This window comes from Petromyzon marinus, chromosome 20 (genome assembly GCF_048934315.1).
Source record: "Petromyzon marinus isolate PM22_M1 ecotype Great Lakes invasive population chromosome 20, UKy_Petmar_22M1.pri1.0, whole genome shotgun sequence".
NCBI classification, from domain to species: domain Eukaryota; kingdom Metazoa; phylum Chordata; class Hyperoartia; order Petromyzontiformes; family Petromyzontidae; genus Petromyzon; species Petromyzon marinus.
This window is the reverse complement of record NC_133686.1, coordinates 1,122,831-1,183,778: the sequence shown is the minus strand read 5'-3', so window position 1 is coordinate 1,183,778 and position 60,948 is coordinate 1,122,831. Positions and strand designations below refer to the sequence as shown.

Sequence of the window (60,948 nt, the reverse complement as noted above, 5' to 3'; positions counted from 1 at the left end):
TCATGATCAGCAACATCAGCAGCAGGAATCACCATTAGCAGTGATATCACCAAGTTCACATTAGTTTGTTATTGTTGTGTTTAGTTTGTTGTCCTTTCCCCGCACCATCGATGAGCGCGGTTGGCCACGTAGGGTGCGAAAGAAGTTCAACATGCATACAATCGTAGCAACCACCAATGATCAAGTTTTTTTTTGTAATCAAGAGACAAGGATATGTCTCGCTTGCAGATCATTCTTGAGCAACGTTCATCATGCACCGTCAAGTTAGCCAACTTTACAATAATCATCAGTCATGACAAATGACCATCATCAATCACAATCATCAATCATCACCAAACATTATCACCAATCATCACCAATCATCATCATCAATCATGATCACCAATCAGCGCAGTGCACTGCGCTCCTCCAGGCTCGGTTTAACAGAATCCACATCCGGGTTTTCTTTGCTCCACAGTTTTATTTTTAATTAAAAAAAACCCCATCACTCACAGTGGGGTGGGTGGAGTAGGTGCGGGAAGAGAGGGGGGGTCACATTGAGGGGGGCTGGGGAGTGGGGGGGGGCTCAGACGCTGAGCCACGGCCCGGCCGGCTCTCACTCCGAGCAGGGACACCCCACGGGGAACCGAGACACCCAGAGGTGCGCGTCAATCAGCAGTCAATTAATCAATTAGCGACGCCACGACGAGACATACGAGCACAGCGACGTCGGGGTGGGGGTGTAAGGGGGTCACGCGCACGTGGGGGGGGGGGGGGCAATTGGAGGTTGGGGGGAGAGAAGTCATGGGCGGTGGTGGCGTCTCGACGAGGAGCCGCGACCCCCACCTCATGTTCTCTGTCTCTGTGAACACGTGGTGTGTGTGTGTCTCTGTGTGTCTCTGTGAACACGTGGTGTGTGTGTGTCTCCGTGTGTCTCTGTGAACACGTGGTGTGTGTGTGTGTCTCCGTGTGTCTCTGTGAACACGTGGTGTGTCTATGTGTGTCTCCGTGTGTCTCTGTGAACACGTGGTGTGTGTGTGTGTCTCCGTGTGTCTCTGTGAACACGTGGTGTGTCTCCGTGTGTCTCTGTGAACACGTGGTGTGTATGTGTCTCCGTGTGTCTCTGTGAACACGTGGTGTGTCTGTGTGTGTCTCCGTGTGTCTCTGTGAACACGTGGTGTGTGTGTCTGTCTCCGTGTGTCTCTGGTGAACACGTGGTGTGTATGTGTCTGTCTCCATGTGTCTCTGTGAACACGTGGTGTGTCTGTGTGTGTCTCCGTGTGTCTCTGTGAACACGTGGTGTGTGTGTGTGTCTGTCTCCGTGTGTCTCTGTGAACACGTGGTGTGTCTGTGTGTGTCTCCGTGTGTCTCTGTGAACACGTGGTGTGTGTGTCTGTCTCCGTGTGTCTCTGGTGAACACGTGGTGTGTATGTGTCTGTCTCCATGTGTCTCTGTGAACACGTGGTGTGTCTGTCTCCGTGTGTCTCTGTGAACACGTGGTGTGTGTGTGTCTCCGTGTGTCTCTGTGAACACGTGGTGTGTCTGTCTCCGTGTGTCTCTGTGAACACGTAGTGTGTGTGTGTCTCCGTGTGTCTCTGTGAACACGTGGTGTGTCTGTGTGTGTCTCCGTGTGTCTCTGTGAACACGTGGTGTGTGTGTGTCTGTCTCCGTGTGTCTCTGTGAACACGTGGTGTGTGTGTGTCTCCGTGTGTCTCTGTGAACACGTGGTGTGTCTGTGTCTGTCTCCGTGTGTCTCTGTGAACACGTGGTGTGTGTGTGTGTCTCCGTGTGTCTCTGTGAACACGTGGTGTGTGTGTGTCTCCGTGTGTCTCTGTGAACACGTGGTGTGTCTATGTGTGTCTCCGTGTGTCTCTGTGAACACATGGTGTGTGTGTCTGTCTCCGTGTGTCTCTGTGAACACGTGGTGTGTGTCTGTCTCCGTGTGTCTCTGTGAACACGTGGTGTGTGTGTGTCTGTCTCCGTGTGTCTCTGTGAACACGTGGTGTGTGTGTCTGTCTCCGTGTGTCTCTGTGAACACGTGGTGTGTGTGTCTGTCTCCGTGTGTCTCTGTGAACACATGGTGTGTGTGTCTGTCTCCATGTGTCTCTGTGAACACGTGGTGTGTGTGTGTGTCTCCGTGTGTCTCTGTGAACACGTGGTGTGTGTGTCTGTCTCCGTGTGTCTCTGTGAACACGTGGTGTGTGTCTGTCTCCATGTGTCTCTGTGAACACGTGGTGTGTGTGTGTCTCCGTGTGTCTCTGTGAACACGTGGTGTGTGTGTGTCTGTCTCCGTGTGTCTCTGTGAACACGTGGTATGTGTCTGTCTCCGTGTGTCTCTGTGAACACGTGGTGTGTCTATGTGTGTCTCCGTGTGTCTCTGTGAACACGTGGTGTGTGTGTCTCCGTGTGTCTCTGTGAACACGTGGTGTGTGTGTGTGTCTCCGTGTGTCTCTGTGAACACGTGGTGTGTGTGTGTGTCTCCGTGTGTCTCTGTGAACACGTGGTGTGTGTGTCTGTCTCCGTGTGTCTCTGTGAACACGTGGTATGTGTCTGTCTCCGTGTGTCTCTGTGAACACGTGGTGTGTCTATGTGTGTCTCCGTGTGTCTCTGTGAACACGTGGTGTGTGTGTCTGTCTCCGTGTGTCTCTGTGAACACGTGGTGTGTGTGTGTATCTCCGTGTGTCTCTGTGAACACGTGGTATGTGTCTGTCTCCGTGTGTCTCTGTGAACACGTGGTGTGTGTGTGTGTCTCCGTGTGTCTCTGTGAACACGTGGTGTGTGTGTGTCCGTGTCCTTCTCTCTGTGTCGCGTGATCTCTGGCAGTGTCTCTGCGAGTTTGTCTCTCGTGGTCTGTGGCCTCTGCAGAGATGCAGTTGTTTCACTGCTTTTTTACCTCATTCGTGTGTCCGTGTCTCCTGTCCGTAACCCCCTCGTCACAGCTCTGCACAAGGCCCCCCACTTAATGCTAAGACAGCTCTACCCATGGGAAGAGTGGGAGGGGGGGGAGTGCCCGTGGTAAATACATCAGTGGCATTGTTAAGTTAACGGACACAGCCTATGACTTATCCTCCCTACAACATCCAAAAAGTCTACGGGGGGTGGGGGTTAACTGCTCCCCATCCCATATCCCAAATAATCCCCACGCTCGCACACACACACTACAGACACACATACTACACACACGACGCACACATACTACACACACACACAAACACGTGTACACGCGCAGCAAAACATGAACAGCGAGTACATAGACCGGCTCTAATGCATAACAATCACACTTCACAATAATCATCAGTATAGTCCCCATTATCAGCGTCCGAGAGTATTATTCATCATCAGGCTGCGATTGGGTGCGTGCAGCATCGATTAATCGATTCCGGTGTTCGTCGATATCCCCCCCAGTAAACGATGCTCACGAGTTCAATTACAGCGGTACATTTCATCACACACACACAACGATATATTTCTTGTAAGTATATTTATATATACACTTGGGGCTTCATTTCACACCGAGTGTTCTCCGGGTCGCTGTTACATTGATTTTGCAGTAGCCGCAGAGCCGTAGCGAGAGGGAGGTATTCTGGGTGTGGTGTGTCGGGCGCGGAGATATTCTCAATTGTAGGCGACGCTGAGAGACTCGGCGAGAATGAATCCCCTCTGAAGTAGCAAAACAGCGGGTGGGGGACCACGCGCCGGTAATGCCCAGAGAGGGACTCTGTTTTATGTCCTGACATGTTGTATTGTTTTTCCTCTAAGTCGTTCTTTTGTTGTTGTTAACTTATTGTTTAAAGCTAAAGGTCAAAAGGTCACCTGGTGGGATGTTGGAAATTCTGGAGAAAAAAAATAAAGAATACAGCACGGCTGAGAGAGCAAAGCGCGACCACTCGACCAACACGGCCCCACCGGTGAACGTGCAACGTTGGATCAACGTTCGACAGAGAACATTGGCGCAAAATTCTACATTTACTGGGAAGCAGCTCTTCTCCTGCAGCTACAAATACGTATGCTGCCCTATACGTCAATGAGACTGCTCCCTCTCTCTATATACACGCGTTTCTGTACGAGCTTCCTCCATTAGCCGTGCCATTATTGCACTTCGCCTTCTTGGGTCGCCTATTTCTCTTGGAACGGGAGCTCGCGTTGATCACGTGACACTCCGGAGGAACTCACGTGAACCACGTGGAGATTTGCAAAACCTCACGCGCCAGTCACGTGATGCGCGGACTCGGGATCTCACGTTGACGGCGTGGCCACCACAGCGGGCCGCCCGCGTTAACCACGTGATAAAACGAAGATGAGAATCCGAGTCGGGCCATTGTGGTGAGGCCCGCTCGAACCCGTGAAGTCACAGCTGGAAATAATACCACTTATAGAGAGAACATTCCTCCGCACGCGACTATGTACATTCGTGGTCCGCCTTTACCATCATCGTCAGCATCATCGCCATCAGCAGCAACACCAAAGTCAAGTAATCATCATAAACCATCGTCTCAGCAATGTCAACATTATTCTCATCCTCTGACATCATCAGCCTACTCAACAACAACAATGAACGCACTGCCCGCGGCAGTCGCTCGTCGTGGTGCTCTTTGTTGCTGGCCGCTTGACCGTTATGGGCCTTTGGACCATGTGCTCAGCAACCACCGCGTGTAAAACAAACATCTCACACACTACTCACACACTGACACACACTTACACAGTAACCCACAGACACGAAGATCCCCCGTATAGCTTTAACAGACTGTAGGGGCAAGTGCTGTTAGCGAGCACCTATGAAGGCCAGAACGGCACACGAGGGGGTGGGTGGCCAGCACCACGCCCGGCCGCCTTTGGCTGTCCAGTGGCGATGTTTTTACGCACCGCACCAGGTACTCATTTGAGGTTGAGTCGAACTAGGGGAGGCCCAGAACCGGTTCAGATAATCGTCACTGGTGTTGGTCGAACTCGGATCGCCAGGTTCGTAGCGCAGCGCGCTAACCGCTACACTACCGCTCCCCACAGTCACCCACATCTCACACACCTGCACGGTGACCCACATATACTAACACACCTACACAGTGACCCACATATACTCACACACCTACACAGTGACCCACATATACTCACACACCTACACAGTGACCCACATATACTCACACACCTACACAGTGACCCACATATACTCACACACCTACACAGTGACCCACATATACTCACACACCTACACAGTGACCCACATATACTCACACACCTGCACGGTGACCCACATATACTCACACACCTACACGGTGACCCACATATACTCACACACCTACACAGTGACACACATATACCCACAAACCTACACAGTGACCCACATATACTCACACACCTACACAGTGACCCACATATACTCACACATCTACACAGTGACCCACATATACTCACACAACTACACAGTGACCCACATATACTCACACAACTACACAGTGACCCACATATACTCACACAACTACACAGTGACCCACATATACTACTCGGACAACACACGCACGCACGCCCGCACGCTAATACACATGCAAATACAAATATCCCCCGTGAAGGCTTAACAGACTGTAGGGGCAAGTGCTGTTAGCGAGAAGCACCTATGAACGCCGGCATTGTGGCACACGAGGGGGTGGGTGGCCAGCACCACGCCCGGGGGCTTCTGCAGCCCTACCCAGTCGCGTCGCTATCCGAGTGTGCAGGCGGTGCAACTGCGCCGGGCCACCTTAGAGGCTGCAGCAGCACAGGCGCAGGGCGATGAGACCCAAAGACTCACATATCAACTTACAGAGTAAGCCATGAACTCACACATAGACCCATAGACTTACAGAGTAACCCATGGGACTCACACATAGACCCATAGACTTACAGAGTAACCCATGAACTCACACATAGACCCATAGACTTACAGAGTAACCCATGAACTCACACAAACCCATAGACTTACAGAGTAACCCATGAACTCACACATAGACCCATAGACTTACAGAGTAACCCATGAACTCACACATATACCCATAGACTTACAGAGTAACCCATGAACTCACACATAGACCCATAGACTTACAGAGTAACCCATGAACTCACACATAGACCCATAGACTTACAGAGTAACCCATGAACTCACGCATAGACCCATAGACTTACAGAGTAACCCATGGACTCACACATAGACCTAGCGATTAACATAGTGACCCAAACTCACATAAAGACTCCATAGACTGACATAGTGACCCGTGACCTTACATTACCTTTGCTTAGCTTGTCAAGGAGCTGTATACATCAGCAGCAGCATCACGCGAACTGCGATCATCCTCGCAGCGGCTTCGAACAACGGCGGTGGCCAACGCATCGCGCTGCGCTTTCAGGCGCACTTCTGCGGCCGTCTGGAACGCCTCTTCCTTCCCATATGCGGAAGCCACTGGAGCTGTGATGCACTTTTAAACCATTCATATTTAAAAGGTATTTCTTGAGGACTGCTTTTTGTGCTTAGTTGGTTGTCCTTCCCACGCACCTCCGATTAGCACGGTTGGCCACGTACGGTGCGAACGAAGTTCAACACACACACACACATATACAGCTGTATGTGGTAGCCTGTAGCATGTAGCTGTCACGTACAACTGTTGTCCCATACAGCACAGCTGTAATCCTATAGCTAAAGCCTGCAGCTATAGCTATTGCTTTAATCCATAGCCGTCACTTGTAGTAACTCGTACCCGTAGCCTATACGGTAGCTGTAGCCTATAGCTGTGATTGTAGGATCGCAGATGTGCGGTATGGGATGACACCCGTGTCATATGGGGTTACGTCTCTGCCCTATAGGATTACATCTCTGCCAGATGGATTTGCCGTATTTTCCGCACCATGAGACGCTCGGGAGAGTAAGATCCACCTCAGACGTGTGCGTTGCCCGGTGTTAATACGTCTCTACAGATTTAGTCTCACATACGCACACGTACACATACACGCACACACACGTACACACACACACGCACACACGCGCACACACGCACACACACGCGCACACACACGCACACACACGGCAGCTACTGGATTATAAGACGCACCTCCAACTTTTGCTGTAAGGCACAGGGAGTAAATCCGCGCCTTATGATCGAGAGAATAACCGCATGCGCCTGCTCTATGGTATTGGATATTGGCCATGTGGGATTACAGCTGTGCCCTATAGGATTGCATCTCTGCCCTGTAGGATTTGCAGGTGCGTTCCCTTATGAGGTGGTTGCATATATGTACGCAGATATCAGTTTTACTGATCTAGCGAGGAACGTGACGCTGAGTTGTAAGCCTCTTTTGACAAGAGGGCCGTGTAACACAGAGAACATACAAACTACACACAACATACAAACTACACACAACATACAAACTACACACAACATACAAACTACACACACAAGGAGAACATACAAACTATACACACAGAGAACATACAAACTACACACAACATACAAACTCCACACAACATACAAACTACACACACAAGGAGAACATACAAACTACACACACAGAGAACATACAAACTACACACAACATACAAACTACACACAACACACAAACTCCACACAGAGAACATACAAACGTCACACACAGAGAACATACAAACTACACACAGAGAACATACAAACTACACACACAACACACAAACTCCACACAGAGAACATACAAACTACACACACAGAGAACATACAAACTACACACAACATACAAACTACACACCACATACAAGCTACACACAACATACAAACTACACACAGAGAACATACAAACACCACACAACATACAAATTCCACACACAGAACATACAAACTCCACACAAAATACAAACTCCACACACAGAACATACAAACTCCAAACACACACAACATACAAACTCCACACACACACAACATACAAACTACACACACACAGCATACAAACTGCACACACACACAACATACAAACTCCACACACACAGAGAACATACAAACTCCACACACACACAACATACAAACTACACACACACACAACATACAAACTCCACACACACAGAGAACATACAAACTACACACACACAACATACAAACTCCACACACACAACATACAAACTCCACACACACACACAACATACAAACTACACACACACCGCATACAAACTACACACACACACAACATACAAACTACACACACACAACATACAAACTACACACACACAACATACAAACTACACACACAACATACAAACTACACATACAACATACAAACTACACACACACACAACATACAAACTGCACACACCATACAAACTCCACATACACACAAAATACAAACGCCACACACACAACATATTAACTCCACACATACAACATACAAACTCCACACACACAACATACAAACTCCACACACACACCATACAAACTCCACACACACACACAACATACAAACTCCACACACACAGAGAACATACAAACTCCACACACACACGCAACTATACAAACTCCACACACACAACATACAAACTCCACACACAACATACAAACTCCACACACACTCACAACATACAAACTCCACACACACACAACATACAAACTCCACACACACCATACAAACTCCACACACAACATACAAACTACACACACACAACATATAAACTCCACACACACACGCAACTATACAAACTCCACACACACACACAACATACAAACTACACACACACAGAGAACATACAAACTCCACACACACACGCAACTATACAAACTCCACACACACACAACATACAAACTACACACACACACAGAGAACATACAAACTCCACACACACACGCAACTATACAAACTCCACACACACACACACAACATACAAACTACACACACACAGAGAACATACAAACTCCACACACACACAACATACAAACTACACACACACACAACATACAAACTCCACACACACACACAACATACAAACTCCACACACACAACATACAAACTACACACACAACATACAAACTACACAACATACAAACTACACACACACACAACATACAAACTCCACACACAACATACAAACTACACACACACAACATACAAACTACACACACACAGCATACAAACTACACACACACAACATACAAACTACACACACAACATACAAACTACACACACACACAACATACAAACTACACACACACACAACATACAAACTACACACACACACAACATACAAACTACACACACAACATACAAACTACACACACAACATACAAACTACACACACACACAACATACAAACTACACACACACAACATACAAACTACACACACACAACATACAAACTACACACACACACAACATACAAACTCGACAGAGAAAGGCGCCTGAATCGTGAGTCGAACCCAGGCGAGGATTTTGTTGAGTCCGCGCTGTGACGTCACACGCCTCGGCTGGTGACGCTTCATCGACGTCAATGGATGATCGCATTCGCCAATCGTGCGCTCTTTGAATCCTACCGATTAGATTGATGCACATCAGACATTAGCGGTATTATTGTTTCGACATTAAAAAACAAAATAACGGCTGCTGGGCCCACGCCGAGACACCCATGAACGTCAGACGGCCAGCAACAAACGACAGGGTTCAAGTTGTCGCAGATGAAGAGTGTAACGCGTGTCCTGAAGTGAGCGAGTGAGCGAGCGAAGAGGCACAAGCTTGAGAGGCAATGGGACCGGTAGACGAGAGGACACGAGGTCAGGGTTAGGTGGGGGGGGGGAATTACTCGAGATGCGACCTCGATTCATCGGCCCACAGGGATCGAATCACCCCCCCCGAGCTGAACCGTTACCAGCCTCGGGCTCCTCATCCATCAGAGGTGCCTCGTCTCATCGGCGCTCATCACGGAAGCCCCAACAGCAGCAACATCCCCTCGGACCCCCTAAGAGACCCCGAGAGTGCCTTCAGCCAGGGGGGTGGGGTGCGGGGGAATTCCCGATAACACCAGAGGGACAATGAGGACATCCCACAACAATGGGGGCCTCTATGAAGAAGAGGAGGGAGGGGAGGGAGGAGGCATCACGTGCTCCATTCCCACGACCACGGGGAACCGAGCCGTGCCAGAGCGCTCCGGGCACCACGAGGCACGCGTTGCCGCACGGGACACGGAACGCAAATCCCGACCGGCGGAACGCGAATTCTGCGGTGTCTCTCATTCACCACCCCCGGGCCACATTGCCAGACTTTTCCACGCAAATCAGCGACGGTGGGTGGGTGGGGGGGGGAACAAAATAATAAAATCTTCCACCACTGTGACAATTCGTGGCTTTTGTGTCGAGTTGAGAAACTGGCCTCTTCCCTCGCCCTGCCCTGCTGCCTCAACCACTTCACGGACTCCACGCCTCGCGGTCCACCCAGCCACGCTCACCAACATCCCCGTTTAAACACGAACTGAGTCGTAACACACCGCACGCGCCTGATGATGATGATTGCTCAACAGTTCCCACGTGACAGATCGCAGTCGGAGTCGATGTGGGCCTGTTGAAGCTGGTCCGCACCGATCGGTGAGACGGGACGTGGTGACCACAGTCGCAGCGCAACCGGCCGGAGAAATGTTGAATGTTCCATCTGTGCGTCAGGTCACCGCTTCAGCTGCTGCTGCTGCTGTCGTGGTTCGGGCAGTGGATGCGGCTCAGGGGCTGTGGCTCCAGGAGCTTCGTGGGAGATCAAAGCCAGGGATTTGTGGGATCTTCCACGTCGATGGCTCCTTCACGAGGAGGCGTTGGTGACTCCTCATCAACCCCATTCGGCTTTCCACGCCTCATCACCATCGTTCGTTGATAACACCGCCCCCCCCCCCCGCCCAAAAGAACAAATATACCACAGGCGACGTTTCAAGCAATGGCCCTTCTCCATAGCACGCGGAATCAATCAAAACACGAACACAATGGACCTACGCCGCCATTTGAATCGACCGCTCTCCGTCGTCACGTAGGGCGAGTTGAGCAATCATCAGGCAAGTGCAGCGCGTCGCGGCTTACCTTGGCGGTCGAGATTTGGCGCGCATGCGGATCGCGGTGCAGCGCGAGGGGGAGGAGGAGATTCTGGAAACCCCGCCGCTCAATTTCAAACCTAGGCAAGCGGACCCACGTGGGAAGTAAGTTGAATGCAACTCGACAATTGTTGTTATAATAATAATAGGGGTTTTCCCCTTTTTTTCTGGCAAAAAAGCTGAAACCTTTTTACAAGGATTCATGTCTGCATTAACCACAATACCTGCAGTCAAAATGCAAACAAAAACATACTATGATAATATATGCATTGTCCTTGAAACTGATTGGTCCACACCAAGGGACGGCTTTCTTTTGAGCCTCGACCCAATTGGTGCTCGGCCAGATGACGCCAAAAGGCGTCACACAGCTCAAAGACAATGCACTATCAAAGTAATGAGGGCTCGGGGTGAGCATCTACATCATTAGACCTCCTTTGCCAGTACAAAAATATAATAATAATAATAGGGTTTTTCCCCTTTTTTCTGGCAATAAAACTGAAAGGGGAAAAACCCTATTATTATATTTTGGTACTGGCAAAGGAGGTCTAATGATGTCGACAATTGTTGCTCGAAGACTTAAAATGACTTCGCGTTCGTGATCTTATTGAAGACCTTCCCCCCACCCCCCACCTCCCGCCACACACGTGGCGTGTGCCCGACATCACCGGTTACGACAGCGGCGTTCCCACGTGACGCTGTTGCGCTCCAGTGACGTCACTCTCGAGTCGGGCATCCCCCAGGCCACGGCCTTTGCCGAGGCGTCACGAGGTACCCCAAACCACGACGCGCGGTTTCATTTCTCGCTGAATTTTCTGCCAGTCTCTGGAGAGACTCGAGTGGGTGGTGTTGTGCCCCAGTATGGCCACAGCCAGAGTGAGAGAGGGAGAGAGAACGTCGACTGGATGCGGATATCATCTCCTGTTCAACCACCCGAATGAAAATTGATCCCTGGCTACAGGAGAAGAGCCCTGCTAGGGGGTTTTCTGTGAGTCGCATTCACGCCAAAGCACGTGGCGAGCACGAAACGTCGAACCCCTCGGCCCATGCAGGAAGACACGCGGAAGGCAACAGCCCCGACTCGAACCCTAACACAGCAACCAGCAGCCGTGTCTCGTACCGTCTCGTTTGTATTGTTATGTCTCGTTTGTATTGTTTGTCTCGTTTGTATTGTCCGTCTCGTTTGTATTGTTATGTCTCGTTTGTATTGTCTGTCTCGTTTGTATTGTCCGTCTTGTTTGTATTGATCTGTCTCATTTGAATTGTCTGTCTCGTTTGTACTGTCTGTCTAGTTTGTATTGTCTGTCTCGTTTGTATTGTCTGTCTCGTTTGTATTGTCTATCTCATTTGTATTGTCTATCTCGTTTGTATTGTCTGTCTCGTTTGTATTGTCTGTCTCGTTTGTATTGTCTATCTCGTTTGTATTGTCCGTCTCGTTTGTATTGTCCGTCTCGTTTGTATTGTCCGTCTCGTTTGTATTGTCCGTCTCGTTTGTATTGTCTGTCTCGTTTGTATAGTCTGTCTCGTTTGTATTGTCTATCTCGTTTGTATTGTTTGTCTCGTTTGTATTGTCCGTCTCGTTTGTATTGTCCGTCTCGTTTGTATTGCCCGTCTCGTTTGTATTGCCCGTCTCGTTTGTATAGTCTGTCTCGTTTGTATTGTCTGTCTCGTTTGTATTGTTTGTCTCGTTTGTATTGTCTGACTCGTTTGCATTGTTCCGATGCAATGCCCGCAGTGTGAACATCACGATCGATAATAATCGAGACGATCGATGCTCCATTCACAACGGGCCTACCAGCAGCCGCGTGTCGAATTACCCCAACCCACCACCACCCCCTCCCTCCCTACCCGGACACAGCAGCGTCTGGGTTGGACTCCCGGTCCACGCAGGGCGACGCGGGGGCTTTAGACGCCCCGCCGGTGATGATGGAACGCGAGGGGTGGGGACTGGAGTCAGAAACTGCCACCTCACCCACGCCACCATCGATTGACTCTTTCAAGATTAACATTGGGTACCTCCCCTCCCTCCCCTCGTGGTGATGTTCGAGGTGGCGCTGCCGGTGCGCCTTCGACTCGTTCCCCGCGCGTTGTTCGGCACGAAGGCCGACGTTTCGATCCGCATGCTGGGAGCTACTTCGCGAAATTCATTTTTTAGGCTTCGGTCACCAAGAAGCCACCGCGTCCCATCACCACCACCATCAGCACCACCAGCACCATCACCACCATCACCACCACCATCACCACCACCATCACCACCACCATCAGCACCACCATCAGCACCACCATCAGCACCACCATCAGCACCACCAGCACCATCACCACCACCATCAGCACCATCAGCACCATCAGCACCATCACCACCACCATCAGCACTACCATCAGCACCATCAGCACCATCACCACCATCACCACCATCACCACCACCATCAGCACCATCACCACCACCATCAGCACCATCAGCACTATCAGCACCACCATCAGCACTAGCATCAGCACCACCAGCACCATCACCACCACCACCATCACCACCACCATCAGCACCACCAGCACCACCATCAGCACCATCATCATCAGTAGCAGCAGCTTCTCTGAGACTCCCATTGGACCTCCCACGCCTGCTGTGCTTGGGCTGTGACGCCTGGGCACGGACGACTCTCGCGTGGCTCGGCTTACAGAAGCCACGCGCAGGAAGAAGCAGCAGCAGCAGCAGCGGCAGCAGACGACGACAAAGACTGCGAGAAGACGTGGCGCGAGGTCGCCCAGAGAGGCCCTCGCTTCTCTCGAGAGCCGGGGGAGTCCAATGCGTGCGTCCATTCTGACCGGGGCGGACCCACTCGGGGGAGGACCCTGGATGGGGGGGGGGGGGGAGTCGGTGGTGGCGGCTACACGAAGCGGACCCAGCCGTTATCCGTCTCGCGAGTCGGGGACACCTTGGCTCGCTGGCAGCGCACGCGGTAGTTCCTTCCGCCGTTGTTGTCCCAGAACTCGGCGCCGTTCACTCGGTAGCAGACCGCCAGCTCCAGGGCGGCGCCGGGCTCCAGGCGGGAGCCGCGCGGCGGCTCCAGGCGGAAGGTGAAGCGGTCCGTGTAGCCCCCGTCCGGCGGCGGAGCCCTCCCGGGACCCCGACCCGCGCTCTGCTGAACCTGACCCTGACTCGGGTTGGCCGCGGACGGAGCGTAGCGCGCGTCGGCGTCCGCGCACGTGGCCCAGTCGTCGAAGGAGTGGCGCACGAGCACGCGCTTCTCGAAGGACAAGTTGAGCACCCGCACGCAGCCGCGGGCGCCGCCGCCGCACGTGGCCCGCACGCGCTCCAGGCACACGCTCTGGGCACGCACGCGCTCAAGGAAATCCGGACGCGCGCCCGGAGTTAAGAGTGGCGGCGGCGGTGGTGGTGGTGGAGGCGGTGGGGGTGGTGGAGGTGGTGGGGGCGCGACCCGGGCCGACCCAGCGCCACCGCCACCACCGCCGCCGGTCACCAGCAGCGAGTTGCCGCTTCCCCGCTCGTCGTCATCCGTGCCGCCACCGTCGCATCTCCTCCTCTTCCTCCTCCTCGTCTCTTCGTCGTCTTCCGCTAGCTGAGCAGCAACAGTAGCGGCGGCGGCGGCATCTTCACCGTCGTCGTCATCATCTTCATCGTAATACTCGTAATCGTCATCATCGTTAAGATCGTCGTCATCGTCGTCCGCGTCGAATCTGGGGAAGGCGGCGAGGCAGAGTTGGGCGAAGAGGCGCGCGCGGACGCTGCGATCGCCCGGCCCGCACGAGCCGCCGCCGCAGCCTCCACCGCCGCCGCCTCCTCCGTAATCGAAGTCGTCGTCGTCGACGTCGTCTTCGTGGTCGTGGAAGAGGCGCACGCTCACCAACTCCAGGCCCCGCACGTCCGCGAAGTGGACTCGACGGCTGCCGCGCGCGACTCCTGCCGCAGTGGGGGGCGCGCCGGTGGGGGGGCAGCTTCGGAGGCGCTCCCCAAGGCACCCCTGCTGCTCCTGCTGCTGCTGCTGATGGTGCTGATGGTCCTGCTGCTGATGGTGCTGATGGTGCCGCTGCTCCTCCTCCTTCTGCTGCTGCTCATGCTGCTGCTGATGGTGCTGCTGATGCTGCTCCTGCTGTTCCTGCTGCTGATGGTGCTCCCCCTCCTGCTGTTCCTGCTGCTGCTGCTGCTCGTCTTCCTGCTGCTGATGGTGCTCCCCCTCCTGCTGTTCCTGCTGCTGCTGCTGCTGCTGCTCGTCTTCCTGCTGCTGATGGTGCTCCCCCTCCTGCTGTTCCTGCTGTTCCTGCTGCTGCTGCTCGTCTTCCTGCTGCTGATGGTGCTGCTCCTCCTCCTCCTGCTGCTGATGCTGCTGCTGCTCCTCCTCCTGCTGTTCCTGCTGCTGGTGCTGATGGTGCTGCTGCTGTTGATTTTCGTGCTGTTGTTGAAGTGGATCTTGATGCCGCTCCGCCTCCTGCTGTTGCTGCTGCTGCTGTTGCTGCTGCTCACGCTGCTGCTGTAGCCACTGGTTATTGGGATGCTGATAATTATTCAACTGTTGCTGCTGCTGCTGATCCTGGTTATGATGTCCCTGCTGGTACTGTTGGTTAGTCTGCTGCAGCTGCCAATAGTTATTCTGCAGCGGCTGATGAAGCTGTGGATGTGACTCCTGCTTAGGATGTTGCTGCTGGTACTGCTGAGAATTTTGTTGCTGATGATTATCATGAAAGCGTTCCTCCTCGTGACACTGCAGTTTGAAATTATTCTGAAGCTCCTGCTGCTGCTGATGATGATGCACCCGATGTTCTTGCTCATGCTGTTGATACAGTTGGTGATTATTCTGATCCCGCTGTTCCTGCTCCTGATGATGATCCTGCTGCTGAAGTTGAAGGTCGTTGTGAAGCACCTGGAGCTGTCGCTGCTGCTGCTGATGATAATCATAATTATAATCGTGATCCTGCTGCAGTTGAATATCATTGTGAAGCACCTGCTGCTGCTGCTGCTGATAATCCTGCTGCTGCAGTTGAAGGTCACTGACAAGCACCGGCTGCTGTTGCTCACAATGTCGATACCACTGCTGTTGGTGATTATTCTGATTGTGATTATGCTGCTGATGATGTGGCGTCACCTCTGGGCACCCTGGGGGCAGCCCCTCGCTCTGGGCCTCCGCGCTCGCCGCGGCCCCCGGGGCCACGGGACGCTCCCCCGCTCCGCCTCCCGCGGTGACCCCGCACGCGGGGCCAGGCCCCGCTGCCGCGACCCCCGTGGAGGTGGAGACGCCGTGAGGCAGCGGCGAGACGCGAGCGCGGCGCGGGCGCACGGGGACGGCGGGGGGAGGAGGAAGACGAAGCGGGGGAGGTGGAGGTGGTGGAGGTGGTGGAGATGGCGGGGAAAGTGTGGAAGGGGTAGAAGCGGCAGATGGCGGCGACTCTCCAATGCCGGGCCGCACAGATGGGATGTCGAGAACGCAGTCCCGCGCGGGGTTACCGGTCCGGGCGGGGGCCGATGCGAAACCGTGCGCCGGAGCCCCCGCGGCGCGCGTGGCGGACCCCGCGAAGGGGGCCGCCGGGGTGCAGGGCACCAGCACGTAGTCGGGCGGGGAGCGGGACGAGGAGGGGAGAGAGGAGCGCGGCTCCTGGATCGGGGTCAGAGGAGGCGACTCCGGAGGAGAGGGCGCTGCGGCGAGAAGCGGAGACGCGGGGGACACGGGGAGGTCGGGCGGCGGCGGCGGCGCTACCGCCTCGGCACGAGCGGCCACCATCACCCCTGGCACCTGTAGGCGGACCTTGTCCAGCAGCCCCGCTACGAGACCCAGGTTGTGCGGGAGGAGGCCCAGTTTGATGGGCGAGTCTGCCAGCACCTTGCACGCGACCTGCTGCTGCTGCTGCTGCACGTGGAAGCGGTGCTGCTGGTAGTGGTAGTGCTGCTGCTGGTAGTGGTAGTGCTGCTGCTGGTAGTGCTGCTGCTGGTGGTGGAAGTGTCTTGACGAGAGGATGGGCGCGGGTCCCGCGGCCGTCGTCGTCGTGGCCGACGCCGCCAACGCCGCCTCGTCCATCCTCTTGTAGCCGGCGAGCATCGAGCGGAAGAATGCGAGGATGGCGCTCAGCAGAGTCCGAAAGCAGCCGAGTCCCGCCATGGCGCGGCCCGGATGCGCGCCGCCGTGCCCCGCGGAGACCCCGTCGGGCACGGGGCCCAGGTCCGTGACCTCCCCGAGACTCATCGGGGAGAGCGAGAAGGGAAATGGAGAAGGAGAGAGACAAGGAGAGCGGCGATGAACAACCGAGGCAGTGACGGAGGAGGATGAGGATGAAGAGGAGTGTGGTATAGATGGGAGAGAGAGAGAGAGGGATGAATGGCGAGAGCGCCGGGCAGTGACGTAGGAAGCGTAAAGAATGAGGTGGGGAGAGCAGGTGGGGGAGAGCGTGGAGGAGAGAGAAGCGGAGAGCGCGGAGGAGAGATGCCGAATGGATGCGGAGGGGGGTGGGTCGGGGAGAATAATGAGAGACGTAGGGAGATAGCGGGGAGAGAAGGACAGTGTGGAAGGGAGAGATGGGGAGAGCGCGAGGAGGAGGGGAGAGCGTGCAAGGGGAGTGCGAAGCGGTTCGTGCTGGATGCGGCAAAATGTGAGAGTGCGCCTTTATCCCCGGCGTCGTCACGTGACGCGGGGTTTTTGAGGACGCGCTGCGCGCACCCTGGCCGCGTCCACAGCACAGTGCAACACAAAGACAAAGATCCCCCGTGTAGCCTAAACAGACCGTTGAAGAAAAGTGCTGTTAGCGAGCACCTACGAATGCCGGCACGGCACACGAGGGGGTGGGTGGCCAGCACCACGCCCGACCGCCTTTGTCTCCCCAGTGGCGTTGTTAACACACCGAACCAGGTACTCATTTGAGGCCGAGTCGATCTAAAGGAGGCCCATGACCGGTTCAAATGATCGTCACTGGTGTTGGCCGTGAGCAGCAATCGAATTGGGGTCGCCGGGTTCGTAGCGCAGTGGGCTAACCACTGCGCCACCGCTCCACAGTGCACGCACACCGCTCAGCCACAGCACCACCACCGCATACAGCGGCAGTGCGCACACACCTCGAGTGTGAACACCACTGCTGTGACACACACACGGCTGTGTGTACACCACTGCTGTGACACACACGGGTCTGTGTGTACACCACTGCTGTGACACACACGGCTGTGTGTACACCACTGCTGTGACACACACGGGTCTGTGTGTACACCACTGCTGTGACACACACGGGTCTGTGTGTACACCATTGCTGTGACACACACACGGCTGTCTGTACACCACTGCTGTGACACACGGGTCTGTGTGTACACCACTGCTGTGACACACACGGGTCTGAGTGTACACCACTGCTGTGACACACACGGGTCTGTGTGTACACCACTGCTGTGACACACACGGGTCTGTGTGTACACCACTGCTGTGACACACACGGCTGTGTGTACACCACTGTTGTGACACACACGGCTGTCTGTACACCACTGCTGTGACACACGGGTGTGTGTACACCATTGCTGTGACACACACACGGCTGTGTGTACACCACTGCTGTGACACACACACGGGTCTGTGTGTACACCATTGCTGTGACACACACACGGGTCTGTGTGTACACCATTGCTGTGACACACGGGTCTGTGTGTACACCATTGCTGTGACACACACATGGGTCTGTGTGTACACCACTGCGTGTACACCACTGCTGTGACACACACACGGCTGTGTGTACACCACTGCTGGTATACGCGGGTCTCTGCGCGTCGCTTTCCGTCTTCACGCCGCTCTCTGATGCGGGGTGGGTGGGAGGGGTCTCGAGTCCTCTGCTTCTTTGATCTCGACAACACCGAACAATCGTCATCGTCAGGATCACTCGCCTGGGTGCTGCGTGGATGGGTGACCAGCCGTGCAGTGCGAGGGTGCTGGAGGCTGCCGCGAGCGAGGCTGCGCGGCGGGCATCGTCAGAGAGCACAAGGGCACAACTCAAAGCTGTACTGCACTTCTATGCTCCCGCATATATGCTCTCTCCGCCTCCACCAATTACCCGCACAGCCGAGCGTGGGTGAAGTATGGCGCGTACCCATCCAGCGGTGGATTGCAGTCGTAATACAACAGCCCGTAATACCAGCGGGGATTGCGGCCCCTTGGCAGACACTGCGCGAGCTCTGAAAATATCTGCAACTCATCCGATCGATAGCCCCTAACCTTGTCCCATAACCCCAAACCCCCCTATCCGCTCTTTGTTCCACAGACGCTGTTCGAACACAGCCTGCCGTTCGCATGCCACGGCAGTCACCCCAGCGACTTGCGATTGGTGATCGGAATCGTTTTTTGTTTGTTCACCGCAGCGTCCATCCATGCGGACGATCCTTGGGAACCCGGGTGAGGGGGGCTGGCTGGGTGAGCGATGCGAGTGGAGGACGTCACGAGGTGAGTGCCCGCTCACCTTGCTTGGCGTGAATTATTGGACGATGCAGAAAGGCGGTGGCGAGCGGGGGGGGCGACGGAGACGCCGCCGCCGCGAAGGGGTAACGCGAATTCAGCACAACCCCAATTGCACGGAGACTGCTGGTACAGTAAAAGGTCGTGACCCCCACACAGCCTGCGGAGGTTGTTGGCACAAGCGCTGTGAGCGAGCACCTCTCTCATGATGGCTAAGTACATTGCACGGGGAAGGTTGTTGCGGGTAGCACCACGCCGGCCGTCTTTGTCTTCCCGATTTCTGATATTTAGGGGTGGTGGCGGCATGGGCTTTCGCGGTAGCGCGTTCAACGCTTGACGCAGAGGTTCGCGGTTCCAATCCAGCGGCCGTTCCGATTAATGAACCATTAAAAAAGAGACGCGCTGTCATGATGCAAAGGTGGTCGGCACAAATAGCGTGACGCCTCTCTGCCAGTAGGCCAGTGTGCCGCGTCAGGGTACACATTTGGCAACATTAAAAAAATGTAACCGCCAATAATTACTCAGTTGGAAAATACAAAGTAATCATCACCAGGCCCCTCATGAAAAAGTGATGAGACTCGGTGAGCCTGGGTGACCAATCGGACATTTGTGCACGTAAGACTCAGTCGATAATTTTGAAGGCCAAAACACCGCTTCTGATATCGCTCGCCCACTGATCGCTGGTCACCAGCTAGCTTGGCTGGGAGCGCAGTGCGCCTACAACTCCGCCACCACTCCCCACGTAGTGCGGTGCAGGAGACACGCGCGTACGCAACACCGGCACACCTAAAAACACCGCTGACATCAAATGAAGCCAATTATTGCGTGTGGCCCAAAACGAATGCGGCTTGCGATAATCCGCTGCCGGACATCCAAAGGTGGACTGCGTCGAGATGCAAAAGGGAATCTCGACTCTGCAGATGTGGTAGTGGAGAGACGCAAAGGGAATCTCGACTCCGCGGACGTGGAGAGATGCAAAGACATCGTCTCTCACCTGCTTACACACATCGCGTGCACATCCCTCCCCCACCTTCTCTTTCCACACCCCTCGCGTGTTTATTTTGAGAAAAACGATCAACCAAACCTCTAGTCCCACAAATAACCGGTGCATGATGAGGACGCGCACGACCTGTAGCGACGGCAGCTATGTTTATTGTTGGAATGTACGGTGGGTCGGAAATGTGAACAAAGAAACTCGTAATAAGTAAAACACGCGCCATGGACGGCAGCAAATCAATAGCGCAACATTCACGGGTTATTTCAGTGGCGTGGCGTTGCGTGGTTTGTATGGGCGCTGGGGCAAGGGAATAAATGCCCTCCCTTGTCCCAACTGGCTTCTGGGCGCTGGTCAGTGCGGGTTGGTGAAGGTGGGACGCATCACGGACGTGCGACGATCGTAAAGCAGAATGAGGGGTTTCCTGCTATCCACCACTTAAACCTCCTCATCTACAGCACATCGTCGCCTGTTAAATTCGTTTCCTTTTAAGGCCACCGTGTTACTGACGAACGTGTTGAGTTGTGTCTTTGTTATTGGTGATTGTGCACCACTTGCCAACGCAGCAGCAGCATCACTACCAAAACATGTCTCCCATCCAAGCACTAACCAGGTTCCATGCCTGCTTAGCTATCGGACAAAGCTCGAGCATCATTTCGAGCGAGGCTGATTTGGCAAAAGGCGTTTCAACCCGCACTGACCAGCGTGGTGCGGGAGGGCCAAACAACCTCTACGAACGAAACGGCCGCGAGGATGAGGTATTCAACCAGCAGTAGGTAGACCAAGTGCTGTGAATACTCAATAGTATTCATTTGAGCGACAGTAAAAAAAAACTCAATGCGCCTGCTCATTGCAGCGGCTCATCCCCCTTAAAACCTCACGGACCCCTCCCTCACTGGAAGATACAAAAAAAATAATAACGAAGAGCTATTACAGTAAGCCATGTGACACGCACTCCAATCGATGAAGAGCGATCCCCCAGTCACCCACCCACCCCGCGCTCTCGCACCCACTTCATCCGTGACGCGCGGCGCGTGGGAAGCAGATCACATTACGCGTCACGTGACTGTGAAACGCGCGTCACGGGGAGACGCAGAAGGGGGGCGGGGAGACGTGGGGAGGGGACGGGAGCTATTGACCCGCGAAGGTTGAAGGGATGAGCTCGGAAAGAGCGGTGGGGAGGTGGATGCTGGAGAACACGGCAGCGCTGCGCATGAGGGGTTTCCACCGCTCACTCCGAATGCGAATGCCGTGCCACATCGCGAAATGTACAACGTCCAAATGGAACAATTTTAAACGCAATGACGGTACTGCTGGACGAGGGCCTCCCCACGCCGCGCAGGGCGTGGTGGCGATTGTTTGACCACTCTGTCGGACCACGCTCCATTCAGCACGCTGGACAGTGCCCGTTCATGTATTGTTAAATGGCAACAATATATTTTGCGGCACTGCCCTCTGCTGTCCACTACGTAGCACAGCCTCGCAACAGCCGTCCATGACAACCATGGCTTGCATACAAAGTGATAGCTCATCCCAACACGATCCAGGCTCAGGCTTGCTTCGCTTATAAGACCGAGCGAGATAGCGCGCATTCAGGGTGATTGGGTCATATAGGCAAAACCTGTATTTTAGAATGGATATCCATGGAAGCATCTTGACTTAAAGCTTTCGTGACTGCATTAATTCATACTCTTTGGGTCTTTCGGTAAAGTCACGTGGATAGAAAAATAATGTTAAAAAATCACGACGTTTCGATCACAACACAAGCAATCGTTTTCAGGTGAAAAAATACAGCAGGCGAACTGCTGAGGTAGGAAGAAATGTAGCGAGAGCTACTGCAGCAAGAGGTTATTATATAGGTTTGAGATGGGTACAATCCAAGGGTAAGTGGGCGGGGCTAGAGATGGAATTTACAAGTTCAGATAGTCCCCGAGTTACGATGGTCAGACTTACGATTTTTCGATCTTACGATGGCGATACAATTGAAAAATATTTTAAATTTCGCGCGGCAGGCAAATGCAGCAGCGTATGAGGTACGAATCTTGGTGAGTAAAGTACAATATGGCCGATTTCTCCCACCCTGGACACTCTCTGTTTCAGCTACTCCCCTCCGGCAGAAGGCTTCGGTCCATCAGGACCAAAACCTCACGCCATAAAAACAGTTTCTTCCCATCTGCTGCTGGCCTGTTAAACAAGGCCAAGGGCTAACACTGTTTTTAACATTTGATCTACATAACGACACCTTGCCGATATTAACTATGTTACCCTATTTGTATTTTTTATTTTAAAATTATATCTTAAAGCTATTTTATATTCGATATTTAATTTTATATACTTCAGCCCCTTGGTGTTAGACTTTTAACCCTTATTATAGTAAGACTTGTTTAAAACTTATTTAAGATTTTAGATTCCTATATGTTGAATGTATGCACCATCCTGCCAAAGTAAATTCCGTGTCGGTGTGAACTTACATGGCGAATAAAACCCTTTCTGATTCTGATATATTACGATACGTTCAATGCATGTACGATACGTAGCTTTAGCGATTTCATTTGTGTTACCACAATACATACGTTCAATGCATGTTAAGTTTTTATAGCAAATAGGATTGTTTCCTGAAAAAACTTTCCATGAAATTGCAGTTCATATAGGTAGGCTAAGAATTTACCTTGATTTTTACTTTACATTTTACTGTGCAATACACTATTGTAATTAATAAATACATACAGTACGGTACTGTAAATTGCTTTGGTTTGCTAAATTATCACCATTCTTTAAGACTCCTGGGTAGGCTAGGTCATCTTCGACTTACAATATTTTTGAGTTACGATGGGGTCGTCGTAACGCATCTCCATCGTAAGTAGAGGACTACCTGTAATATACTGTACCTCGGCCATTGTATTGCTCAAGATTCGCATGTCAATGTGTTAATTTTACCCACGACTACGGTGCTGAAGAAGCCATTGTATTGCTAGAGATGAGCATATCAATGTGAGATGGCTACCGCAGCAGCGGCTGTGTTAATGAGACATTTAACAAGGTAATGCAACTCAGAATCGAAAATAACTAACATCGGCAGGTAGGATGGAAGCATCACAGCCAGTTATGACTTTGCCTGGTTAATAACGTCCTTCCAATGATTGCTCAGTTTGTACCCATCTTCTCGGTTGAAACTGTCTGTTTATAGATATATCTAGATTTGTTCATGAACAAATCCAGATATATAAACACAGCAACCATTGGAAGAGCCTTATTAACCAGGCAATACAATGGCCGAGGTATATTACTTGTAAATTCCATCTCTAGCCCCGCCCACTTACCCTTGGGTTGTACCCATCTCAAACCTATATAATAACCTCTTGCTGCAGTAGCTCTCTCGCTACATTTCTCCTGCCTCAGCAGTTCACGATTGCGTGTGTTGCGATTGAAACGTCGTGATTTAAAAAAAAAAATTCTATCTGCTTGACTTTACCGAAAGACCCAAACAGCATGGAAGCATCATTTGCTTCGTGTATCAACAACCAAGGTTAGCTTTACAAAACCTCCATGACTGTACCTCACGTTTGCAATGTGCCAGTGAACACCATGATATAAATTACATTTTCAGTAACATAATTTGAGACTTCCTCTGTCTACGCTGGCCCAGCAACCAGCATCCGAACATTCGGGCGTGCGCCTCCACGAATTTCTTTCGACGTTCCCTCCAGCCCCTTCCACACTCCCGAGGGCTGCCACTCACTCTTCGTGCCTCTGTCGCTCACGCCCTCGTCACCACAGCCCCGTGACCGAGGTCACAGACACCTGATACTCGGGGCAGTGGTAAACGGTCTACGGTTACTGGAGTAGAGCTGCCACGTCTCTAGGCGGCTCACCCGGGACACGACGACGATGAGCAAAGCATCCACCACCCTCGGCCAGAACGGTCCACTTTTAAAGTCACGCATGCTCCTCCTTTGAAAGAATGCGGTCTACAGTGGTTTACTTAATGGCCCATAGATTGGGTTGCATGGCCACAATCGCATTACTCTGGCTTGTCTTTAATTTTGCATTGATGGAGATGTGTGCATCGGCCTGGAGATGTTCTGATGAGGTCGATGGTGCAGCAGTGTTTGAGGTATGTCAGAGCCAGCAAGTGCGATGTTTGACTCTCGAATGAGTTGACCCTGGACGACTGCGTTGCTCCACTCCGTTCGCCAACGTTCTTCCGAATCTGGGTGAAACTCTAGGACGGTGACAGCACGACCGAGTAGGGGGATTCGGATTTGAGTCAGCAGCTAGGTACACCGAGATCATGGCTGACGGGTAGGTGGTTGTCATTGGCAAGACAGCACGTAAACTGTCTTGCAGTCTATGGTCACTCAACCACGTGCGGTACGCTGAGCGTGTCGTTTTTGGTGGATGAGAGAACTCTAGGCCTGCTCTTGGTGTTGTTGATGATGCGCTTTATACAATACACAAAACAAATTAGACAATACTGACTACAATGCAGTATAATTTCACATACAACCATACATTAACAAATGCAACAGAATAAAATACAAAATGAAACAAAAATCTACATTTTCATAAAATTAGTCCTCTCACGCCAAATATGTGGATGAGGGTGTAGATTGGTGTTCTGGTGGCTGTGGCTCTGGTTTACCGAGCTAGTTTGGTTGGTCCGAACGTTAGCATTTATTACAGGTGGGGCAAGAAATACGTTGTACCTCATTAAATAATAGACTTACCTGGACTCCCATGGTTATTCGACATTGGGTCATAATGGTTGTCTCACATTCTGACTGTTAACACTGCATGGCATGCAGAACGGCGTCCCTACAAGTCAGGAGGTCAATGACGCTGCACTGGTGTGAGGCCACACTTAGACATAAAGAGGCCCGTGAAAGATCTGCAGGAGAATATTACGCTTAGTTTGGAGGTCATAACAACTTGGGACCACAAAACGGTAACACGAGGGCCGAATAAAATAATGTACGAATAATACAGTAGGTTGAAACGTATTAAATGTAAAACTACTACATATTTACATGGTTCAAACATGCAACGAAAAATCCGAGCATTAAATAAACAAAAACTGCTTCCTCAAACATGTAGAGGCACTTCAACGAACAAGGCGGCAGCATGGCTGTCGTCGTTTTGACTTCTTACAACGGCGCCGTGTGGTGCAAAACCCAAATGGAAGGCCAAGACGATCCACGAACAACCTACGAACTTGTTTTCAGAGGCAGCAATGTCAGATGCATCAAAAGCTTTTCAACACATTTCAACATACACTTGTGTCCAGTTGAATGCCTGTGTGCAGTTGAGCGCCCGTGTGCTAACCCCACAGTGGGTGCTTCCAGGTGGGGGGGTGGTGTGCGTGGTAGTTTCGCATCTCCATCAGTCGAACGCACACTATGAGAAATTGCTGCCTTTTCTTTACACATTTTTTTTCATTCGCGTGCTTTAGTTTGTAAAGAATTCAGTAACGAAAACAAACCGAGAGTACGACTGTCGAAAGTTGAGAAGTCACACAGTGCAGGGATGGATATGGAGGGGGGGGGTTCCCCGCTTGTGCAGCTGACCTCCTGCTGCACTCCTTCACTTTGAGTGGCGACGGGCAGCCAAAACAGCAAAAACACAGAAACTGCGCCGGTCACAAATCTTCCATCTTGCGCTTCTGTAGGTACTTGAGAAGAGAGTCCATCCCCTCCACCGAGCTCCAGATCCTCTGCAGCGCCGCACACTCGCGCTGGTTGGCCGCCTCTAGTTCGGCCGTCAGTCCGCACCGGAGCAGCTTCTTCGTCTCCTCTAACACCTAGTGGACGAGAGACGCGCACGTTCGGCACAAGGCCCCCCCACCCCCATCACCAGGTGGGCACGTGGCTTCCGATCGAAAAAAAACAGGCACGCCCCTTTCCGTCCGAGTTCCAACAACAAGTAGGAGATTTTACTGCAGTCGTACAAAATAAACGTTATTTCCCATTCTCTCATTTCTCCGAGTTCCTAAACGTGCATTCATTCTAAAAAAATCAAGGTGTTAAAACATTTGTTTTGGTTTCGAGTAGGAGGATAATTTTCTCAAGGCGGAATATGTTTTTGACCCATCTAGACAACTTCTATACGAGAATAGGTTTTCCCCTTTTTCTGGCAAACAGGTGTTAAGATGTTAGAACACCAAACTGAAACCTTTTACAAGGAATCAAGTTTGCATTAACCACAATACTTGTGATCAGAATGCAAACAAAAAACATACATGCATATATCATCGGAGTATGTGTTTTTTTTTAGATGCAATGTTTCCATTTTCGAGGAAACTGAAAACGAATTTCTTTAGAACTGCTTTTTGTGTTTAGTTGGTTGTCCTTCCCACGCACTTCCGACTAGCACGGTTGGCTACGTACGATGCAAAAGAAGTTATACATACATACACATACATCTGGTGGAAATAATTTACAACGAGGCGTGGTGACACTCAAGGCACTGGTCGTGACGATCTGCTTTGATCTCCAAGGATAATGAGGTGCAAGCACTACGCCGCACTCACTGTCAACTGGCAAGAGGCGAGCTCCTTGACCCGCACCACAACTTCCTGGGAAAAGGTGCTGGACCACAACACCTGCGACACCAGACCCATCTCGCACGCTTGTAACGCCGTCAGCTTTCTACCGCAGAAGAGCACCTCATTGGCCTGTGGGAGTGTGTTCACAAGGTGTCGAGAAGAGTTAGCATGCAGAGGGCGGCACAAAAAAAACTAACCGTGTTCTAAAGATATAATTAAACTCTACAGTTTGTTAATCACAAGTTACTTGAAAAACAAAATAAGTCCGATCTTGCAGACACATCTAGACTGTCACAGATTAGCACGGTTGGCTACATACTGTGTGAAAGAAGTTCAACATAATACATACACATGTTTTAAGCATCATTCTGGAGGCAACATTTTAAACAAATCTTATTCACTGCGGAAGCATGTATTTTTTTGTATTTGTTTTGCTATAAAGAACATTCAAATTCATGTCCACATGCAAGAACACACAACCTCGATAGGTGCATCTAGGAGAGCCAAATTTTTATATGAATGGTTATGCAACTTTACATAAAATGCATTCACCCAAAACGGATTTATTATCAGATAACCACTTTAAAAGATTAGACGTCACATTGTTATGGATGGTCAGTGTTTATTAAATCAACTGAATAAAGTTATGTATTGGTTTCATGTAAGTTGTATTTGTTTTTTCGGGGTTTTTCCTCCCAAACCATTGGCCTCATGACATGCGACAAAGACATTTCCATTTGGAACTCTGTCGTAAAGAGCGATGTGCTTCCCTGCATCACAAAATGGCCCCAAACGATATCATAGAACTACTTAAGTAATTTCAATAGTTTTTTTCACAGACAGAACACACTATTTACATAGCCTGGAAAGAGTGATCATCACAGATCAATGAAAGTGACATTTTTTAATTTTCAGAATTACAACATGGCAGATTGAGAGACGAAAGGCACATATCATGTGATGACATTTTTGTGCAGTATTTTGAGACGGAGAACACAAATTCAATTGCAACTGCAGCACCCAGGTTAATACTGGGTGGATGAAATCCAGAGTCGAATCTGCAATTGTTGGCTCAGTGCTTTGATATGGTGTTACAGTGAGGGAAAAAACATATTTGATCCCCTGCTGATTTTGTACGTTTTCCCACTGACAAAGAAATTATCGGTCTATAATTTTAATGGTAGGTTTATTTGAACAGTGAGAGACAGAATAACACAAAAATAAAAAAAACGCATGTCAAAAATTTTATAAATTGATTTGCATTTTAATGAGGGAAATAAGTATTTGACCCCCTCTCAATCAGAAAGATTTCTGGCTCCCAGGTGTCTTTTATATAGGTAACGAGCTGGGATTAGGAGCGCACTCTTAAAGGGAGTGCTACTAATCTCAGCTTGTTACCTGTATAAAAGACACCTGTCCACAGAAGCAATCAATCAATCAGATTCCAAACTCTCCACCATGGCCAAGACCAAAGAGTTCTCCAAGGATGTCAGGGACACGATTGTAGACCTACACAAGGCTAGAATGGGCTACAAGACCATTGCCAAGCAGCTTGGTGAGAAGGTGACAACAGTTGGTGCGATTATTCACAAATGGAAGAAACACAAAAGAACTGTCAATCTCCCTCGGCCTGGGGCTCAATGCAAGATCTCACCTCATGGAGTTGCAATGATCATGAGAACGGTGAGGAATCAGCCCAGAACTACACGGGAGGATCTTGTCAATGATCTCAAGGCAGCTGGGACCATAGTCACCAAGAAAACAATTGGTAACACACTACGCCGTGAAGGACTGAAATCCTGCAGCACCCGCAAGGTCCCCCTGCTCAAGAAAGCACATATACATACCCGTCTGAAGTTTGCCAATGACCATCTGAATGATTCAGAGGACAACTGGGTGAAAGTGTTGTGGTCAGATGAGACCAAAATGGAGCTCTTTGGCATCAACTCAACTCGCCGTGTTTGGAGGAGGAGGAATGCTGCCTATGACCCCAAGAACCCTGATTCACGTCAGGTTTTGCAAGAGGCTTTGCGTGCAAGTCAGGGGTGGGTAACCTATGGCCCGTGACTTCACTTCGTACAGATCACAGCCAAACAAAGGCCTACCAGTCAATTCGAAACCACCCCCAAAAAGAAATGTATCCATCATTGCAAACATCTTAGCTGCAATGCTCGAGTACCAGAGGGGGATTATTTTTGGACTTGCAACAACATTGCTTTTCTGATGTTAGCATGCTCAGGCACTTCTGTTACAGCAAGGGCCTCCTTATGCTCTGGTAACACGCACGTTATATTTCGTGTAATATTTCGTGTTAAAATCGGATGACACAAAGGAGATGTGTGTTATTTGGCACCCTGCCAAAGTTCCAGGAAATTACAATGCAAAATGATACCCCCTCACATGCATAGGTTTTCTCCAAGGTAATCAACACTGTTACCACAATCATAACACTCATTAATGGAGTAATGCGATGCATTCAACTGCATGGGATTCATCCGGGTTTCCTCCCACATGTCAAACAGTCAACAACGTTGTGCCCGGTTTTCTTACATTGACATGCTAATCTTCTCATTAACACAGCCACCGCTGCGGTGGCCTTCTTACAATGACATGCTAATCTATCACAATACAATGGACACCCCCACAGCTTCGGTGGCACCCGGGTTTTCTTACATTGACATGCTAATCTCACATTAACAGATTGACATGCTAATCTCTCGCAATACAATGGCTGCCTCCCCAGCTACGTAGTCGAGGGGTATATCAGCTCTCCGATCTTACATTTACATGCAAATTCCATCTCTAGCCCCGCCCACTTACCCTTGGGTTGCATCCATCTCAAACCTATATAACTGCTTGCTTCAGCAGCTCTCCTGCTATATTTTTTCCTGCCTCAGCAGTTCTCCTGCTGTATTTTTTCACCTGATGACGATTGCTTGTGATGCGATCGAAACGTCGTGATATGTTTTATTTTTATTATTTTTATATCTACGTGGCTTTACCGAAAGACCCAAAGAAAACAAAACTAATAGTCATTGCAATTTGTAACGAGCACAGTATTTGCTCAATTTCGAAGAGGGCAATTCAGTGGCACGGGGAAAAGGCATCCAGGCGCTGAGTCAGCGCCAAATGTCCTCCCCAAGCTCTGCAGTCCCCTATATATTAAGGTGTTATTGGTCAAATTAATGAGAGTTTATATGCTTACGAGGGGGCAAAAGACAATCCCATACAAATGGAACAGGTGGAGTCCACATGTCCTGTACTATCTTCTGGCCAGCCAGGGTAAGGCACCTCCTCTCGTTCCCCCGTGTAGGGAGTTTCACAACATTTGTGCAGTGATCCACACAACCCTCGCCTCCAAAATGCTGGATTACAGGCGTGCACCATCACCGCCCGGCCAACTGGCCAAACTTCCCAATCAAGCAGGACCCCCATTTGGTCCTCACATATAGTTTTCCCTGGTGTAAGTGGCGGTACTTACGGCTAGCGTGCCCATGGCTCGAGGGAAAGTGAAGGACGAGCAGCCATCGGGGGTCTGTCCGGTCGCCGTGTATGGCGTCTGGAACCAGGCCTTGTCGCTGGCCCAAACCAGATCACACAGCGCCAGCAAGGCAGCGCCTAGCCCGACCGCGGGGCCGCCGATTGCCGCCACGATCGGCTTCTGGAAATGAATGAACACATTCACAAACTCCCTACCCACGTGCGGGAGGGAGATGGCGCGTGTGAGATGGCCCTGTCTGGACACGGTGCAAACATTTTTATGACATAACATCACCTATGTAACAGCTTTATGGTACATTTGACTGCAGGTATTGTGGTTAATGCAGACATGAATCCTTGTAAAAAGGTTTCAGTTTTGTTGCCAGAAAAAAAAGGGGAAAAACCCTATTATTACAGCTAGGGATGTTATACGATTATAACTTTTTCAATAATCGCTTGCGGAATCGATTAGCAACTCAAAACGAAGTAGAATCAACAATCAAAACAGGTACTTACATTTTTGTAACAATCAAAACTGACATTTGCTTGCATGGATAACACTTAAAAAAAACAGACATCGCTCTAAAACTGTTTCACAATAAAACACCAAATATGCACCTAAACTTGCCAGACCTCTCAAGGTAAGCAAGATTGAGCATGGTTATTGCTTAGATGTGACCACCAGGGTTTGCAAGGTGTTGTTGGCCTGAGGCTGTGAGGTGTCCAGGACATGGCAGTGCAAAGTGTTACCGCCTCATATTGGTGGGTTTTTCTTCAGGTAATCAACTCTTCCCACATGCCTAACACTAAGAGAATATGATAAATTCAAATGTGTGGGATTTATTTGAGATTCCTCCCACATGCCGAAGACTTAAAGAAATTAACCAAACTTTACCAAAGCAGGACTCTGGTTAAAGGGCATTGCAAGGGTAAATATAGAGCATGTTCATTATTATCAGCTCATGAGTAGGGCAGAGTAAAAAAAAAAAACTATACATATATCACACATATACAAGCACAGAGACAATTTCAACCGAGAAGATGGATTCTGGCTTAGTAACCACTGGAAAGATGTTTTAAATCATTTCTGTTCTTAATTAATTGTATTTTTACGATTACCTTCAGACCGCAGCTCTTTCGCCAGCATTGCCTCTTAATACCTCTCACACCACGGTTAATGGTATGGTTTACAACATGGAGTATACTAGGGCCTCGCAGCTGTCTCTCTCCCCCTCCTCTGTTCCGACCATGGACGAACTCGTCCGTCTGAACGGGGCCCGTAGCTATCCGTGGTGCTAAAGTTGAGGCTTAAAGGCCGTGATCTGAACGTGGCTCTTTCACTCCAGCGCTGTCCTACCAGACAGTCTCGTCCCTTCACCTGATGAAGGCCGCTTGTGTTGTGGCCGAAACGTCGTGAGAATATTATTGTGTTATTTTATTTTATCAATTTATTATTTTATTCTCATTCTACGTGACTTTACCGAAAGAACCAAAGAAGATGAATCATTGCAGTCACGAAAGCTTTAAATCGAAAAAAAAACCTATCAACTATTTGTATTTTACCAGGTAAGGCCTACTGAGATATATAGCTCTTTTCATAAGTGACCTGGCCACAAACGAAGTAGTTGATCGTGAAGAAATGTATAGCAGCCAAATATTCTAAACGCATGTTTATAAATGTGGAGGGAAAAATTGGAAGACCCGGAGAAAAATCCACGCGACCGTGGGGAGAGAGACACGCAAACTCCAAATATACAACAGGCGTCAGGGTCGGGATCGAACCCACGTGATCCTATATTCCAGGTGAGGGAGTTAACATCTCGCCACCCTGGTGCCCCCCTGAGATCACTGACCTAATGGCGTCCACCATGCGAGAGCTCCCCCCCTCAGGGTTGTCAGCGAGTCCATTGACAAAAGGCAGAAAGTCCAGTCCACTACAGAACACGTTTCCCACGGCGCCCAGCAGCAGCAGGCGGTTCTCGTCGCACGCGGCATTACCCATCGCCTTCTGGATCTCCTTCATCACCTGTAGAGGAGAGTTTCGCACTTTGTTCGTGATGGGACATGTCTGCGATTGCAACACTCTGGCGCCCATTCTCAATTATACTTACTTTGTGGAATGTACGCAAAATATGGATGAATTATTTCTTATCAAACCAGTGCTTTTGTTCATGGTTATTTTTAGATCTAAGCAAAATGCCCAAAGTAAAAAAATGAAAAAAGGTCTTTTGTACCTTGTCATTTTTTTAAATTGACAGCCTTTTGTCATCCACTGTTGGATTAAGGACTCCACAAGAGTATCCGTCATGGGGATTATTTGATCAAACTTAACTGGTTCAGCGAGCGCTGTGGTAGATATCACTCACACGGTTTGTTAGCATTATCCCGCAGAGTCACGGACGTGATGCAGAGAAGGCTTTTGTGTGCAGGCAAGACTGCCTGTTACTATCTCTGACTCGCCCCGCACACTAACCATCATCCCTCAATACTTTCTAACAGAGCCGGAACGAAACCGTTCTCTCTGAAGATCGAAAGAACAGGGCGGAGAGAGGAGGGGGACGACACAAGACGACTGACACACCCAGCATTGGTTTGGCGCAGATCCCTCAAGCTTGCTTCCCTTAACGCTACACGGAGCGTTAAGTGAAGCAAATCGAATCAACGCACACGTTCCACCAAGAGCTACAGTGCACGGCTCACCTCCGGACAAACGTCCTCACGGTGACCCGAGTTAAGCAGTGGGGTTCTTACCCTTGCAGGACTGCCACACGAGACAATCCATAATTAGCCAATTACTTGTATATGCAAGTAATTCCATCGTTGTCTTTTCCATCGTACAGGTCCCATTCTGACCACAACAAACCAGGAACATGAGCTACGATACAGGTAACAAAAAATACGAGACTGAAAATGTTCACCATGTTAATCTGAATAAATGGTGCACTACCTGGCAGGCAAAACACAGTACCACACCTGCTGAGTAATTTACCAAACCACCCTTATCTGGACCACAGGCATGCACCACTGCATTCGGTACAAATCGCCATTTTCTGAGGCAGTGGGGCAGCCGAGTCTCACCTCCACACTGAGGCTGTTGCCGGCATTCTTGGTCGAGAGCTGGATGTGCGTGTACCCGTCCAGCTTGCGCACCACGATGTTGCGGTAGCGGCACGACGTCTCAGTCTGCCGCACGCTGCAGCGCTGCCGCTTGTCGAGCTGTAGTCCCTGGCGCTCGTCCCCCACAGCCCGCTTTCCATTCCCGGCGCTTCCTCCGACGCCGCTGCCCACGGTGGGGGCGCCGCCGACGGCCGTGGAGCCTACGTGGGCGCCGCTCCCGTATGGCGGCGGGATCCCTTCTGAGGAGACGGCAAGTGCCGGTCACTCGCACCGGTGCGTGCACCAGTGGCTTAAGTAACATTGTCTTGCGTCGATGGCGAGCTCTATTTGTTGAATGTTCACGTGTACATTTACAGCCATTTGTCAGTCAGTGGCTGAATGAGGGCCTCCCCAAGCTACGTGGGTCGTGGCGGGTGTTATTATCACACTTCACCATGCTGCTCATTGCAGGTTGATGGTTGAGAAAGCATATACGTCAGAATAATACAGCACATCGGATTTTGCTGCACTGCACTGTGCGGACAACGTAACGCCTAAATAAAATATCGCCTAAAATTTATTACTGTGATGAATGACTTTGCAACATAAAGTTCTGCAGATGGACACATTAAACTGGAATTTTCATCTGTACCTACTTTTTTATTTTATATAGTCTCATTTATATGGAACTTAAGTCCAGAAAATATGTAAGGTTTGTTTGTAAATATGCAATTATGTTCACTATGAATCGCAATCCAAACTATACGGTGCATGACTTATTACGTTACTATTACTGGCTTACTTAGTTTATTGTAGCCATGCGATTACATGAGCCTTATTGTACAAACAAGTACAAATGAAACAATCATATCTATGCTAAACCTTAATAACATTCAAACACTTGAGAATGTTGCTTGATTCATACACACTACACAAGGCAAATAATCTAAATATTTAGCACATTTTCTCTTCATATTATCAAAACATATTTTCTGCTCAAACAGTACAGGGAAATGCCCATATCCTGTTTCCGAGCCTTGAGCTAGTGGTGGATGTTCCACACTCCAGATGGGGTGAATTAATCTATAGGACAACCCACAGTTGTCTTTTCCACAAAGTGGTTCTCATTTAAACTACGCAAGAGGCAAGAAGGGCCGAGCTTAGCCCTAACCGGCATATTAACTTCCAAATTGTGAGCTGCATGTTCTCAATAATTGCTCAACTGTCTGTATCATTCTGTTCTACAATGCAATGTGGGTATATTATCAACCACACAATCACAACGACTTTAGACCAGCATGTTTTGTCCTCATTATGATGGGTTATATGAAGAAAACGTTGATGTATTTACCCTGAGGTACGGCATTGGAGAGGGATGGGCTGGGTTGGCCAGGAGCTGGAAACACCAGAGGTAGGCTGACTTGTGGCTCCAATATGGATGCCTGTGATTGGCTGTCCTGGCCCAAGTGCTCGTCTGATGTCACAAGCACAAGTGTCATACAGCAACGCCCATACAACTGCACCACGATGACTACATACTCAACGCATAGATATATTTTTAGAGTAAAAAAAGGCGAGTCAATGTGAGTATATTGTGTTGATATCAGATAACGGTGCTGCCCTGAATTGCTTTCTCACACCACCCCTCTTCAGAGGGGGGACGGAAGGGGAGGTACCTAAACTTTACACCACAATACGTGACCTGCTGAATGACTGTTGATATGGGGTCACCATTATTATCTTCTACTGGTATTAGTCATTTACTATAACATGGAAGTTAGTGATTTAAAAAAAAACAATGTCTATTGAACTTGAAGCCAAGTGACATGAATCCAGCGTCTTGCAAACTAACCTTTACTGTCCCCCACCAGCGCAGAAGCTTTGTCCAAGCGGCAAATCTGTTTCGCCATAAGCTGAACTGTGATCCGCCCCTGTGGCCTCATGGCCCTTGAGCCCATCTTGGCCCTCTCTGTAGGACTGCCTCCATTGGGAGTCAGAATGATCTTCTCTCCACGCAGCCGCTCTTCTCCCGGGGCCTGAGCTGCGTTGCCCAATTCGTCCTTGAATATGAAGTCGCTGGTGGCATTAACGGTGCCATGCAAACTAGTGAGCAAATTACTGCCTCTGGACTCCAACTTTGGTACAAGAACTTTGATTCCCGTCTGGGAGAGGTCCATTGGGCTTCTCCCAATGAAGGAAAACGACGATTTCCGCGTTTGCGAGTAAGCCAGACTCTCCTTTTCTGTGATGATGTTTGGAAGGCTTGTACGTTGCAACTGTGGTTGAAGTGGCGACCGCGGAATCTGCTTATTCGCCACTTCTTGGGCTTTGTTAAAGCTGAGCCTCTGGCACTCGTCAAACTCTTTGATGTATTCCGTGCAGGTTGTAAGGTGGTGCTCAGGCTCCCAAGTGTCCCCATCGCTGTTAAATCCTCTCCACCGGACCAGATATTCTATACGACCCTTGCGTGTCTTCCGCTTATCTATTATCTTCTCCACCTAGGAAGGAACGGTAGGCATCATCAATGGGAAGCAAATAAATGTATACCCAGGGATAAGTACGCCATTTGCAATGGCATATAGAAGAGTCATATTTTATATCAACCACATGATGCATGATGTGTTAATTATTTTTCTTAATAATACAACAGTTTGTCCAAAGTATTACATTGTAAATAAATGTATTGTTGTTTTTAGTAACAGAGGTATATCAAAGAAGCAGCAGCCATGTACTGAACAAATGGACCATCCATGTTTATTCTTGAAGTTTACATCTGTATATAATAAAAGGCAAAGTTGTGATTATGTGTGTCTGTTCAAAATGTTTAGCGTACTTCCCGACATGCAACAAACTTAAAATTTGCCACGTGGGTACTTTCCAGACTGTACACCATGCAAAAATGATAAAAATACACTTTTTTGGGGGGGGGGGGAGGGGAGCTCAATAATGCATTTATTTTTTGCATGGCAAGTGAGCTGTGACGTCAAATCTGTCATGTGACCTGCGCATGTGGAAGCGTAACGCATTGTAGTAGAGTGGTTAGCTCACTGCGCTATGAACCCGGCGACCCGAGTTCGATTCCTACTCACGGCCACCACCGGTGACGATTATTTTAACCGGTCCTGGGCCTCCCCTAGGTCGACTCAGCCTCAAACGAGTAACTGCTGTGGTGTATGAACATCGCCACTGGGGGGACAAAGGCAGCTGGGCGTGGTGCTGGCCACCCACCCCCTCGTGTGCCGTGCCGGCCTTCATAGGTGCTCGCTAACAGCACTTGCCCCCTACAGTTCCACAGGCTACATGGGGGATCTTTATCCTGTGTGTGTGTGTGGAGGGGGGGCAGCGACTGCGTAGTGGTTCGCGCGCTGCGCTATGAACCCGGCGACCCGAGTTCGATTCCCGCTCACGGCCACCACCACCGGTGACGATTATTTGAACCGGTCCTGGGCCTCCCCTAGGTCGACTCAGCCTCAAACGAGTAAGTGGTGTGGGGCGTGAACATCACCACTGGGGAAACAAAGGCGGCCGGGCGTGGTGGATCCAAGTTCCGGGCGAAACCGGGTAGTACAGCTAGTCTGTTGTTGTATATGTGGGTGTGTGAAAATTTGATGAAAATGAAAATTAAATGAAATTTGAAATTTGCATAATTTATCCGAAATTATGTTAATTTGTGTAATTATGCGTATAATTTTCATTATTTTCATCAAATTTTCACACACCCACATATACAACAAATTGGGGGCTCGTCCGGGATCTCTCGCAGACAGTTTACACTGTTGTATTAACCGAGGCATTGGGAACAAACATTGCCCTGTGACTGTAACGCGTGTAAAACAAACAAAAACGCACTCTGAAGGAAATACCAGAGTAGCAGTGTATAACAAAGACAGTTGGAGTAAGATTATTTGCTCGAGTCGAACCAACACATCCTGTGATACAAATGTTTTTATACGCGCTCTGAGGTGAAATTCCAGAGTAACGCACCTCACGCACATGAGATGTTAGAATTAAGATACACTCTTAAGTCTATTAACTACACTACATAATAGAGATGGCACATGACCCGCAACATTCTGAGTTTGACACCCTAACGCATAACATCGATACAGAGTAGACCTCCGAGGAGGAGATGGAATCTATGGAAAAACAATATCGTGAATTTGTGTTAAAACGTACTGGACGGACTGCTAGAGAGCAGACAGAGCAGAGAGACATATGGGAGGGGAGACATATAGAAGATGTTAAGACACATAGAGGGAAACTACTTAAGGACGTGATGAAATGTAGCAAAGCCAAACTTGACGTAAAAATTGCAGAAATAGCGAGGTTAGACTCATATCTCCTCACACAGACAGACAGAGAATCGGCGCTAGCTGCACCAGCGGAACCCCCAGACGTTGATACACATAACACATACGGGAGCAACAGTTTACCACACTTCGAGCCATTCGGACGTAGCCAGGGCCAAATCCCCCAAAAAGTATGGCTACCATGCAAAGAAATTTTGATAAAGAAACCCCCTCGCAATTCGAGGGGAGGGAAGGAGAAATACGGATAAAAACAGGAAAACAGGAGGATGACCACCTCGAGGTTAGAAAGAGACAAAATATTAACCCTAAGTCACCAGGATATTCTGTATTGATAGAGCGAAAAAGGGCGGAGCTGGGGCGAGACGAGCAACATGACAGACAACTCACCAGGAAAACGCACGCTACGCAAGTACGACCGACATGATGAAGATGACAGAGACAGCTCACTTGGTAGACACATTCCACGCAAGCACGACCGACGTGGAACCTATGGCAGGGATTATTCTCCAGAGAGGCGCACCTCACGCAAACATGACCAAACAGATAGCTCAGACAGCTCACCAGAGAAACGCACCTCACGCAAACATGACCAACATAACACGGGTAAAAGGGACAACTTACCAGAGAGACGCACGACACGTAATCACCAAGACAAAACCACCCGCACCGCAGATGACAAAAACAGGAATCCCGACAGTCACGAAGCACGAGACCAACATAAATACAGCACATCACCTAGTAGACATCACGCACGTGGTAGATGGCATGAAGGTCAAGGACAAAAACACTCACCACATAAACACAGCTCAAGGAGATCACGCACACCAAACCACAAGCACGAATCACAAGGCCCACATAAGAAAAACAAATGGACACAAGTTACGGGACAGATACAAATCCTCGGACAGAGGGAGACCACGACACAGACAAGGAAAACATGACAGCAGTGATAGCGAAGACAGGGACAGCTCGAGTGAGCACTCCTCAGGAACAGACACCACCGACGACGAACAACACACTTTTAACAGTTAAACCCTCAAACTAATGGACAAAGCGCTCATGGGAATTCCCTACTTCGATCCACACAAGAACAGGGATATACACACTCACATAGCTACAGTAGGACAGGAGGCTAAGATCCAGGGTCTGGGTAAATCAGCAGAAAAAGCATGTTTATTATCAAGGAGCTTACATGAAACCGCCAAACCATGGGTAACCTCCCTGCCAAATAGGGTCAAGAGCGATTTCAAGCAATTAAGCCGAGCAGTAGTTAAAACATTTGGGGAATACTCCACACTATCTGAAGGATTGAACGTGGCAAAATTGATGACTCAGCATGCAGACGAAGACCCACCAGATTATCTCCTACGCCTCAAGACAGCATATTCCGCAGGTGACGTGGACAACGCCCAGGAAGAAGGGAACATATTAAAAGTTATGTTCTTCCAATCACTAAGACCTGAAATAATGATAGTAGGAATGATGCTAGACCCCGAGATTGCTTCCTTACGCCAGATTGAAAGCAAGGCCCACACGGCCTGGGTGAACGGACGGAGAACCACTAGCACAGCCAAAACACACATCACCAAAGACAAAGAACGTCTCAATCTGGAGGGAAACGAATTTCCAGGAAATAATAACAGCACTACATGGAACGAACATGAAACCCCCCAGGAGAGGGCGCCACATCCACTAAAATCAACACTCATCAGCAACACGCTGAACAACGTTCCACGGGGGAGAGAAGCGAAGCCAGAGGAACCTGGCACCTACAGCCGCCACAGCCCTGGAATACAGAAGAGGGCGGATCTTGGAACTATGGAGGATGGAGAGCGAATGACGGATCATACCTACCCCGCGGAGGCCGACGCCCACCGAACCAATCCCCATATCGTCTCCCACTGCTGCCTCCGCTAGCAATAGGGCATAGACCACAGGCAGCCAACAGGAGTCGATACGCTCACTACATTCGGATGGAAAGAGAACATCAAGAGAGTATGAAGACTCCCATGCGAACAGCCAAGGCAAGAATACCAACGGAACACACACAGGAAGAGGACGCACCCAACACAAAGACAGCCCAAGTGAACATAAGAAACTCAAGAAACACCAAAGCAGTCACCGAGGTGGTACCAGAGGGTAAAGGGTACCATCTGGGGGAATTAATTCCCGTAGGACCGGTCGGACGAGTCCACGTGGAAGTAATACTGCAAGACACCCTGACCAGCCAGGGCCTTTGTGATACTGGAGCAGAAATATCCATGATATCCAGAGACCTATTTGATGAACTCCAGACTGCCCTGCAGAGGAAGAATTAAAACGACAGATCACAGGGCCATCCTGCCTAGCATACCCAGAGAAAGGAAAAGAATACTACCTAGAGACAGCATACTCAGATCATAGTATCAGCTCGGTACTGTACCAGATACAGGAAGCAGAGAAACGAGTTATTGCCTACGCCAGCAAAGCCCTCCGGGGAGTGGAGACGAAGTTCTCCGAGTGTGAGAAGGCAATATTCGGAAACATCTGGGCTATACAACATTTTCGAAACTTGTTGAACGGAGAGAAAATCATCCTAGAAACGAATCATGAATCCTTGGCGTACCTCAACAGTAAGAAGATTCGAGAGGGCCGCGTAACCAGCAGCCGAATAGCCAATTGGGCACTGACACTCCAAGGCCTACCAATCACAGTGAAATACGCAAAAAACAAGAAAAGTCCAATGACCCAAGGTCTTGCCGATTTACATGATTGCACCCTAGACAGCGTAGAAGCAGAGGCTGAAAAGATACCTCCGGAGGACAACAGGCACCTGCCCTTAAGAAAGGAACAATGTGCTGACCTACCAATGGTGTACTTCGATGGATGCTCCAAAATGAAGGAGAACAAACTCCACGCTGGATCAGGAGTCATTTGGAAAACTGGCCCACTCACAGGGAATCAAGAGGGGTTTCAGCTGGGATCAAAATCAAACCAGTATGCAGAGTTGGTCGGGGTACACATCGACGTCCAAATGGCATCCAATAACCAAATACAGACCATGGTGGTGTGTACTGATTCCAACTACGTACAGCACAGCTTCCTGCACCACCTACCCATATGGAAAAAAACGATTATGAAGAACCATATGAATAAACCAGTTCACCATCGAGAACTGTGCGAGGCCATAGATAAGATGGTTCAGAACAAGAATATGAAGATATTTTGAAAGGTCAAAGGTCACTCAAAGATACCTGGTCAAGAGAAAACTGGGAATGACCAGGCAGATGCCCTAGCAAAGGTAGGAAGTCTGGAAGGCACCCCGTGGAAGCTAGAAGACCAAACCGAAAGAGATGGACAACAAGAGTCGAAGAACCAAGACCCCGTCGTGATAGGACTGGTCACAAGAAGCGGGAGGAACCCTGCAGAAACTGGAACCAGGGCCCAATTGAACAGTGCACAGCCTTCCGAAGACCTAGTTAGAATGCAACAAGAGGACGAAACACTAAAGGCACTAGCTGATCAAATCCATGATCCAACAGGAAAACCAATCACTACCGACAATCTTAACGATAACAAAGAGCTCGAGACCATGCATAACCAAATCAAAAGGTTCTCAATGCAGAAAGGGCTACTGGTATATACGAACGAAAGAGACGGTAAAACTAGATGGGTAGTCCCCTCACAATATCGAGAGATAATGTTACAACACGCCCAAGACGAACCTTGCAGCGGCCACCGATGCGAGATGAACACAGGGCAGATGCTGCGACAGGTGGCCTACTGGCCTCAAATGGGTGAAGACATACACAACCATGTGTCCAACTGCCTCGTGTGTTGTAAGTACCAGCCAACGACCTCACAGCATAGGGCACCCCTACAGAGGAGGGGAACAGACTATCCTTGGTCCAACCTACAAATCGACTGGATAGGTCCTGTCAACCGATCAACCAAAGGAAATAAGTACATGCTGACTGTGAACTGTGCATTCTCCAAATGGATAGAGTGCTTACCAGCACCCAACAACACCGCGGAGACAACAGCTATCCTACTGATCAACCAAATATTCAGTAGGTGGGGCCTACCGTCAACAATCGATTCAGACAAAGGAAACCACTTCACAGCCGAAGTCATCACAGAAGTGTGGAAGATGTTGGGAGTAAAAAGACAACTACATGTCGCATACCATCCACAATCCTCAGGACAGGTGGAAAGAGCCAACAGGACCATCGTGAGCCTCCTAAAGAAATATGTGTCCACCACAGGACGCCACTGGGATACGAAACTACCCCTAGCCTTGATGGCCATGCGAGCCACACCCAACCAAGCTACAGGCAGGACACCCTTCGAGATCATGACAGGAAGACTACTGACCCTCCCAGTACACCTGCTATATGTCCCAGCAGAGGACGAGACCCCGACGGCAATGACGCCAACTGAATACCTGACGGGACTGAACAGTCACCTACAGAGCACATTCGCTATGGTCAGAGACCAGTTGCAAGAAGAGGCTCAGGGGAGCAAAGCATACTACGACCAAAAAGCCAGCCACGCAGAATACCAGCTAGGAGACCAGGTGTTGTACCTCAATTACGAGAAAAGAAAGCAGAAGTGCAGGAAATTCCTCCCTTCCGGGACAAGACCACACGAGATTGTTGACAAAATGTCCCCAGTCATATATCAGCTAAAAATCACAAAGACAGGAAGAGAGCAGCAGTACAAGTGGGAGCACATCAATCAAATCAAACCGTACCCTGTGCTGGTGGAGCAAGAGAAGGAATAAAGAGGAAAAGGAGGGGGGGGGGGAACTAAACTAAAATGGGCATGTCACACTAAAATAATGTCTAAAATGTTTTCCAGGAAATGGCAGCCCTCTTGCTCACGCTCCTGCTAACTTGCTTTGCCAAGCTAGAGGGAAGCCAAGACCTGATCAAGCCAGGACCAAAATCCGGGGTGATGCTGAGAGACTCTTCCGGCTTCCTAGTGACCGAAACGAAAATAGTAACCCAACAAGTCTATGTTTCCTTAGAACCTTCCGTGGTAGTAGAGAAACACTTCGGGAAGATACCACCCTCAACTACCAGAGCAACCCGAAACTGGTATTATGACTTCCTAAGATACAGTGAACAGAATGTCGGAACGATCCTGAAGCAATTACAAAGAACCATGATACTTCCCCCCACCACCGTCAACATAACACGTTCCAAGAGATCGATCGGCCTGGGAGGGGCCTTCGGAATACTATCTGGCTTTAGCGCCTTAATCACGCTAGGAGTATCCATATCCAACGCAGTGAAGATTGGACACCTCAAGCAAGGCGTCGAGAATTTACAGCTCGATATGCATCAAATACGTCAACAAATCCGACACCAACAAAAGAACCTAATCGAAATGGGATCCACCCTCAGAGACACTGTGGTTCTCGTTAACCTGCACTCCGCCATGATTAACTTAACAATCCAAGAATTGGGTTTCGCAATCCGAGATCTATACGAAGAAGAGAATACTCGACAGCCAATTCAATGGTTGGTCCAATACTTGTTGCGTAGCACCAGCGGCAGCATCAGTGATCTTATCCAAGGACAAATTCCTTCATATCTGGTAACTCCAACACTGATAAAAAAATGTGCTACAAGCAGCATCCCTGGAAACAATCAGTCCAACACAAGTACAAATTGCCTTTAACATGGGTACAGCCACACCCATACATGTGGACCCCCAGATCAGACAGCTGGCATTTTTGTTGAATTTACCACTGGTCAAACCCGAAAATGTATTTCTATTGCGGACAGTATTGAAAGTGGGTACATGGAATAACGACATTTACTCTAAGATGGAAACCCCCTTAGTGGTGACCTATCAGGAAGAGGGCCCCCTTAAGTACCTAGTACCTGACCTAACCATGTGCCAAATAATGAAAGAGGTTCATTGGCTCTGCCCAGGGGAACCATTCCTAATCAATACCGCAGAAATAATGTGCGGTCTGTCAAACCTAAGCTCCAGGGAGACTTGCAAGTTCAAGCTAAGTAAACCCAAAGAAAGAACCGAGACAGTGGCCATGATAGCCGATGCTGTGGTTAATAAGCACACACCTAGATACGGCAACCATTTCCACCGATCAACACTCCGTAACCATGAAAGTTCCGATTCCAAGCCACGTCGCCCTGGTCACAGTACCAAGAGGAACATTCATATACATAAGGGACAAGGTATTATACAATTTAGACAAAAGCCTACATCAAGCAGTGTTAGAAATAGTAAACACATTCCGGAGCCACAAGTTTGAAAAAAGCAGCAATCTGTCTAACCTGTTGAATAGTAAAGAATTTCATACGGTGAAATTATCCATCAGTGAGTCAGAGATTAACGTAATAGATCTCACTTGGGCGATCGAAGAGGCCGGATATCAGCGGAATCAACAGGTGGGACTGAGAATCACAGCGGCAATAGGAATGATCATACTAGCCATGGCTATCCTAACCCAAGCATACCATATGGCCAAAATGAATGCCGAACTTAAAAGACTAATCGCAGGCACAAGCCACATACCATTCGAGCCCCGGAACAGGGATAGAGTCAAGGCCTGACGATTCCACCCAAGGAAAACCATAAAAACTATATTTTTAACGACATCTCCTATAACATGTAGTCAGTACAACAATTTCTCCTTCCCTTATTATTTTACCTTCCTTTTAGTATTTCTTTTCTTATTTAAAATGTAATCATGCTAAGTTGTGACACGTACGCGCGCGTTGTAAGGAAAAATCAGCCAAGACTGGAGGACAATTGATGATTCATGATGGAAAAGGGCATATATTCTTTATTTTAAAAATGACCTGTGGCCAATTGACCACCGATCATTTTTAAAAGGGTGGATGTTGCATATATGCCCCCTTTTTCCATCTTAATATTAACAAGTAATTTTCAGATACATATAGATACATATTTCTATTGTTTTAAAAAAATATATATGATTAAAAACAACACCAACCCAGGCCTCAGCATGGCATGTGGAGGTTATATTTACCATGACCTACTAAGACGATTTTGACAGTTCACAAACTTCCAGGGTCAGAGGGAGTAGACAGAGAGCAGAGCACAGCGAATTGCAGGAGACTGACGTAAACGTAAGCGGAGCCTAGGGTCAACAAGAGTTTGCGCTAGCCTAGACATAGTTAAGTCAAAAAGCTAATTTATTCCGCATTGCTATTAAAGTAACATTAAAGTTCGGAAGTTAACAACAGGGTAGGCTAAAGTTATTAATCTTCACACCCACTCCAATTAAACCAGGCCACAAGCTACGTCAGTCAACCATCACCTGTCTATTAATTCAATATGAAATGTTATTTCGATATTTTAATAATTTCTATACAACTTTACCCAAAGCATATGACAATCAGAATTTTCCTAAGTCAAAAGGAATTCTCTAACCTCCAGCCATAAGCGAATAATAAGCAGAGTTAAAATAAGATTAAAGAGGAAAAAAACAAGAGCACAGCTAAACTGGAAAACCCAAGGGCGTGGAGAGGGAGGCAAATGAATGCCAGCTTGTGGAGCTGACATCGGGACGCTAGAGATAAGAGTGGAATGAATCAAACAACCCATTATCGCTGCCACCTGCACTCAACAAGGCTGAAAACGGCGATAACTAACACTCCCTCACCTACACGGAGTAACGGAAATTAATGAGGCCTTGAATTGGCGGCGTCAGCGAGACAGCAGCCACAACGGGCGAGCAGAGAGTGTGGGGCAGAGACTGAGAGAAACAACGAGCAGGAATACGGGCGGGGGGAAGAGATGCTTGGAATGCCAGCATGTCAGCGAAAACACCAGGAAAATTTAAACAAAATTCACAATACATTATTTCATACATAACATTCATGTTGGCGCTATTCACCGTAAACTATACTACGCTTACACAAACATAAACTGCATGACTTGGGCGATGTTAAACCCAGGGTCAGAGAGAGAAAGAGGGTTTCCTGGCCGCCTTTGTTCCCTGCAGTACGTGATAAGAATATGCTTACGTTTAAGGGAGCACCTTCCCTTGACATAAAGTCAAACACCACAATGGAAAGCTGACACAGACCTTGGGTTGCATACCAAATCATAACTGTGGAACGGTGGTGAAATGAAATGTTAACTTAACTTTTTAACCATTCCCTTGTGTGTCGGGGACACGACATGCAGGGAGGGAAGCTTGCCCTCCCTCTTGCACCGGCAGACAGAGGCAGACAGATAGACGCCTTCGACGATTTGTAATGTCTGGTTGTTTTACATTTTGATGGTTTATGGAAGGACAGCAAAATATGCCGTGGGTGATGCACACAAGGACACACACTGACACAGGTACGGACACACACATACGGACAGATCATGACACAGCAAAATCGAAAGAAGCCCCGCCTTATAGGAAGATCCAAGTGAAGGGATTAAATTTAGTTGTTTCATTATTATATTATTTAATTTTTATTTTACCTACGTGACTTTACCGAAAAACCAAAGAGTATTTTGGTTGTGGCAATTCTCAGGATAAATCTGAGGTGCTGATCCGTTAACTTTGATCTATGACGGGCTTTGTTGGCGTTCATGAAGCTGAATGTCTGCTCACACACTTAAGTCGAGCCAAACAAAGTCAGCATCTTCTGTGCAGTCCTCCGGAGGTTTGGAAACGTGGCTTTGTTAAGTGAAGCATAAAAGTCATTCAGTTTAACAGAGTTGAACTTCTCCTTTAGGATGGAGTCAGACTGAAGATCTATCAGTTCCAACTGCAGCTCCTGTGGTGCTGTTTCAGAGTCTTGTGACAGGGGACAGGACACCAGCTGAAGTGACTGTTCAATGTTTTCTAAATCAGAGAACCTACGGCAGAATTCTCCGTGCAGGTCCTCAAGTGATTTGCTGTATTTTTTCGCGTTTCGCGGTACCTCTTCCTGCATGGAAAGTGTGGGGAAATGAGCGAAAGATTTGTTCGCAATTTGTCTGGAGAACAAAGTGAGCTTGGATTTGAAGGCTTTCACATGTTTGTACATGTCGTGAACAAACTGATCTTTCCCCTGCAGTTTCACATTCAGCTCATTCATGTGTGGAAATGTGTCCACAGCAAACGCAAAATCACTAAGCCAGTTCTTGTCACTTAGCTCAGGGAATTCGTCAGATTTCCCCATCAACTCCAAAAATGCGATGATGTACTCTTTCAGCTCCCACACTCGTTGTAACACTTTCCCCAAACTTAACCAGCGGACACGAGAGTGGTACAGCAAGTCCTGATGATCCGCATCAGTTTCCTCCAGGAACGTAATAAACTAACGGTGCTGAAGTCCCCTTGCTCGTATAAAGTTAAGTTTTACGGCTGGATTCACGACATGACTAAGCTGCAATACAGACTTACACAGGGATTCCTGATGGTCAGGGTTTTCCTCTTTCACTTTATTCTGGATTCTTTTCAGCAGCCCAACATTTTTTGCAGTTAAATTTGGCGATCCATCCGTTGTAAAATTGACAAGTTTACTCCAAGGTAGCTTCATTCTCTCGATGACAGCAGACACCTGGTTATACAAGTCCTCTCCCCGCGTTGTTCCTTTCAGGGACTCCATGGTCAAAAACTCTTCTGTTATCGCAAAACTGTCGTCAATGCCTCGGATAAAAATGAGGAGCTGAGCAGTGTCTTTTACGTCCGTACTGTCATCCAGTGCTAGTGAATATAACTCAAAGGAATCAGACTTTTTGTTTAATTGGCTGGCTATATTTTCATCAATCAGTTCCACACGGCGAGTCACAGTCCTGCGTGATAAACTGACTTTTTCAAATTTGCTTTTGATCTCCGGACACAAGATGTCTGCTGTCTGTACCATGCATTCTTTTACAAACTCGTCTTCGGAGAAAGGCTTGCTAGCCATTGCTATTTCGAATGCCACCAAAAAAACTTGCCTTGGTAATTGACTCTTGAATCGCAGTTTGTCGGTGAAAAAAATGTTGCCGAGTCTGTAAATTAGCCACCAACCTCTGAGCCGTAGCCGCCCGTTCTTGTGTTGACTACTTGCTAGCGTAGTTAGCATGCTTCGTAGCAAAGTGACGGCTGATGTTGTACTCCTTGAAAACTGCGACAGTTTCTCGGCATATCGGGCATACAGCCTTCGATTGGACTTCAGTGAAAAAGTATTTTGTTGTCCACTCCGTGTTAAGCACTCGGCACTCATTGTCCACTTTTCGTTTCCTTGGTCCGCTCATTTTACAAAAGGGCTCACAGGGCAAAGCGAAAAAGTGAAGGGAGCACCGTATCTAACTCAGCAATGTAAACGAACCCTCAAAATGGCGCTGACGGCTCACAATGCATTGCGAGATCATGTGCCCTTTCGAGCCCTATACACCACACTCCCGGTCAAAGTGCACCATCTAATGGGGAAATGGGGGCATTACAGGAGAAAGGTAAAATTTAATTCAATAATAATATTTGGACAAGTTCGGCGGGCCGGATTAAAAAGCCCAACGGGCCGTATACGGCCCGGGGACCGTACTTTGCCCATGTCTGATCTAGTAAATAGACAAAGTGCCTTTATAAACCGTCACACCTTTATAAACAGTTTGCCTTTAGAGGCTAATTCTTGATGACGACTGCTTGTGTTGCGATCGACACGTCGTAGTTTTCTGTTATTTTCTTTAAACCTATCTACGTGACTTTACCGAAATACCCAAATTATAGTAATTCCTGCAGTCATAAAAGCTTTAATTCAAGATTTATACAAAGAACCGTTGAGGCCTATTCCCGTGGAGAGCCCCGGTTTTGCCTCGGTTGCCCAGCCGGATGAGGTGGCACCTTGGCAGGCTGGGACTGGGCTGCTATACCCCTCCCTCCACTGCCCGCTCTACAGTAGCAGTAATTACAAACTCTATAGTAGTATCTACCCATTCTATAGTCGTATATACCGACTGTATAATAGTATATATCGACTCTATAATAGGACTAACTTCACAGAGTGTAGTGGTGAGGCCTAGTCCTGTGCAGAGCCCCCGGCCTCGATTAGATTGCCCAGCCGGCCGAAGTGGCACCTTTGCAGGCTGGGGCTGGGCTGCTACCCCCCCCACCATCCCTCCGCCCGCTCTACAGTAATAGTATCTAAGGGCTATAATAGTAGTATCTACCAACCCTATCGTAGTAAGTGCACACATTGGGGTGGCGGAGAGAAGAGGACATCACACTTTTAATAATTTACGTCAGCGTCATGTGTATATTTTTTTGCATTTTTTACGCGAATAAGAAATCCCCCCCTCCCCCACCGATTGCGCGTGTGCGTTGCTCGGGGCAACCACGGGTCAGCGTTTCGCGAATGTGCAGATGCGTGCTCTGGCGCTGCCCTGTGCTTATAAAAGGAATACATTGTTAATTAAACTACTTTCAAGTTGATGGATGTGAAATACGAATAGTGCTGGCTCACCCCTGGGCCTATCGCGTGGTATCTGGGTACTTTTTTTAACGTAAACCCCACAGTTTGTGAGTGAAATTTGTCGCAAGTTGCGTCCACACAGACAGACCCACAGACAAAAAATGACTTTTATAGGTAAAGATACATAAGACAGGCGACCCCAGAAAATGCTCCAACAACCGTACTATAGCTCTCATCCCATACAAAGCAAGGTTTTGCTGAAGATTATTCAACATAGAATGGAAAGCTACTTAGAAAGAGAACTACTGGATGTTCAAGCAGGCTTCAGGAAAATAAAAGGAGCAAGGGACCAAATTGCAAACATCAAGACGGATAATGGAAAGATCAAACAAATACCGGCGACAGCTGTACCCCTGCTTCATTGACTACAGCAAAGCTTTTAAATTGTGTGGACCATAAACTATGGTGATTACAATGAAGGAAAAGGTAATCCCAACTAATCTTTTGTGCCTGTTACGTAATCTATGCCAACCAAAAAGCAACGGTTAGAACAGAGTATCAGGAGACACAAGAATTTGACATTGGGAAAAGAGTAAGAGAGGGCTGTGTGCTTTCTCCTTACATACTAAATTTGTAAAGTGACCGCATTATGCGAGAGGCAGTCCTGGATTTCATCGAAGCAGGCATGAAGATTGGAGGCAGAAGAATAAACAACTTAAGATATGCTGATACCATACTACTTGCAAATAGCCAAGATGAAATGATGACCTTCTTGGTAAGTGTTAAAAAAAGTGAGAAGGCTGGACTATGCCTCAATCTCCAAAAGATTAAGGTGATGGCAACAGATCTAAACTTATTTAGTCTGGAAAATGAACCAATTGAAGTTGAAGAACTTTGTATTCCTGGGCTCCTTGATTGCTGAAGACGGTGAGTGCAGCCACGAGATCAGAAGTCATTTAGTTCTTGGTAGAACAGCCATGTCACAGTTCAATAAGATATGGAGAGAGAAGGGCATTACCATAAACACCTAGAAGAGGTTTGTCAAAGTTCTGGTATTCTCTGTTGCCCGATATGGATGCAAGTCATGGACGCCTACATTGAGTGAGTGAAAGAGGATCAGTGCATTTTAGATGTGGTGCTGGAAAATAATGCTACGTATACCATGGACAGTCAAAATATCAAGCACGTCCGTGCTGAGAGGGATCAGTCCCACTCTTCCACTCAAGGCCTTATTCGTGAAGCAGAAATTTAGATACTTTGGACATGTTATGAGGACCTCTGGTCTAGAGGAATCAGTGTTGCTTGGGAATGGAGACGGTAACAGGGGCAGAGGTCGACCTCAAGAGGTGGATGATGGATGACATCAAGAACACCGACAGGCCTTACACTAATCTAACTATGAGAGACAGCAAGAGGCAGGTGTGGATGGCGGAATCTCGTCGTGGATGTCACCAGAGGTCGTACTCGACCTGACGGCACAGGGTGGCAAGGTGAGTAAACCCTAGTGATCTACAGAATATTCTGGAGACATTATAGCATGCACCGCCCATTAGATGGACCAATTATGATAGACCTGAATCCCAGATTTACTGCAGGTGTCACGTACAAAAATCCAACTCATTGGAGCACAGCTGCACTTGGTGCACACAAACAGGTAAATATGAATTTATATATATAATCATGCAACAGGACAGCTGGGCAGGGGTCAAGAGAATATGGTAAGTCCTCTATTTACTTTGGCGATGCGCCCCTGGAAAAACGCAATGTAAGACGAAACAAAGTAAATGGAAACCATTGACTTAATGATATAAATTTAGTATAAGTTCCTGGGGGTAATTTTGGGATAAAAATGTGCAATTTTTTTATAAGTACTAAAAAAGTAGCAAAAGATACCCTAAAAATGTTATATAAGACCTTTAAATACACAGGTAGTCCCCGACTTACGATGGTCCAACTTAAGATATTTCGATCTCACGATGGCGATATGACAAAATTGTAAAATATTTTTAATTTCGCGCGGCAGGCAAACGCAGCAGTGTACGAGGTACGATACTGTACTTTATCATCGCCATCCTCCTTTTCCGCCAACTAAGTTAATGTAGCCATCAACAACCTAACATCGTTCAAGTATGCAGACGACGGAAAGAATCTTGGTGAGTACAGTAGAATGCGATACTTACAATACGTTCAATGCGTGTTAAAAATTTTTTTTATAGCAGATAGGATTGTTTCCTGAAAAAACTTTCCATGAAATTGCAGTTCATATAGGTAGGCTAAGAATTTTCCTTGTTTTTTTACTTTACATTTTACTGTGCAATACAGTATTGTAATTCATAAATACATACAGTATATAGTTTATACAGTACGGTAGTGTAAATTGATCTGTTTTGCTAAATTATCACCATTCTTTAAGACTCCTGGGTAGGCGAGGCCATTTTCGATTTACGATATTTTCGACTTATGATGGGGTCGTCGTAACGCATCTCCACCGTTTGTCGGGGACTACCTGTATAAAATATGTTAATGAGTCTTCACCAGAGATGGAGGATAATTAATTTAGAGGCCTGATGTGCGGACTACTTTATCTTAAACAGGTGACGAAATTGGACCTTCATTATACAGTAGAATCTCGAAGATCGAACGCACCAGAACTCGAACAAATCGGTGTTCGAACGATATTTCCGAATATTTTACCCCCGGAAACCGAACGAAATTCGGAGGTCAAACGGGCAATCGCGACTTGAAAGAATCTGTACGGCTGAGACGCATATGGCCAGCGTGCATGATGCTTGCCCAGACAAAGGTTTTACCGTATGGGACTCCCCTTCCAAACAATAACACCACCACCTCCTCACCACCTTCCACTCAAGCCATCAACTCTCCTTACTTCGGTAAAGTGAAGTTTAATGTTCATTTATTTCATGTATGTATTAATTTATTCCATTTATTTATTGTTTCTTGTTTTTTTTGTATGATTTTATGCATGTAAACTTCGTGTAAAAATTATTTATGAGATATTTCTTGTGTCTGGAACCAATTAATGTCATTTACATGAATTCTTAGGGGGAAAATTAATTCGGTGTTCGAACAAATCGGTGTTCGAATGGCCCTCTGGAACGAATTAAGTTCGATCTCCGGGGTACAACTGTATTTCCAAGAAACATTCTTTGCAGTCTTGAGAAACGTCCAATATTTTACCCAATTAGATCTTATTCTTAGCTCTTTCGGTAAAGTCACGTTGAAGGGAAAGAATAAAATAATAAAATATATAAAACAATAAAAAATTCTCACGACGTTTCAACGTCCCTTCAACGTGACTTTACCGAAAGAGCTAAGAATATGAATTACTGCAGTCACGAAAGCTTTAAATCAAAATTCAATTAGATATTATCAAGAATGACTGGCACATTCCCAGAGCTGTCCAGGACAAACCAAACACTGTATCTGTTATCCAAAAGGGCTCTACCGATTTAAGGTAATAACAATTTGGAGTTGTTCATGCACTAGCCAACTTTAGTCTGATGAGAAGACTCCTGAACAGAACTCTCAATATTTACCACCACGAACTGGAGAAATCTCCAGTGGAGCAACAGCACTGGGAGGTGTGGATCAGCATCCTTCAGAGTTACCGAAGTGAGCCATATGCCTGGGCCGATTGCCTTCCGAATGGAGGCTAGAGTTTCTATGTTGCATATCTGAAGCTTCATGAACACATTCAGACCCTTTGATATTAGATAATAATGGCATACCATTATTTTATTGTTTCCCTTCAACGTGACTTTACCGAAAGTACCAAGAATATAATGGCATACCTGTCTGGGAACAGACTATTGCCTGAAGCTCCAAAAGACTCTCAACTTTCGTCTGCCCAACTGTGTAACCACCACTTCCAACGGAAAAGGACTCACGTGAAACTCCGAACTCTAACCCCTCCACAACTCACTTCGCACCCATTGGTCTGTGGTTGACCTATTCCAGATCTTGACTTAAACCTTTCGTGACTGCAGGAATTAATATTTTTTTGGTCTTTTGGTAAAGTCACGAAGATTGGTTCAAAGAAAATAACAAAATATCACGACGTTTGAAATGTGCGTAGCCCAAATGTCAGCAGCCAATGTTAATGCAAGTAATGGGCAGCCAACACGACGGTGGTTGGTTTTCCACCAATCAAAGGGATGCCAGGTGAAAATTAGCATGTTAATCGAGAGATTAGCTCATGATTGTAGAAACATTTTTAGTGACCTTTGCTATGTATGACAAGGTGATGGTTTTAATTGGGTCCTCAGATGGTTCTTTCCCAACGGTTGGGGTGATAGTTTAAACTATCAAAATCATTAGCAAACACAAGATCCAGGTTAAATTTAACACAGTACATAACATTCGTGATCTGATCCCATTTGTGAATGATGTGATCCCTAACAAGCAATACCTTGGCGTCTACAAACTAAGTTGTGTCTGCGGCAGTAGTTACATTGGGGAAACGAAGCGACATGTCTCGGGCCGTGTTCGTGAACATAAGGCAGATCTGAAACACGGTAGGACCAATACTTCGGCCGTGGCTGATCATTGTTTTAATGCGGTGGGCTCACACGAAATAGATTTCTCTAAGACGAAGGTACTTTGTAAGCCCACTGACTATGAACAAAGATTCGTTCATATATATAGACACAGACACAATTTCAACCGAGAAGATGGGTACAAACTGAGCAATCATTGCAGGGATGTTATCAACCAGTTTAAGTCATAACTGGCTTTGATGTTCCCATCCTACCACCTTCCGATGTTAGTTGTGCTTTACGCCCATTTCAAACTTGCGCGTTCACAGGAGTCACACCACAGCCACTTCGCGCCGCCAGTTGTAAGGGGCGAAGCAGGTGCAAACGGGGTCGACTGGTTGTGCACGTTGTGACCGGAGGTGTTGCCAGGGAGACGGGAGATAAGGGTTGATTGATGTTTCAACAGGTCCCAGCCTGGCGAGAGCTTATAGAGACGCACGAGAGGTCTTGGATAATTAGCAGAGGAATATAAGGGCGTATGCGTGAGCGGAGCGAGGAGTTGTTGCTGGGGACCAAGAGTGACGACATCTCGCCGCTACCGCTCCAGCCGTCAACGGGAACTCAACCCTCACGCCGTCGCCGAGCAGGTGTTGGCTGATCCCCACACCCGGGACAGGCGGGTGAGTGGGTCTGAGGGAGCGTAGGTGAGGGCAGCGGTGGAGATGTAGAGTTGCTGTGTGCGGAGATGCTGTGTGCGAAGTTGCTGAGAGCAGAGCTGCTGAGTGCAGGATAAGGGAGGCGAAAGGTAGATAAGAGTAGGTAGAAGTTAACCATAAGTGACCGTACAGATAGTTATAGGAGTGCCCACAACTGGTGCAAGAATAGGTGAATAAAGTGTAAGCAGATGACTTGTTACAACGTGTCGGTGTGAGTAATTTTTGAAGACACTACACAACCATGCAGGACAAACCGGCAGCATGGGAGAGGTCCTTAAAGAGTTATTTCTTTAGTTCGTTTGCCTTGCTCCCCGTTTCAAATTGTGTAAGATAAACTGAAAGAACATGCCCATTTAGGAAACATAATTTGCTGTCACAGTTATACGTATGGCCAATGTGGGTGCTACTCAACTCCTTCTGCATATACCTAGAGAACTATTCTTTCAGAGAAGGAAACAAGTCCAGAGGTTGTACCATTGTCACATTGACCAACATGCAGAAACCTTGGCCAATGTGACCACATCCACGGTCGGAACTAGGGTGAATCTCTGAACATGAGCCTCCTGGATGAGGTGTACCTCTCCTCCACTGACGCTTGAAGCCTTCTGCCTGGCTTAGTCCACTCACCCGTTATTTTTTTCTGAACGTATATAAGCAGACCCACCTGTCGACAGTTTGTCTGGCATAGCAACTACTACGAGCACACTTCCTCGAGATGACTGGCTTAGCACTAGGGTCAGTCCAGAGGTTAACTACTACAAGGACACTTTATATTCTCATTGCTGCAACATTTTAAGATTGGTTCCTCGTTGAGAAAACTAAGAAACTCCGGTCATACTATCGACGGTCAGTGGGGTTTGTGGGAAGTTGGATGGTATCACTGCCGTGAGATTTACTTTGTCTCACACCCCGAAATAAGCTACATAACTACCAGCCGCCACACGACTGCATTACCACCATATTACTATCGCCACCAACACTACAACTATATTACACCACCCATTCTACCACATTACCACACCCATACCCGCATTACTACCTTAACATCTGTGAAACTACTGCCATCTGTGGAAAAGAGCTGTATAGCTAATTGGATTCCTCCAAAACAAATACATATTATATTCTGACTATCGACATCTATATCACACCTATAATAGTCCCGTTAAAACTATTACAAGCATCAATATCTTCATTTTTTCCCTCACGCCAGCTCAAGAAAAATAATGGTGTCACAACCACCATCATAACACAACTACAGTATTTCCTACAAAACTATTAGCACCATTAATACCACCCTGTATCACCACATCGATCACAATCACCATCATCTTCATCACCACAATTCGCCACCAGAGTCATAACCATCACCACAACCTCATCACTAATCCACCATCTACTCCATCACCGCAGAAATTACCATCACCACCACAGCCCCATCAATGTAACAATCCTCACCAGAATCTTCTCCTGTCACTCACCATCCCCACCACCACTATGAACACCACCATCTCCTCTATTTCTCAAAGCTGTCCACACCACCCCCTCCAAACCTATTAACATAACCATTACCACCAGAATCGCACCACAGTCCCTACGTCCATCACCACAAACAAAGCCATCACTATCACACCCACCACCACAGTCATCCCCACCACTCAACCATCAGTAACCACAATACACCACCATTCCCATTACAACGGTCACAACTCCACTACAATTTTCACCAGAAACTGTATCATCACCACAGCCATCTATTTCACTACCAACCACCGTCTCCTCGACCAACACCAACAAAGACGACCGCCGCCTTTCATCACCACAGTCACCGACTCTACCGCGATCACCACGAGCGCCACAGCCACCACCAAGCCCACTGCAGTCGTGTGACGGCATCGTTGGTAACACCAAGCCGAGCCGGACTACGCCTCTCGCGGGAGACAAAGACGCGTGGGAGGACCCTGGCGACTGAGGCGGGGAGAACGAGGAGGCAGGGGGTGGAGGGAGAAGCGGCCACGGTGCCGCCTGTCCGGGGCCGCGGCCCTGCCGCGCGGGCGCGAGTGGCCGTTTGTTGCGACGGCCCACACACACGCGCGCGCGGCGTTGCGCACACGCGAGATAAATTGCATAATAAAACTACCCAACATTTCGTCATCCTAGACGGATAACGCGAACGGCGTTTACGACTTTATCGATGAAAGTGTAACGTGTAAAGTGGTTAAACAATACAACAGAAATGTGTTGGTTTTTTTTACCTCATAGAGTTCCGACGCCATGGCGCTAGCGGGGCGACGATTCACCGCCTACAGCACGCGACCCAAGTTTCCCGCGCCCCCCTTTCCTCCGCCCCTCCCCCTTTCCTCCGCCCCTCCCCCTTTCCCCCGCCCCTCCTCCGTTACCCCTCCCCACAGCCCCGCCCCTCCGCGCACGGATGATGACGTCACGATCCACCCTCCCCACCCCCTACTCGATGAAGTGTCGATGCGATTACCGTTATACTCGAATCGATTCCTTTCGTCGTTTGTACTGCACCTCGTCGTGTGTGGCCATGTGTGTGTGTACTGTCTCGCCTCGCACTCTCTCCACACTGCTCAGCTTGTACTGCCTTATGTAGTTTCCTTACGTATGTATTGAACTGTGCTGTTTGCTTGGAACTGCCTGTTCCTTGGCTTGTTTGTATTGTCTGCACCATGTCCTGCACCCTACCTAGAGTATTTTGTTTTGTCATTGTTTCATCTGCAATATTTCCTTTTGTATCATCTAGTATTATCAATTGATTTTGATAATGTTGAAGTTTTGTGCAAAATTAGTTACAACTGGCCAAGACTAATGAGATAATCGTATCAAAATGTAGTGAAATAAAAATAATTTAAACCATCAGATATCTCGGGACTTCGTGCTGCTTGGAAACGAACCATCAAGTAATAGATTGTGTCTATACAGGTCACCATACTTCAATAGGGATTACCGTTGAACGATCACAGGCACGGCTATTCTAGTGCACACAATCGACAGAGAGGTACAAGAACACAGGTCTTGCATAATGCGCGTTTATTATCATACAAACCCAACTGGGTTTAACGACACATTTACGCGATCTAATAAAAAAAACTGTATTTTGGACCTTGTGTATTGTCTCCTTTGTACTGTGGATTCACTACGCTCCCAATACAAAATAATCGATTATCACGCTATGCCAGACGTGTATCTTAAGAAATCAAATTGTACAGTACTGTATACAGTACAGTGTACTGTCGCTGCCCCCCCAGCCCCGCCCCTCACTGCCGCGTGCCGCCATGTCACGTGTCACAACAAAATGGTGGCAAATATGAGGCCTACTCGGGCTCTAGTGATGGCTGCAGGGATTTTGTTGAGGGAAACGAATTTTGCGTTGAAATGACTGAGAAATAATCACACAACAATAAGAAATTTAGTACAACATGGCGTAAACGGGTCAATGGTTTAGAAATAACAATTCTTCAACTGTGCGCCTAGGATTGCCACCTGTTTCGGCTCTGGCATTCAAATCTTGACCCACCTGCTCTCGATCATTTTCCAACCAAACTTTCTTGAAAACTCTGCTGTGTCCATTTGTCACCTCCCTCTTGAACATATTCCTTTGGTATGGCTCCGTTCCCTCTCTATTCAAACACGCAGTTGTCACTCCACTAAAAAAAACAGACCTTGATTCTTACCAAACAACTATCGCACTTTCTGCCCCTTATTTCCAAGGTTCTCGAACGTGTAGTTGTCTCTCGGACCAACAATCTGGGTTTTATACTCTTTGGTTCTATTGGGTAAAGTCACGTAGGTAAAAAATAAAATAACAAAAATCACGACGTTTCGGCCACAACACAAGCGGCCTTCATCAGGTGAAGGGACAAGACTGTCTGGAGGACAGCGCTGGAGTGAAAAAAGCCACGCTCAGATCACGACCTTTAAGCTGTGTGAGAAGAAACAAAGTGCCTTTACAAAGGAATTAGCATATAATTTAGCATTGAAATGGCTGAGTGATTAGCTTGTGACTGGTCACAGAAATGGTTTTAAAGCATACACATCCGCAAAGGCACCCCTTAGCCTGTGTGGCTAAGACAACCAGCAGTTTCATTTGGCATCCTCCGGTGCTCTGTCCTGGGTCCACTTCGTTTCTCAATCCGCTTGTCCTGGTGAGGGTCGCAGCAGCAGCATGTTGAGTAGGGTGGCCCAGACCTCCCTTTCCCTGGCGACAGACTCCTGGGGAATTCCAAGACGTTCCCAGGCCAGCCGAGCGACATAGTCCCGCAAGCGTGTCCTGGGCCGGCCCCGGGATCTTTGCCCAGTGGGATGTGCCCGGTAGAGTTCCAGGGAGAGTATATCGGGGGGCATTCTTACCAGGTGACAGAACCACCTCAACTCGCTCCTCGTTCTGGAGGAGCAGCGGCTCGACTCTAAGGCTCTCCCGAATTACCAAGCTCCTCACCCGATCACGTAGAATGAGGCCGGCAACCCTGCGGAGAAACCTAATTTCGGCCCCTTGTACCTGCGATCTCATCTTTTAGTTATTACCTTAAGCTCATGACCATATGTGGGAACGTAGATTAATCTGTAAACCGAGAGCTTTGTTCGAGAACTCAGCTCCCATTCATGACTACGGAATGGTACAGTGCCCGCAATACTGCAGACGCCGCACAAATCTGCCGGCCAATCTCCCGCTCCCACGTACCATCACTCACCAAAGAGACCCCAAGGTACTTAAACTCCTCCACTAAGGGCTGTTGTTCCCCCTCACCTGGAGAGAACAATCCATTTTATTCCGGGAGTGAACCATTACCTCAGATTTGGAGGTGCTGATCCTCGTCCCAGCCGCTTCACACTCGGCATCAAACCATTCAAGTGAATGCTGGAGATCACAGACTGACGAGGCAAAGAGGACATCATCTGCAAAAAGCAGTGATACCACCTCCATGCCCCCGTACTGGATACTCTCCATACCTCGGCTGCGCCTTGATACCCTGTCCATGAAAGTCACAAATAGGAGTGGAGTCAAGACGCACCCTTGGCGGAGTCCAATCACCAAAAAGAAGGGTCCACTTTGGGTCTTTCGGTAAAGTCACGTAGATAGGTACAAATTAATAAAAATAAATATAAAATAAACAAAAATCTACGACGTTTCGATCACAACACAAGTGATCGTCATCAGGAGGAAAGAGGGCGAAAGCTGCTGAATGAAGACTGTTTTATTGGGTTTAGTCCTCAGGTCATAAAGTGGGCGGGGCTAGAGATGTTAATGTAGGATCGAGAGTGGCCTCCGCGACGAGTGCGCGGGTGGCTATGTTAATGTGAGAGGGTGGCTATGTTAATGTGAGAGGGTGGCTATGTTAATGTGAGAGGGTGGCTATGTTAATGTGAGAGGGTGGCTATGTTAATGTGAGAGGGTGGCTATGTTAATGTGAGAGATTAGCATGTTAATGTAAGATCGCAGAGCCACCGCGAAATAGAGGTCGTCCGGAGGTGGCGCGAGAAATTCAACCTGTTAATGTGAAATCGGAGAGCTAAAGCCACGGGGAAAAAATAAAAAAATTACATCGGAAGGTGGCAGGATGGGAACATCACAGTCAGTTATGACTTAAACTGGTTGATGACGCCTTTCCAATGATTGCCATGTTTGTACCCATCCTCTTGGTTGAAATTGTATACTGTGTATTATTGGATGGCTTCATGAACAAATCTTTGTTATAGCCAGTGGGCTTACAAAGTACCTTCGTCTTAGAGAAATCAATTTCATGTGAGCCAACCGCATTTAAACAATGATCAGCCACGGACGAAGTGTTGGTCCTACCGTGTTTCAAATCTGCCTTCTGCTCACGAACACGGTCCGAGACATGTCGCTTAGTTTTCTCAATGTAACTACTGCCGCAGACACAGCTTAGTTTGTAGACACCAGGGTATTGCATATCATGGATCCTATCATTCACAGATGGGATCAGAAAACTAATTTTATGTACTGTGTTAAATCGAACCTGGATCTTGTGTTCAAGATTTTTTAAATCGTTTTGGTGACCCCTGCGATGTATGGCAAGGTGATGGTTTTGATTGGGTCCTCAAATGGTTCTTTCCCAACGGTTGGGATAGTAGCTTTACGGATTGTGTGGTCCGAATATCCATTCATCTTGAGAGCTTGGTGCACATGTTTCAGTTCACTGGCTAGGTGATGGTGGTCGGAGATGCATCGAGCTCTATGGTGTAGAGTTTTGATGAGGGAATTCTTCTGGGATGGATGGTAGTGGGAGTCAGGTTTTAGGGAGGCATCTGTATGAGTTGCTTTCCTGTAAGCAGTGTCCCATTGAGCCATCTGGTCTCTTTTCGATTAGATCCAAAAATGGTAGCTTGCCATCCTTTCCACCTCCATGGTAAATTTGATGGCTGGGTGTATGGAATTAATGTGGTTGAGGAATTGATTCAGAGCTGGTCGGCCATGTTGCCAGATGACGAACGTGTCATCTACGTACCTCTTCCACAAGGACGGACGTAGAGTGGAT

At 48.3% G+C, this 60,948-nt stretch overlaps 2 protein-coding genes and 1 long non-coding RNA gene across 5 annotated transcripts; 1 reads left to right on the top strand and 2 right to left on the bottom strand.

Annotated features, from left to right (window-relative positions):
- Positions 1–440: 440 nt before the first annotated feature.
- Positions 441–17,809, bottom strand: LOC116944045 (uncharacterized). The gene has a single exon (XM_076068220.1). The coding sequence runs from the start codon at positions 17,200–17,202 to the stop codon at positions 13,897–13,899; it is 3,306 nt and encodes a 1,101-aa protein (XP_075924335.1). The 5' UTR covers positions 17,203–17,809; the 3' UTR covers positions 441–13,896.
- Positions 17,810–18,471: 662 nt separating this feature from the next.
- Positions 18,472–33,536, top strand: LOC116944257 (uncharacterized). Of its 2 annotated transcripts, none has more exons than XR_004403070.2 (3): positions 18,472–19,428; positions 26,100–26,287; positions 32,955–33,536. It is a non-coding gene; the product is annotated as an uncharacterized LOC116944257 (long non-coding RNA). The 2 variants fall into 2 exon arrangements; XR_012942303.1 differs by lacking the exon at positions 32,955–33,536 and adding an exon at positions 26,928–27,635.
- Positions 20,573–56,784, bottom strand: LOC116944256 (chromodomain Y-like protein). 2 transcript variants are annotated; one of them, XM_032957769.2, is made up of 8 exons: positions 56,686–56,784; positions 35,404–36,049; positions 34,903–35,025; positions 33,534–33,811; positions 32,309–32,481; positions 30,457–30,667; positions 26,961–27,104; positions 20,573–26,231 (listed from the first exon to the last, which is right to left on the bottom strand). In XM_032957769.2, exons 1-8 carry the CDS (start codon positions 56,704–56,706, stop codon positions 26,070–26,072), a joined length of 1,758 nt encoding a protein of 585 aa, XP_032813660.1. In that variant the 5' UTR covers positions 56,707–56,784; the 3' UTR covers positions 20,573–26,069. The 2 variants fall into 2 exon arrangements, with proteins under 2 accessions (XP_032813660.1, XP_032813661.1); XM_032957770.2 differs by having other exon boundaries at positions 33,534–33,808.
- Between the last annotated feature and the right edge of the window lie 4,164 nt (positions 56,785–60,948).

Bases quoted from the DNA above. Each gene is read 5' to 3' on its own strand.
- LOC116944256 (XM_032957769.2), bottom strand. From the start codon at position 56,706: ATGGCGTCGGAACTCTATGAG. The intron at 36,050-56,685 runs GTAAAAAAAACC...GTTCCTTCCTAG, and splicing joins TGGCGTCGGAACTCTATGAG to GTGGAGAAGATAATAGATAA. The intron at 35,026-35,403 runs GTTAGTTTGCAA...TTGTGACATCAG, and splicing joins GCTGGTGGGGGACAGTAAAG to ACGAGCACTTGGGCCAGGAC.
- LOC116944045 (XM_076068220.1), bottom strand. From the start codon at position 17,202: ATGAGTCTCGGGGAGGTCACGGACCTGGGCCCCGTGCCCGACGGGGTC.